The 71,367-nt window shown below is 47.3% G+C and overlaps 3 protein-coding genes across 28 annotated transcripts; 2 read left to right on the top strand and 1 right to left on the bottom strand.

Moving 5' to 3' along the window:
• Positions 1–27,349: 27,349 nt before the first annotated feature.
• Positions 27,350–31,534, top strand: LOC109771222 (uncharacterized). 25 transcript variants are annotated; one of them, XM_045233122.2, is made up of 7 exons: positions 27,351–27,861; positions 28,086–28,215; positions 28,620–28,888; positions 28,993–29,032; positions 29,312–29,471; positions 29,547–31,036; positions 31,214–31,534. In XM_045233122.2, exons 1-5 carry the CDS (start codon positions 27,755–27,757, stop codon positions 29,408–29,410), a joined length of 645 nt encoding a protein of 214 aa, XP_045089057.1. In that variant the 5' UTR covers positions 27,351–27,754; the 3' UTR covers positions 29,411–29,471; positions 29,547–31,036; positions 31,214–31,534. The 25 variants fall into 25 exon arrangements, 24 of the variants coding, with proteins under 24 accessions (XP_073364846.1, XP_073364845.1, XP_073364844.1 ...); XM_045233126.2 differs by having other exon boundaries at positions 27,355–27,861; positions 28,980–29,032; XM_073508745.1 differs by having other exon boundaries at positions 27,350–27,861; positions 28,086–28,344; positions 29,312–31,036.
• Positions 31,535–42,587: 11,053 nt separating this feature from the next.
• LOC109771221 (amine oxidase [copper-containing] zeta, peroxisomal) lies at positions 42,588–49,140 on the top strand. Its single transcript, XM_020329913.4, has 12 exons — positions 42,588–43,145; positions 45,316–45,425; positions 45,516–45,821; positions 46,081–46,193; positions 46,300–46,630; positions 46,721–46,936; positions 47,023–47,259; positions 47,397–47,582; positions 47,779–47,919; positions 48,267–48,535; positions 48,624–48,705; positions 48,828–49,140. Exons 1-12 carry the CDS (start codon positions 42,935–42,937, stop codon positions 48,951–48,953), a joined length of 2,328 nt encoding a protein of 775 aa, XP_020185502.1. The 5' UTR covers positions 42,588–42,934; the 3' UTR covers positions 48,954–49,140.
• A 2,409-nt stretch (positions 49,141–51,549) lies between these two features.
• On the bottom strand, positions 51,550–55,279 carry LOC109771220 (F-box protein At1g70590). 2 transcript variants are annotated; one of them, XM_040399297.3, is made up of 4 exons: positions 54,608–55,279; positions 53,728–53,861; positions 53,122–53,304; positions 51,550–52,277 (listed from the first exon to the last, which is right to left on the bottom strand). In XM_040399297.3, exons 1-4 carry the CDS (start codon positions 55,173–55,175, stop codon positions 52,248–52,250), a joined length of 915 nt encoding a protein of 304 aa, XP_040255231.1. In that variant the 5' UTR covers positions 55,176–55,279; the 3' UTR covers positions 51,550–52,247. The 2 variants fall into 2 exon arrangements, with proteins under 2 accessions (XP_040255231.1, XP_020185501.1); XM_020329912.4 differs by having other exon boundaries at positions 51,550–52,281; positions 54,608–55,275.
• Between the last annotated feature and the right edge of the window lie 16,088 nt (positions 55,280–71,367).

Raw genomic sequence — 71,367 nt, 5'->3', positions numbered from 1 at the left:
CTGTCTCACGTAAGCGTACGTGTAAGGTCGGTCCGGGCCGCTTCATCCCACAATACCGCCGAAACAAGATAAGACTAGTAGCGGCAAGAAGAATTGGCAACATCAACGCCCACAACTACTTTGTGTTCTACTCGTGCATAGTAACTACGCATAGGCCTGGCTCATGATGCCACTGTTGGGGATCGTAGCATAATTTTAAAATTTTCCTACGCTCACCAAGATCCATCTATGGAGTATACTAGCAACGAGGGGAAAGGAGTGCATCTACATACCCTTGTAGATCGCGAGCGGAAGCGTTCCAATGAACGTGGATGACGGAGTCGTACTCACCGTGATTCAAATCACCGATGACCGAGTGCCGAACGGACGGCACCTCCGCGTTCAACACACGTACGATGCAGCGACGTCTCCTCCTTCTTGATCCAGCAAGGGGAAGGAGAGGTTGATGGAGATCCAGCAGCACGACGGCGTGGTGGTGGATGTAGCGGGTCTCGGCAGGGCTTCGCCGAGCTTCTGCGAGAGGGAGAGGTGTAGTAGGGGAGGAGCGAGGCGCCCAAGGCTGTTGTACTACTGCCCTCCCTCCCCCCCTTTATATAGGCCCCTTGGGAGGGGGGGCGCCGGCCAGGATCCCATCTAGATGGGGGGCGGCGGCCAGGGGGAAGACTTGCCCCCCAAGGCAAGTGGGGCGCCCCCCACCCTAGGGTTTCCAACCCTAGGCGCAAGGGGAAGGCCCATGGGGGGCACCCCAGCCCACTAAAGGCTGGTTGCCCTCCCACTTCAGCCCATGGGGCCCTCCGGGATAGGTGGCCCCACCCGGTGGACCCCCGGGACCCTTCCGGTGGTCCCGGTACAATACCGGTGACCCCCGAAACTTTCCCGGTGGCCGAAACTTGACTTCCTATATATAATTCTTCACCTCCGGACCATTCCGGAACTCCTCGTGACGTCCGAGATCTCATCCGGGACTCCAAACAACTTTCGGGTTTCCGCATACTCATATGTCTACAACCCTAGCGTCACCGAACCTTAAGTGTGTAGACCCTACGGGTTCGGGAGACATGCAGACATGACCGAGAAGCCTCTCCGGTCAATAACCAACAGCGGGATCTGGATACCCATGTTGGCTCCCACATGTTCCACGATGATCTCATCGGATGAACCACGATGTCGAGGATTCAATCAATCCGGTATACAATTCCCTTTGTCAATCGGTATGTTACTTGCCCGAGATTCGATCGTCGGTATCCCAATACCTTGTTCAATCTCGTTACCGGCAAGTCTCTTTACTCGTACCGCAATGCATGATCCCGTGACTAACGCCTTAGTCACATTGAGCTCATTATGATGATGCATTACCGAGTGGGCCCAGAGATACCTCTCCGTCACACGGAGTGACAAATCCCAGTCTCGATCCGTGCCAACCCAACAGACACTTTCGTTGATACCCGTAGAGCACCTTTATAGTCACCCAGTTACGTTGTGACGTTTGGCACACCCAAAGCACTCCTACGGTATCCGGGAGTTGCACGATCTCATGGTCTAAGGAAAAGATACTTGACATTGGAAAAGCTCTAGCAAACGAAACTACACGATCTTTTATGCTATGCTTAGGATTGGGTCTTGTCCATCACATCATTCTCCTAATGATGTGATCCCGTTATCAATGACATCCAATGTCCATAGTCAGGAAACCGTGACTATCTGTTGATCAACGAGCTAGTCAACTAGAGGCTTACTAGGGACACGTTGTGGTCTATGTATTCACACATGTATTACGATTTCCGGATAATACAATTATAGCATGAACAATAGACAATTATCATGAACATAGAAATATAATAATAACCATTTATTATTGCCTCTAGGGCATATTTCCAACATGCCCCAAAGTTTAAGCATCTGAAGAGGGCGGTAATTGCCATGTGCTGAACATGCACAAAAAGGCAGAAAAATAAATCAAAGTGGAAAAGCAATTGCAGAAGCATGGCAACTGGACGTGTGTGAGCTTCTGAAGGAAGCAGTTGCCAGCTAGCAGAATCTACTTGCCATATTGGCTCAACTGAAAGTGGCAAAATGAGGCAGATCATAGGAACACCCCCCTAGGATTGTCCAACGTGAAATGTGGCAACTAAACACATTGGCTTCATAAAAAATGTACAGATTGTAAGGCACTTTAAAAATGTTCAAGTTGCCATGTTAGCACAAAGCACTCCAAAAAAAGGCAGACATCTTCCACTGCACAAACATATAATGTGGCAACTCACACCCTGGCCTCATTATAAAAATGAGTTTCTATGTATTCACAAGCAACGTACTAGGTTCAAGTTGCCATGTTAATGCAAGGTACTTCAAAAAAGGGCAGACAACTTCCACTACACAACATGTAATGTGGCAATTCACACCCTGGCCTCATATAAAAAATGAGTTGCCATGTATACAATTGAAAGGATCGATATAGTTGACTAGAGGGGGGGTGAATAGGCAACTAACAATTTTTAGCTTTTCTTTACCAAATTAAACTTTGCATCAAAATAGGTTGTCTAGATATGCAACTAAGTGAGCAACCTATATGATGCAACGACAACAAGCACGCAAGCAAGTAAGAGATATAACACAAGTAAACTAGCGAAAGTAAAGGAACGAGATAACCAAGAGTAGAGCCGGTGGAGACGAGGATGTGTTACCGAAGTTCCTTCCTTTTGAAGGGAAGTACGTCTCCGTTGGAGCGGTGTGGAGGCACAATGCTCCCCAAGAAGCCACAAGGGCCACCGTATTCTCCTCACGCCCTCACACAATGCGACATGCCATGATTCCACTATTGGTGCCCTTGAAGGCGGCGACCGGACCTTTACAAACAAGGTTGGGGCAATCTCCACAACTTAATTGGAGGCTCCCAACGACACCACAAAGCTTCACCACAATGGACTATGGCTCCGCGGTGACCTCAACCGTCTAGGGTGCTCAAACACCCAAGAGTAACAAGATCCGCTAGGGATAAGTGGGGGGAATCAAATTTCTCTTGGTGGAAGTGTAGATCGTGGCCTTCTCAACCAATCCTGAGCAAATCAACAAGTTTGATTGGCTAGGGAGAGAGATCGGGCGAAAATGGAGCTTGGAGCAACAATGGAGCTTTTGGGGGAAGAGGTAGGTCAACTTTGGGGAAGAAGACCCCTTTATATAGTAGGGGGAACAAACTAACCGTTACCCCCCTTCTGCCCCGAAGAGAGCGGTAGTACCGCTGTGCCAGCGGTACTACCGCTTAGCCGTATAAGCGGTACTACCGCCCCAAAGCACGGTACTACCGCTTGGCCCACAGCGGTACTACCGCGGAGGGTGGGCGGTAATACCGCACAGGAGCGGTACTACGGCCCCCCACAGCCGCGGCCAGTACCGTAAAACCCGACACGAAAAAGGAGCCCTTGAATCGAGGCGGTACTAGCACGAGACCACCGCGGTACTACGGCTTGGGGGCACTAGCGGTACTACTGCTCCGGAGCGATACTACTGCTCCGGTGCGGTACTACTGCTCCGGAGCGGTACTACCGCGCCCAGAGCGGTACTACCGCTTGTGGCACCCAAGCGGTACTACCGCTCCGTCCCGCGGTACTACCGCAGGGACCAGAGATAGTACACACATGGGGCTACTAGCGGTACTACTGCTCTGGGCGGTACTACTGCTCCAGAGCGGTACTACCGCTTGTAGCACCCAAGCGGTACTACCGCTCTGGCCCGCGGTACTACCGCAGGGACCAGAGAGGGCACAAAGAGAGGAGAACCAAGCCCATCATCGAAACGGAAAGGCTCAGAGGGAGGGGCAAAGGAAGTGTATGTGATGATTCCGCCCTAGCCTTTCCAAAACGGACCCCCTCTTGATAGTATGGTGATCCCTATGAAACTAGTCCACCAAACTAATCCGAAAGGACTACACCGTCTTCGCTTTAAGCTCCGAGGGGAGGAAATCGTCTCGTGCCAAAAGAATGAACCTCTGAAAAACACTCAACGCACACGATTAGTCCGCAAAAGCATTGTCATCAATCACCAAAACATCTTAGGGATAAATATGCCCTTACAATCTCCCCCTTTTTGGTGGATTGATGACAATACGGGATTTTCCCAACTGGGAAAAAACAAAGGACATAAGCAAACCCCAAGTCTCTAAAATATAGACGGGCTCCCCCTAGATGTGTGCCATCAAGATAAGTGCTTTGAACTGCACGACACACATACTAGGATCAACACTCCCCCTGTATTTTAGAGACCAACTACCTAAGCGAGAAACAAGATAGCAGGATATATAACATAATGAAGCATATAACTCATGATATATCAAATGACTAGAGACAAAGATAAGGATATGATAATGATAGGGTAGCATATGTCTCACACCATATGACTCGAAGTAAAGTCTCACTAAACACAAAACCAAGCAAAGCACAAGGTCCAAGCAAAGCACAAAGTAGCACATAACGAAAGCACAAAGGCAAAGACACACTCGCAACACGCAAATCCCTAAACTCTCTCCCCCTTTGGCATCGAGACACCAAAAGGGGCAAAGAGCTAGCCTACGGCTCCAGGTGAGAGCATGTTGAGGATCTCGAACATCAGCACTCTGCGTGATCATCTGCACTGCCGTCCTCGCCCGGAAACTGCTCGGCATCTGAGTCGGTCCACGGACAGTGCTGCTGGATCCACTCCTCCTCCTCAGTAATCTGACCCTCTGAGCCGCTGGTGACTGTCGCACCCATCTGACGCATCAGCTCCTTGTGACGTCCTCTTGCCTTCTTCTCAGCCACATGAGTCATGTACTGACCATGAGACTCTAGGCAGAACAGCTTCTTCATTTTGCGTTTGAGCTTCTTTGCCCAAGAGGGCTCTGCTGCAGAAGGCTCTGTCCCAGGAGGCACATACTCCTCATCATCATCACCGGCATCAGCCTCGTCCTCGGTCTCCATGGCAGCAGCAGAAGATGGAGCTCCAGATCTACCCCAATTATCCTTCTTCCTCAGACGCTTGATCTCATGAGAGACCAACTCTCCAGTTTCTAGCTGCTCCTCAGGATAGGTATGTCTCCAGGCCCTCTCAATAAGCAACATGATGAACGGGCCATAAATTGGGCACTTGCGCTCAGAAACAGCCGCCAGAAGCTCAGACCACATGACATGAGAGATGTCCAGAGACTCGCCCGTGTTTGCGTCCTTCTCACGCTGGCAGAAGAGAAGCATGTCCACAAGGTAAGAGTGTACCATGTCCAGATTCCCAATACGAGGGAAGAGAGTCTCGCGGAAGATGCGGTGAAGGATGTCCAGATAGGTAGACAACTCATAGGTTTCCTTCCTGGTCTCAGGGTGGACCTTCCGAGTACAGTAGGGCCAGAGGGCTTGCTTGTGAGTGGAGGTGACATTTTGGTGAGGACGAAAACCAACTGGAGTCTCGAGCCCTTGATCTTCCACCTCAAGCAGCCCCATGAAGGCCTGCCACTTGACAGCTAGCACCTTTCCATTTGTCATCCAAGTCAGAGTCCTGTCTGCGTCAGTCCCTAGGTGAACAGTGGCAAAGAACTGTGCCAGCAAATATGCATCAAAGTCCTTGTTGAACTGCATGATCCTGAGAATGTTCAACTGAGAGCACATCTGTAGGGCATCACCAAAGTACTCAAGGTCCTTCTCCATAGCATCCGTGTTGATGGAATGAACATTGACAAAGAGATTCTTCTTAGCCTTGATCACATCAAAGTATGTGGCATACTGAAACCGGTTCCAGAACGGGCGGTTGACAAGATTGGGTTCTTGTTCTTCCTCATAGGGGTTGCGCCGACGCCTGTCCCAGAATTCCTTGCTAGACATCTCAGTCACTTTCTTGCCACTTGGCTTCGGTCGGCTGGCAATCTTCTTCTTGCGAGGAGGATTAGCACTTGAGGAAGCACCCCCTGCCGGCTGTGGATCACTGGAAGAACCACCTGCAGTCTCAGATGAGCGGTACCGCTTCGACGTTGAACGCCCGGGGTTGACACGGCGGACTTGCTGCTCAGGATGTTCATCACCTGGAACCAAACACACGGACACAAGAAACAACCAGAAGGAACGATCAAAACCAAATAAACACAACAAAGATGGATCAACATGTGGTAGGAAACAATGGAACTGGGCATCCAGCGGTAGTACCGTGCCTGCTCAGCGGTAGTACCGTGCCATATGGGCGGTAGTACCGCCCGAGATGGGGCACGGCGGATCCCTACTGCCGTGGTCAGATCCAGCACTACCGGGGATGCCAAATTCAAAAATAAACCTAACAAACATCAATCCAAAGAGTCTAGTTGCCTTCTCCAACCTACTCAAGCCTAGATTTGGCCAAAAATCTAGAGATGCAACTACTATTGCCCCTAAAACGCGAGATCTGAAAGCTATACAAGAAGAGAAGAGGAATGGGGGCAATACCGGCATCCATGGCAAGAGGACGAGGTGGGGATCAACTCCACTGAAGGAAATGGAGAGGAACGGTCCGGAGACGGAGGGCCGCCGGAGCCTTCCCGCGGCGAGATGGCGCTGGAGAGAGAGGAAGAGGAACCAGGGGACGAAGCAAATGGGTATGGGGTGGAGGAAACCACCCCTGCCCACGACTTAACCCCCTGGCCCCGCCCCTCAGCGGTAGTACCGTGGTGAGGGGCGGTAGTACCGCTTAGCCGTATAAGCGGTAGTACCGCTCCGTGGAGCGGTAGTACCGCTCCAGCGGTAGTACCGCTCATGCACAACGGTAGTACCGCCCAGCGCAACTCAAACCGGACTCAACACATATGGTGCAAAACTAAAGACGGGAAACACCGGCAAGAAGACCAACAAGAGCACTAGCAAGAGAACAAGAAACACACGCCTCTATACGAGAGGGCGGTGGCCGAGGCCACCTATGTTTGAGTCACTTGGTATGGCACCGCGAAGAATTATCCTTGGGCCCATGACCAAAGCTCGTCTTTGAAGCACAAGTACCATCAAAAATGGCTAATGTGAAAGAGTGAGATCAGTTTATGCATTGTGGGGGGAGGGAAAGTTCATTGAGAGAACAACACTCCCCCTACGTCCATGCCTACACCTAGACAAGAAAGCACAATGAATGTGAGGGGTGTGCAAAGGTTCAAACCACATTGCTCGAATCAATGATATTTAGCTCATGCCTTAACTCGCGAAATCTTGCTTCATCCAATGGCTTCGTGAAAATATCTGCAAGGTTATCATGAGTGTTGACATAGTTGAGCTCGATCTCCCCTCGCCTAATATGATCCCGGATGAAGTGATACCGAATCTCAATATGCTTTGTCTTGAAGTGTTGCACCGGGTTGAGAGAGATCTTGATAGCACTTTCATTGTCACACCAAAGAGGCACTTTGTCACAAATGACACCGTAATCCTTTAAAGTTTGCCTCATCCATAAGAGTTGTGCACAACAACTTCCGGCCGCCACATACTCCGCTTCGGTGGACGAGAGAGACACACAACTTTGCTTTTTAGAAGACCAACTTACCAAAGAGCAACCAAGAAATTGGCACCCTCCGGAAGTGGACTTCCTATCCACTTTGTCTCCCGCCCAATCGGAGTCCGAGAAACCTACAAGCTTGAAGTTTGCTCCTCTTGGGTACCATAGGCCAAAGTTTGGGGTATGAGCCAAATATCGAAAGATTCGCTTGACCGCCACAAAGTGGCTTTCCTTAGGTGCGGCTTGAAACCGTGCACATATTCCTACACTCAACATGATATCCGGTCTAGATGCACAAAGGTAAAGCAAGGATCCAATCATAGAGCGATATACCTTTTGATCCACCGCTTTACCATTGGGATCAATGTCAAGTTGGCACTTGGTGGGCATTGGAGTGGAAGCCGGCTTGACATTACTTAGCTTGAATCTCTTTAGCATGTCTTGAGTGTATTTGGCTTGGTTGATGAAGGTTCCTTCTCTTCTTTGTTTGATTTCGAATCCGAGAAAGAACTTCAACTCTCCCATCATAGACATCTTGAACTTTGAGGTCATGAGAGTGGCAAATTCTTCATTGAAAGCTTTGTTAGGGGAACCAAAAATAATATCATCAACATATAGTTGGCACACAAACAACTCCCCTTTGACCTTCTTAGTAAAAAGAGTGGGGTCGATTTTCCCGATTTCGAATCCACGATCTTGTAACAACTCCGTAAGATGCTCATACCACGCACGTGGGGCTTGTTTAAGGCCATAGAGCGCCTTGTGGAGTTGATACACATGATCGAGGAAATAGGGATCTTCGAACCCGGGGGGTTGTTTGACATATACCAACTCATTTATGGGACCATTAAGAAAAGCACACTTCACATCCATTTGTTGCAAAGTGAAATTATGATGAGAAGCATAAGCAATCAACAAACGAATAGATTCAAGGCGAGCAACGGGGGCAAAGGTTTCACCGTAGTCGATACCCTCGACTTGGGAGTAGCCTTGTGCCACCAAACGAGCCTTGTTGCGAACAATGATTCCATGAGCGTCTTGCTTGTTCTTGAATATCCACTTGGTTCCAATGACATTATGATTCCCGGTTGGCCTTGGCACTAACTTCCACACTTGGTTATGTTCGAAGTTGTTGAGTTCTTCATGCATGGCGTTGAGCCAATCCGGGTCCTCAAGCGCTTCATAAACCTTTTGGGGTTCGACACAAGAAACAAACGCATGATGTTCACAATAGTTTGCTAATTGTCTACGAGTGCTTACCCCCTTTCTTAGGCTTCCAACCACATTCTCCATGAGATGACCTTTGGTGGTGAGCTTGGAAGCGATCTTAGCGGCACGACGCTCCAATTCCTCCTCGGAAGTGAAGTGAGGAGGGGTTACTTGATCATCTTGAGCGTCGTCTTGAGCTTGTTCTTGATCTTGAACTAGCTCGAGGGGAAGAACTTGACCTTGGGCATCATTTGGTGGATCACCACCATCTTGAGGTTGATCTTGCCCTTGATCTTGTTCATGAGGTTGAGGGCCTTCATTTTGTTCTTCGGAAGCGTGTGGGTCTTGGGTTGGTGATGGCTCCACTTGAGTGGAGCATTGTCCTTCTCCTTCGGCCACAAGGGGTTCCTCAATGGGTAGGATATATCCAATACCCATTCTTCTTATGGCTTGGGGAGGAATTTCATCACCTACATCACAAGTACCACTTTGCTCCACTTGGGAGACGTTATTTTCATCAAACTCCACGTTACACGTCTCCTCAATAAGTCCCGTGGACTTATTGAGAACACGGTAAGCATGGGAGTTTGTAGCATAACCAACAAATATGCCCTCATGAGCTCTAGTCTCAAATTTAGACAAACGAACACCTTTCTTGAGAATGAAACACTTACACCCGAACACCCGAAAGTACTTGAGGTTGGGCTTGTTACCGGTGAGGATCTCATATGGAGTCTTGTTCAAGCCTTTGCGAAGATAGAGCCGATTTGAAGCATGACACGCGGTGTTGATGGCTTTGGCCCAAAAAATGTATGGAGACTTGAACTCCGCCATCATGGTCCTTGCCGCATCCATCAACGTCCGATTCTTCCTCTCCGCAACACCATTTTGTTGAGGGGTGTAAGGTGCCGAATATTGATGCTTGATCCCCTCATCACTGAGAAACTCATCCAAGGTGTAGTTCTTGAACTCGGTGCCGTTGTCACTTCTTATTGTTAAGATCTTTGCATTGTGTTGACGTTGGGCTTCATTTGCAAAGTCAATGACCGTTTGTTGGGTCTCACTCTTCCTCTTGAAGAAATACACCCACGTGTATCTAGAATAATCATCCACAATTACCAAGCAATACTTTCTACCCCCAAGACTATCAAAGGATGGAGGCCCAAAGAGATCCAAATGAAGGAGCTCCAACGGCCTCTTCGAGTAAATAAGAGTCGTGGGAGGGTGAGCCTTCTCATGAAGCTTTCCTTCGATACAAGCACTGCAAGCACGATCTTTGGCAAAACTAATGTTCGTTAGTCCACGGACATGGTCCCCCTTGAGAAGACTTTGCAAAGATCTCATATTGACATGGGCTAAACGACGATGCCAAAGCCATCCCACGTCAACTTTAGCCATTAGGCATGTCGCGGTCTTAGTGGGTCGCTCCGAAAAGTTAATCACATAGAGACCGTTCTCGACATGCCCAACAAAGGCTACTTTAAGAGTCTTGCTCCACAAGAGGGCCACGGTATCAATATCAAAGAAGGTGGCAAAACCCATGATAGCAAGTTGACGAACGGAAAGTAAATTGTATGCAAGGGACTCAACTAGCATGACCTTCTCGATCGTGAGATCATGAGAAATGACGACTTTGCCGAGTCCCAATACCTTAGAAGACGAGGCATCACCCCACTCGACATTGGTGGGCATAGATGGAATTTTGTGCACGTCCACCACCAAGTCCTTGCTTCTGGTCATATGATTTGTAGCTCCACTATCGAGCAACCATGATCCCCCACCGGAAGCAAACACCTACAAGAGATCAATGCTTGGTTTTAGGTACCCATTTAGTAATGGGTCCTTTGATGTTAGCAACAAGGGTCTTAGGAACCCAAATAGACCATTCAATGTACTCATGAGGAGAACCAACGAATTTGGCATAAACATGCCCATCACTAGCACGGCATAACACATAAGAAGGATTAAAGTCGCCGATTTTGTTGGAAGGAGTGGTATTGCTCTTCTTGACACCGCCACCCTTCGCCTTGTTCTTCTTCTCCTTGGAAGCACCCTCTCCCTCCTTCACAAAAGTTTGCTTGAGAGGAGGAGGTCGCTTGGTCTTGTCATTCTTCTTCTTGTTCTTGGGATTGGGTGTGAACCCAATCCCCTCCTTGGCCACAACTTCCTTTTGATTGCTCAAGAGGTCGTTGAGGTTCTTCTCACCTTGTATGCATGACACAAGGCCTTTCTCAAGTTGCTCCTTCAACTTAGCATTCTCCTCAACAAGATGCGCATGCTCACAACACGGGTTAGTAGCATTTGCATTATCAATTAACACCATATGAGGAAAGGTGGCTTTCTCCTTTGTTAGCTTCACTTGGAGTTGATCATGAGACTCCTTGAGGCTAGCATGAACACCCTTCAAGACTTTGTGAGCCTTGTAGAGAATGCCAAACTCCTCTTTGAGTCTAGCAAGATCAACCCAAAGTTTTGCCTTCTCGGAGTTTAGCACACGAGACACAACAAGAGCATGATCAAGATCTTTCTTTAACTTAGCATGATCATCGTTGTATGACTCCTCAAGATCCAAACGAAGACCACGCTCTTCGTCAAGAGCATTGGAAAGATCCGAAATCTCATCGGCATAGTCACGACTATGCCCCTCCATCTTAGAGATGGTATCCTCGTGAGCCTCGATCATGTCATTGGCTTCACCAAGTTGTTCCAAGAGAGCAACGAAGTGCTTCTTGGATTTACCCTTGAGTTTACCCATAAAGATCTCAAACTCATTTTCCTCCACATTTGTCCCCTCATGTTCATCAATGCTATCCGTCAAAGAAGGATGATTAATGATGGTAGTTTTGATGTTGGAGGTTACCTTATTGGTGGCTTTAGCCATGAGGCACTTGGCGGTGATGTTCTCATTGGGTGAGTCGAAGAGAGACACCCGTGGAGTCTTCGCAATGGCAACGGAGGCCATGGCAACCGACTCACCATCTTCATCATTGTCATCATCCTCATTGTACTCTTCTTGAACCACCAATGCCTTGGGAGGAGTCTTCTTGGTGAAGTTGCTCTTGTTGGGGAACGACTTGGCCTTGTCTTTTCTAATGAGCTTGCCACCATTGTCTTCCCTCTTCTCGTAAGGGCACTCCGCAACAAAATGGCTCACATTGCCACAATTGAAGCAAGTCCTCATCCGTTGCTTGCCCTTTGCGCCACTTGAGTTGCTTTTGTTGAAGTTTGGCCTCGAGTTCTTCTTGCTCCAAAATTGCCTTGAAGCAGGAGCCATGTGTTCATGATAGGCATACTTCGTATCTTCGAGGTTGCCCTCCTCTTCTTCCTCTTCATCCTCTTCCTCTATACTAACCTTGGCCTTTAGAGCGAGGTTGGGCTTCTTAACTCTTTGAGAGCGAAGAACCGCATTGTCGGCGGTCTTGTCCAAGATGCTCATAGCCACAAACTCATCCAACACTTCACTTGAGGACAAGGTGTGAAAGTCCGGCCTTTGACGAATTACAGAGGACATGGCTTTGTGGTAGGGCATCATTGCCTTGAGGAACTTGCGCTTGATCCAATTGTCATCCGTGTCCTTACTTCCATGATCTCGGAGCGAGACCGCGAGTTTGGTTACTCTCCGAAAAAGCTCACGAGGTTCTTCATCTTCTTTCATTGCAAACTCGTCGGCTTCATCTTGCACCACTTCATAGTTGGAGCGTTGAATGCTTGCGCTTCCCCGATAAAGGGAAACAACTTGGAGCCACGCATCTTTGGCCACGGTGTAAGGCCGGAGATGAGGAAGATCTTTGGGTGGGATGGCTTCTTGGATGATGAAGAGAGCATTCTCATTGAATTGATGATCCACAACTTCTCTAGGAGTGAAGTTACTTCGGTCATGCGGATAAAAGCCTTCTTCAATGATTCTCCAAAGGTTAGTGTTCACATGATTTAAATGACGCTTAAAACGATAGACCCAAGAATCAAAATCTACATTCTTCTCAATCTTAGGGGCCGGGCCGGCATGATTCAAATGAGTGGAAGGGAGCGGTCCACCATAGACGGGTGGAGGTTCCACATGGGCAAAGATGCCGGTCCCATTTTTATCACTAGAACAAGGAGCCTTCTCGCTCGAAGCTTCCCCCTTGTCGGAGGTAGCATCCGTCACCTTGTTAGCGGGATCACCCACTTTCAACGGTGCGGTGGAAAGTTTAAGCCCTTCTAAGAATTTATTCAACATGCTTTCGACCTTGGTCGTCATGGAGGTTTTCAATGTGTCCAACGCCACATTGAATTCCTCACGAGAGACCGCGGTTCCCCCATCTCCCGTAGACGAGACTGGATTCTCACCGGAGTGCTCCTCCGCACCGTCTATGACGTCAACCATACTCTTTGGACGGTAAAGTCCTTAATAAAGAGACGAGGCTCTGATACCAATTGAAAGGGTCGATATAGTTGACTAGAGGGGGGGTGAATAGGCAACTAACAATTTTTAGCTTTTCTTTACCAAATAAAACTTTGCATCAAAATAGGTTGTCTAGATATGCAACTAAGTGAGCAACCTATATGATGCAACGACAACAAGCACGCAAGCAAGTAAGAGATATAGCACAAGTAAACTAGCGAAAGTAAAGGAACGAGATAACCAAGAGTGGAGCCGGTGGAGACGAGGATGTGTTACCGAAGTTCCTTCCTTTTGAAGGGAAGTACGTCTCCGTTGGAGCGGTGTGGAGGCACAATGCTCCCCAAGAAGCCACAAGGGCCACCGTATTCTCCTCACGCCCTCACACAATGCGACATGCCATGATTCCACTATTGGTGCCCTTGAAGGCGGCGACCGGACCTTTACAAACAAGGTTGGGGCAATCTCCACAACTTAATTGGAGGCTCCCAACGACACCACAAAGCTTCACCACAATGGACTATGGCTCCGCGGTGACCTCAACCGTCTAGGGTGCTCAAACACCCAAGAGTAACAAGATCCGCTAGGGATAAGTGGGGGGAATCAAATTTCTCTTGGTGGAAGTGTAGATCGTGGCCTTCTCAACCAATCCCGAGCAAATCAACAAGTTTGATTGGCTAGGGAGAGAGATCGGGCGAAAATGGAGCTTGGAGCAACAATGGAGCTTTTGGGGGAAGAGGTAGGTCAACTTTGGGGAAGAAGACCCCTTTATATAGTAGGGGGAACAAACCAACCGTTACCCCCTTCTGCCCCGAAGAGAGCGGTAGTACCGCTGTGCCAGCGGTACTACCGCTTAGCCGTATAAGCGGTACTACCGCCCCAAAGCGCGGTACTACCGCTTGGCCCACAGCGGTACTACCGCGGAGGGAGGGCGGTAATACCGCACAGAAGCGGTACTACGGCCCCCCACAGCCGCGGCCAGTACCGTAAAACCCGACACGAAAAAGGAGCCCTCGAATCGAGGCGGTACTAGCACGAGACCACCGCGGTACTACGGCTTGGGGGCACTAGCGGTACTACTGCTCCGGAGCGGTACTACTGCGCCCAGAGCAGTACTACCACTTGTGGCACCCAAGCGGTACTACCGCTCCGTCCCGGGGTACTACCGCAGGGACCAGAGATAGTACACACATGGGGCTACTAGCGGTACTACTGCTCTGGGCGGTACTACCGCTCCAGAGCGGTACTACCGCTTGTAGCACCCAAGCGGTACTACCGCTCTGGCCCGCGGTACTACCGCAGGGACCAGAGAGGGCACAAAGAGAGGAGAACCAAGCCCATCATCGAAACGGAAAGGCTCAGAGGGAGGGGCAAAGGAAGTGTACGTGATGATTCCGCCCTAGCCTTTCCAAAACGGACCCCCTCTTGATAGTACGGTGATCCCTATGAAACTAGTCCACCAAACTAATCCGAAAGGACTACACCGTCTTCGCTTTAAGCTCCGAGGGGAGGAAATCGTCTCGTGCCAAAAGAATGAACCTCTGAAAAACACTCAACGCACACGATTAGTCCGCAAAAGCATTGTCATCAATCACCAAAACATCTTAGGGATAAATATGCCCTTAAAATCTCCCCCTTTTTGGTGGATTGATGACAATACGGGATTTGCCCAACTGGGAAAAAACAAAGGACATAAGCAAACCCCAAGTCTCTAAAATATAGACGGGCTCCCCCTAGATGTGTGCCATCAAGATAAGTGCTTTGAACTGCACGACACACATACTAGGATCAACACTCCCCCTGTATTTTAGAGACCAACTACCTAAGCGAGAAACAAGATAGCAGGATATATAACATAATGAAGCATATAACTCATGAGATATCAAATGACTAGAGACAAAGATAAGGATATGATAATGATAGGGTAGCATATGTCTCACACCATATGACTCGAAGTAAAGTCTCACTAAACACAAAACCAAGCAAAGCACAAGGTCCAAGCAAAGCACAAAGTAGCACATAACGAAAGCACAAAGGCAAAGACACACTCGCAACACGCAAATCCCTAAACTCTCTCCCCCTTTGGCATCGAGACACCAAAAGGGGCAAAGAGCTAGCCTACGGCTCCAGGTGAGAGCATGCTGAGGATCTCGAACATCAGCACTCTGCGTGATCATCTGCACTGCCGTCCTCGCCCGGAAACTGCTCGGCATCTGAGTCGGTCCACAGACAGTGCTGCTGGATCCACTCCTCCTCCTCAGTAATCTGACCCTCTGAGCCGCTGGTGACTGTCGCACCCATCTGACGCATCAGCTCCTTGTGACGTCCTCTTGCCTTCTTCTCAGCCACATGAGTCATGTACTGACCATGAGACTCTAGGCAGAACAGCTTCTTCATTTTGCGTTTGAGCTTCTTTGCCCAAGAGGGCTCTGCTGCAGAAGGCTCTGTCCCAGGAGGCACATACTCCTCATCATCATCACCGGCATCAGCCTCGTCCTCGGTCTCCATGGCAGCAGCAGAAGATGGAGCTCCAGATCTACCCCAATTATCCTTCTTCCTCAGACGCTTGATCTCATGAGAGACCAACTCTCCAGTTTCTAGCTGCTCCTCAGGATAGGTATGTCTCCAGGCCCTCTCAATAAGCAACATGATGAACGGGCCATAAATTGGGCACTTGCGCTCAGAAACAGCCGCCAGAAGCTCAGACCACATGACATGAGAGATGTCCAGAGACTCGCCCGTGTTTGCGTCCTTCTCACGCTGGCAGAAGAGAAGCATGTCCACAAGGTAAGAGTGTACCATGTCCAGATTCCCAATACGAGGGAAGAGAGTCTCGCGGAAGATGCGGTGAAGGATGTCCAGATAGGTAGACAACTCATAGGTTTCCTTCCTGGTCTCAGGGTGGACCTTCCGAGTACAGTAGGGCCAGAGGGCTTGCTTGTGAGTGGAGGTGACATTTTGGTGAGGACGAAAACCAACTGGAGTCTCGAGCCCTTGATCTTCCACCTCAAGCAGCCCCATGAAGGCCTGCCACTTGACAGCTAGCACCTTTCCATTTGTCATCCAAGTCAGAGTCCTGTCTGCGTCAGTCCCTAGGTGAACAGTGGCAAAGAACTGTGCCAGCAAATATGCATCAAAGTCCTTGTTGAACTGCATGATCCTGAGAATGTTCAACTGAGAGCACATCTGTAGGGCATCACCAAAGTACTCAAGGTCCTTCTCCATAGCATCCGTGTTGATGGAATGAACATTGACAAAGAGATTCTTCTTAGCCTTGATCACATCAAAGTATGTGGCATACTGAAACCGGTTCCAGAACGGGCGGTTGACAAGATTGGGTTCTTGTTCTTCCTCATAGGGGTTGCGCCGACGCCTGTCCCAGAATTCCTTGCTAGACATCTCAGTCACTTTCTTGCCACTTGGCTTCGGTCGGCTGGCAATCTTCTTCTTGCGAGGAGGATTAGCACTTGAGGAAGCACCCCCTGCCGGCTGTGGATCACTGGAAGAACCACCTGCAGTCTCAGATGAGCGGTACCGCTTCGACGTTGAACGCCCGGGGTTGACACGGCGGACTTGCTGCTCAGGATGTTCATCACCTGGAACCAAACACACGGACACAAGAAACAACCAGAAGGAACGATCAAAACCAAATAAACACAACAAAGATGGATCAACATGTGGTAGGAAACAATGGAACTGGGCATCCAGCGGTAGTACCGTGCCTGCTCAGCGGTAGTACCGTGCCATATGGGCGGTAGTACCGCCCGAGATGGGGCACGGCGGATCCCTACTGCCGTGGTCAGATCCAGCACTACCGGGGATGCCAAATTCAAAAATAAACCTAACAAACATCAATCCAAAGAGTCTAGTTGCCTTCTCCAACCTACTCAAGCCTAGATTTGGCCAAAAATCTAGAGATGCAACTACTATTGCCCCTAAAACGCGAGATCTGAAAGCTATACAAGAAGAGAAGAGGAATGGGGGCAATACCGGCATCCATGGCAAGAGGACGAGGTGGGGATCAACTCCACTGAAGGAAATGGAGAGGAACGGTCCGGAGACGGAGGGCCGCCGGAGCCTTCCCGCGGCGAGATGGCGCTGGAGAGAGAGGAAGAGGAACCAGGGGACGAAGCAAATGGGTATGGGGTGGAGGAAACCACCCCTGCCCACGACTTAACCCCCTGGCCCCGCCCCTCAGCGGTAGTACCGTGGTGAGGGGCGGTAGTACCGCTTAGCCGTATAAGCGGTAGTACCGCTCCGTGGAGCGGTAGTACCGCTCCAGCGATAGTACCGCTCATGCACAACGGTAGTACCGCCCAGCGCAACTCAAACCAGACTCAACACATATGGTGCAAAACTAAAGACGGGAAACACCGGCAAGAAGACCAACAAGAGCACTAGCAAGAGAACAAGAAACACACGCCTCTATACGAGAGGGCGGTGGCCGAGGCCACCTATGTTTGAGCACTTGGTATGGCACCGCGAAGAATTATCCTTGGGCCCATGACCAAAGCTCGTCTTTGAAGCACAAGTACCATCAAAAATGGCTAATGTGAAAGAGTGAGATCAGTTTATGCATTGTGGGGGGAGGGAAAGTTCATTGAGAGAACAACACTCCCCCTACGTCCATGCCTACACCTAGACAAGAAAGCACAATGAATGTGAGGGGTGTGCAAAGGTTCAAACCACATTGCTCGAATCAATGATATTTAGCTCATGCCTTAACTCGCGAAATCTTGCTTCATCCAATGGCTTCGTGAAAATATCTGCAAGGTTATCATGAGTGTTGACATAGTTGAGCTCGATCTCCCCTCGCCTAATATGATCCCGGATGAAGTGATACCGAATCTCAATATGCTTTGTCTTGAAGTGTTGCACCGGGTTGAGAGAGATCTTGATAGCACTTTCATTGTCACACCAAAGAGGCACTTTGTCACAAATGACACCGTAATCCTTTAAAGTTTGCCTCATCCATAAGAGTTGTGCACAACAACTTCCGGCCGCCACATACTCCGCTTCGGTGGACGAGAGAGACACACAACTTTGCTTTTTAGAAGACCAACTTACCAAAGAGCAACCAAGAAATTGGCACCCTCCGGAAGTGGACTTCCTATCCACTTTGTCTCCCGCCCAATCGGAGTCCGAGAAACCTACAAGCTTGAAGTTTGCTCCTCTTGGGTACCATAGGCCAAAGTTTGGGGTATGAGCCAAATATCGAAAGATTCGCTTGACCGCCACAAAGTGGCTTTCCTTAGGTGCGGCTTGAAACCGTGCACATATTCCTACACTCAACATGATATCCGGTCTAGATGCACAAAGGTAAAGCAAGGATCCAATCATAGAGCGATATACCTTTTGATCCACCGCTTTACCATTGGGATCAATGTCAAGTTGGCACTTGGTGGGCATTGGAGTGGAAGCCGGCTTGACATTACTTAGCTTGAATCTCTTTAGCATGTCTTGAGTGTATTTGGCTTGGTTGATGAAGGTTCCTTCTCTTCTTTGTTTGATTTCGAATCCGAGAAAGAACTTCAACTCTCCCATCATAGACATCTTGAACTTTGAGGTCATGAGAGTGGCAAATTCTTCATTGAAAGCTTTGTTAGGGGAACCAAAAATAATATCATCAACATATAGTTGGCACACAAACAACTCCCCTTAGACCTTCTTAGTAAAAAGAGTGGGGTCGATTTTCCCGATTTCGAATCCACGATCTTGTAACAACTCCGTAAGATGCTCATACCACGCACGTGGGGCTTGTTTAAGGCCATAGAGCGCCTTGTGGAGTTGATACACATGATCGAGGAAATAGGGATCTTCGAACCCGGGGGGTTGTTTGACATATACCAACTCATTTATGGGACCATTAAGAAAAGCACTCTTCACATCCATTTGTTGCAAAGTGAAATTATGATGAGAAGCATAAGCAATCAACAAACGAATAGATTCAAGGCGAGCAACGGGGGCAAAGGTTTCACCGTAGTCGATACCCTCGACTTGGGAGTAGCCTTGTGCCACCAAACGAGCCTTGTTGCGAACAATGATTCCATGAGCGTCTTGCTTGTTCTTGAATATCCACTTGGTGCCAATGACATTATGATTCCCGGTTGGCCTTGGCACTAACTTCCACACTTGGTTATGTTCGAAGTTGTTGAGTTCTTCATGCATGGCGTTGAGCCAATCCGGGTCCTCAAGCGCTTCATAAACCTTTTGGGGTTCGACACAAGAAACAAACGCATGATGTTCACAATAGTTTGCTAATTGTCTACGAGTGCTTACCCCCTTTCTTAGGCTTCCAACCACATTCTCCATGAGATGACCTTTGGTGGTGAGCTTGGAAGCGATCTTAGCGGCACGACGCTCCAATTCCTCCTCGGAAGTGAAGTGAGGAGGGGTTACTTGATCATCTTGAGCGTCGTCTTGAGCTTGTTCTTGATCTTGAACTAGCTCGAGGGGAAGAACTTGACCTTGGGCATCATTTGGTGGATCACCACCATCTTGAGGTTGATCTTGCCCTTGATCTTGTTCATGAGGTTGAGGGCCTTCATTTTGTTCTTCGGAAGCGTGTGGGTCTTGGGTTGGTGATGGCTCCACTTGAGTGGAGCATTGTCCTTCTCCTTCGGCCACAAGGGGTTCCTCAATGGGTAGGATATATCCAATACCCATTCTTCTTATGGCTTGGGGAGGAATTTCATCACCTACATCACAAGTACCACTTTGCTCCACTTGGGAGCCGTTATTTTCATCAAACTCCACGTTACACGTCTCCTCAATAAGTCCCGTGGACTTATTGAGAACACGGTAAGCATGGGAGTTTGTAGCATAACCAACAAATATGCCCTCATGAGCTCTAGTCTCAAATTTAGACAAACGAACACCTTTCTTGAGAATGAAACACTTACACCCGAACACCCGAAAGTACTTGAGGTTGGGCTTGTTACCGGTGAGGATCTCATATGGAGTCTTGTTCAAGCCTTTGCGAAGATAGAGCCGATTTGAAGCATGACACGCGGTGTTGATGGCTTCGGCCCAAAAGTTGTATGGAGACTTGAACTCCGCCATCATGGTCCTTGCCGCATCCATCAACGTCCGATTCTTCCTCTCCGCGACACCATTTTGTTGAGGGGTGTAAGGTGCCGAATATTGATGCTTGATCCCCTCATCACTGAGAAACTCATCCAAGGTGTAGTTCTTGAACTCGGTGCCGTTGTCACTTCTTATTGTTAAGATCTTTGCATTGTGTTGACGTTGGGCTTCATTTGCAAAGTCAATGACCGTTTGTTGGGTCTCACTCTTCCTCTTGAAGAAATACACCCACGTGTATCTAGAATAATCATCCACAATTACCAAGCAATACTTTCTACCCCCAAGACTATCAAAGGATGGAGGCCCAAAGAGATCCAAATGAAGGAGCTCCAACGGCCTCTTCGAGTAAATAAGAGTCGTGGGAGGGTGAGCCTTCTCATGAAGCTTTCCTTCGATACAAGCACTGCAAGCACGATCTTTGGCAAAACTAACGTTCGTTAGTCCACGGACATGGTCCCCCTTGAGAAGACTTTGAAAAGATCTCATATTGACATGGGCTAAACGGCGATGCCAAAGCCATCCCACGTCAACTTTAGCCATTAGGCATGTCGCGGTCTTAGTGGGTCGCTCCGAAAAGTTAATCACATAGAGACCGTTCTCGACATGCCCAACAAAGGCTACTTTAAGAGTCTTGCTCCACAAGAGGGCCACGGTATCAATATCAAAGAAGGTGGCAAAACCCATGATAGCAAGTTGACGAACGGAAAGTAAATTGTATGCAAGGGACTCAACTAGCATGACCTTCTCGATCGTGAGATCATGAGAAATGACGACTTTGCCGAGTCCCAATACCTTAGAAGACGAGGCATCACCCCACTCGACATTGGTGGGCATAGATGGAATTTTGTGCACGTCCACCACCAAGTCCTTGCTTCCGGTCATATGATTTGTAGCTCCACTATCGAGCAACCATGATCCCCCACCGGAAGCAAACACCTGCAAGAGATCAATGCTTGGTTTTAGGTACCCATTTAGTAATGGGTCCTTTGATGTTAGCAACAAGGGTCTTAGGAACCCAAATAGACCATTCAATGTACTCATGAGGAGAACCAACGAATTTGGCATAAACATGCCCATCACTAGCACGGCATAACACATAAGAAGGATTAAAGTCGCCGACTTTGTTGGAAGGAGTGGTATTGCTCTTCTTGACACCGCCACCCTTCGCCTTGTTCTTCTTCTCCTTGGAAGCACCCTCTCCCTCCTTCACAAAAGTTTGCTTGAGAGGAGGAGGTCGCTTGGTCTTGTCATTCTTCTTCTTGTTCTTGGGATTGGGTGTGAACCCAATCCCCTCCTTGGCCACAACTTCCTTTTGATTGCTCAAGAGGTCGTTGAGGTTCTTCTCACCTTGTATGCATGACACAAGGCCTTTCTCAAGTTGCTCCTTCAACTTAGCATTCTCCTCAACAAGATGCGCATGCTCACAACACGGGTTAGTAGCATTTGCATTATCAATTAACACCATATGAGGAAAGGTGGCTTTCTCCTTTGTTAGCTTCACTTGGAGTTGATCATGAGACTCCTTGAGGCTAGCATGAACACCCTTCAAGACTTTGTGAGCCTTGTAGAGAATGCCAAACTCCTCTTTGAGTCTATAAAGATCAACCCAAAGTTTTGCCTTCTCGGAGTTTAGCACACGAGACACAACAAGAGCATGATCAAGATCTTTCTTTAACTTAGCATGATCATCGTTGTATGACTCCTCAAGATCCAAACGAAGACCACGCTCTTCGTCAAGAGCATTGGAAAGATCCGAAATCTCATCGGCATAGTCACGACTATGCCCCTCCATCTTAGAGATGGTATCCTCGTGAGCCTCGATCATGTCATTGGCTTCACCAAGTTGTTCCAAGAGAGCAACGAAGTGCTTCTTGGATTTACCCTTGAGTTTACCCATAAAGATCTCAAACTCATTTTCCTCCACATTTGTCCCCTCATGTTCATCAATGCTATCCGTCGAAGAAGGATGATTAATGATGGTAGTTTTGATGTTGGAGGTTACCTTATTGGTGGCTTTAGCCATGAGGCACTTGGCGGTGATGTTCTCATTGGGTGAGTCGAAGAGAGACACCCGTGGAGTCTTCGCAATGGCAACGGAGGCCATGGCAACCGACTCACCATCTTCATCATTGTCATCATCCTCATTGTACTCTTCTTGAACCACCAATGCCTTGGGAGGAGTCTTCTTGGTGAAGTTGCTCTTGTTGGGGAACGACTTGGCCTTGTCTTTTCTAATGAGCTTGCCACCATTGTCTTCCCTCTTCTCGTAAGGGCACTCCGCAACAAAATGGCTCACATTGCCACAATTGAAGCAAGTCCTCATCCGTTGCTTGCCCTTTGCGCCACTTGAGTTGCTTTTGTTGAAGTTTGGCCTCGAGTTCTTCTTGCTCCAAAATTGCCTTGAAGCAAGAGCCATGTGTTCATGATAGGCATACTTCGTATCTTCGAGGTTGCCCTCCTCTTCTTCCTCTTCATCCTCTTCCTCTATACTAACCTTGGCCTTTAGAGCGAGGTTGGGCTTCTTAACTCTTTGAGAGCGAAGAACCGCATTGTCGGCGGTCTTGTCCAAGATGCTCATAGCCACAAACTCATCCAACACTTCACTTGAGGACAAGGTGTGAAAGTCCGGCCTTTGACGAATTACGGAGGACATGGCTTTGTGGTAGGGCATCATTGCCTTGAGGAACTTGCGCTTGATCCAATTGTCATCCGTGTCCTTACTTCCATGATCTCGGAGGGAGACCGCGAGTTTGTTTACTCTCCGAAAAAGCTCACGAGGTTCTTCATCTTCTTTCATTGCAAACTCGTCGGCTTCATCTTGCACCACTTCATAGTTGGAGCGTTGAATGCTTGCGCTTCCCCGATAAAGGGAAACAACTTGGAGCCACGCATCTTTGGCCACGGTGTAAGGCCGGAGATGAGGAAGATCTTCGGGTGGGATGGCTTCTTGGATGATGAAGAGAGCATTCTCATTGAATTGATGATCCACAACTTCTCTAGGAGTGAAGTTACTTCGGTCATGCGGATAAAAGCCTTCTTCAATGATTCTCCAAAGGTTAGTGTTCACATGATTTAAATGACGCTTAAAACGATAGACCCAAGAATCAAAATCTACATTCTTCTCAATCTTAGGGGCCGGGCCGGCATGATTCAAATGAGTGGAAGGGAGCGGTCCACCATAGACGGGTGGAGGTTCCACATGGGCAAAGATGCCGGTCCCATTTTTATCACTAGAACAAGGAGCCTTCTCGCTCGAAGCTTCCCCCTTGTCGGAGGTAGCATCCGTCACCTTGTTAGCGGGATCACCCACTTTCAACGGTGCGGTGGTAAGTTTAAGCCCTTCTAAGAATTTATTCAACATGCTTTCGACCTTGGTCGTCATGGAGGTTTTCAATGTGTCCAACGCCACATTGAATTCCTCACGAGAGACCGCGGTTCCCCCATCTCCCGTAGACGAGACTGGATTCTCACCGGAGTGCTCCTCCGCACCGTCTACGACGTCAACCATACTCTTTGGACGGTAAAGTCCTTAATAAAGAGACGAGGCTCTGATACCAATTGAAAGGATCGATATAGTTGACTAGAGGGGGGGTGAATAGGCAACTAACAATTTTTAGCTTTTCTTTACCAAATTAAACTTTGCATCAAAATAGGTTGTCTAGATATGCAACTAAGTGAGCAACCTATATGATGCAACGACAACAAGCACGCAAGCAAGTAAGAGATATAACACAAGTAAACTAGCGAAAGTAAAGGAACGAGATAACCAAGAGTGGAGCCGGTGGAGACGAGGATGTGTTACCGAAGTTCCTTCCTTTTGAAGGGAAGTACGTCTCCGTTGGAGCGGTGTGGAGGCACAATGCTCCCCAAGAAGCCACAAGGGCCACCGTATTCTCCTCACGCCCTCACACAATGCGAGATGCCGTGATTCCACTATTGGTGCCCTTGAAGGCGGCGACCGGACCTTTACAAACAAGGTTGGGGCAATCTCCACAACTTAATTGGAGGCTCCCAACGACACCACAAAGCTTCACCACAATGGACTATGGCTCCGCGGTGACCTCAACCGTCTAGGGTGCTCAAACACCCAAGAGAAACAAGATCCGCTAGGGATAAGTGGGGGGAATCAAATTTCTCTTGGTGGAAGTGTAGATCGTGGCCTTCTCAACCAATCCCGAGCAAATCAACAAGTTTGATTGGCTAGGGAGAGAGATCGGGCGAAAATGGAGCTTGAGCAACAATGGAGCTTTTGGGGGAAGAGGTAGGTCAACTTTGGGGAAGAAGACCCCTTTATATAGTAGGGGGAACAAACCAACCGTTACCCCCCTTCTGCCCCGAAGAGAGCGAAGCGGTACTACCGCCCCAAAGCGCGGTACTACCGCTTGGCCCACAGCGGTACTACCGCGGAGGGAGGGCGGTAATACCGCACAGGAGCGGTACTACGGCCCCCCACAGCCGCGGCCAGTACCGTAAAACCCGACACGAAAAAGGAGCCCTCGAATCGAGGCGGTACTAGCACGAGACCACCGCGGTACTACGGCTTGGGGGCACTAGCGGTACTACTGCTCCGGAGCGGTACTACCGCGCCCAGAGCGGTACTACCGCTTGTGGCACCCAAGCGATACTACCGCTCCGTCCCGCGGTACTACCGCAGGGACCAGAGATAGTACACACATGGGGCTACTAGCGGTACTACTGCTCTGGGCGGTACTACCGCTCCAGAGCGGTACTACCGCTTGTAGCACCCAAGCGGTACTACCGCTCTGGCCCGCGGTACTACCGCAGGGACCAGAGAGGGCACAAAGAGGGGAGAACCAAGCCCATCATCGAAACGGAAAGGCTCAGAGGGAGGGGCAAAGGAAGTGTACGTGATGATTACGCCCTAGCCTTTCCAAAACGGAACCCCTTTTGATAGTACGGTGATCCCTATGAAACTAGTCCACCAAACTAATCCGAAAGGACTACACCGTCTTCGCTTTAAGCTCCGAGGGGAGGAAATCGTCTCGTGCCAAAAGAATGAACCTCTGAAAAACACTCAACGCACACGATTAGTCCGCAAAAGCATTGTCATCAATCACCAAAACATCTTAGGGATAAATATGCCCTTACAACAATCAACTATAATACAGTGAATTTGCCATTATCCTGCCTATGACATGGCAACAACCATAGTGTGTTCACAAAATTAGTTGCCACATGGAAAGCATAGTTGTGGTAACTGACACGGTTGATCAGGAAATTAGTTGCCATTAGTGAAGATAGTTGTTGAAAATGCCATGGCTGCCATTATCCTACACTTTGAAATGCACCTAACTAGATCTAAGGTTCATTCGCAACTATCATACCCTGAAATTTAACAACAAAAAACTCCCTACACTGATGGCCATAGCATTTCGAGGCAAAACATAACTAACATCTACAAAAATCGCCCGCTCAATCGCAAGGCAAACCCGGATGTGGCTATGGACAGGCCGAGCCACACCGGCATTAGTGCCACCGCGGCGACGACGAAACTGCGCAATGCCACCCTAAACGGCAAGCACGGGACTCCACCGCCGACGGGGGCGCCGGAGCACCGCGAATCCGCCGGAATCTCGAGAAAACTCGAGCGGAAATTGACCACAAAGGGAGGGGGCGGAAATCGCAGGCAGGGATGTGAGCGTGGGATGGAGCCCACCAACGGTCGCGAATGCGGTCGACTCTTCCGCCGCCGCCGTCGCCTTCTCCTCTCGGTTTCTCCTCAATCGAATGCAACTGGTCTGGATAGTGCGTTTGGGGAGCAATGAATGGGGACGGGAGTAAATGAACCGCGAGGTGGGGGGCGAAGTGGCGAGACGTGGGAGACGGCAACCGTAGTCGGGCGTGGCGTGCGGGCGCGACGGCAGTTCCACCACACACCCCGACTGGCAACCGTTGACCTCGGAGAGAAAACCGGCGTGCGGGCGAACTCCCTTATAGGCCGCACACACCACTTATCCTACGTGGCACACAAAATCAGCCTTTTCGTGCCAAGATTCGTGCAAAAAGCACTGGACGACGATCGAGGCGTGTGGGCGAGTTGGGTAACGCCCACACGTGTGGGCGTTAGTTTTTCCGTAATTCAAAAGCTTCTTTTTTAAAACGAAAGCTGATTCAAAAACTGACCCCAATGAGAAATGAAATTTCTTTCACCCGCAAAAAAAACTGGCCCCAAAGGGTTGTGTGAAACATGTTTCTCAACGCCCCTGATACTGATAAAAGAATGTGGATTAACCGGAGTATATGCAAACTCCTGGTGGTCTCAGGGGAAAACGTTTGTATGTTCAGGACATAGATAGAAATGTTTTTTTAACGAAGACAAATACTAGAAATGTGATCCGCTCATCTTACGAAGCATCTGCCATACACCCTCTCTCTTTAACGAACTGACTTTGCCTATCAAGCAAAGATAATAGATCAAGAAATTTTGAAAGAATACCAAAAAGAGGTAACACCGATTTAGAGCCCTTCGAAGTCCATGTGTCTGACTCTATTCTTTCCATCTTGATGGTTCTGCAAGTCTTCCCTGGAAAAACACAAAAGGCTAAACCTGCATAAGGTATGTGAAATCTCTCAAAGAACCGTGTGAGCCATCCATAAATGCAAGACCAGAACACAGGACGACCATGATGAGCCGCTCGGAGACGGGGACGTGGACGTGGACAGGAACAACAGCTCTGTTTGAGGAATGTGCCGGAACAAAGAGGAAGCAAGAAGGAAGAAGAGGCAGTTACTCCGTTTGAGGAGTTACATTTGAGGTATCGATTAGGCCCGGTCACTGTTATATGAGTAAAATTTTGCTTTACTATGTTTATTTTACCGTTTGCTCCTCTAAATTTTAAGGAGTTGGTTAGAGATGCTCGTAGGATTCAATTCTGGTAGCCACATGAAACAGTCTCAACTAGCCACCAAACGACATGGCTGGTTTTACGCCAAACTTATGAGTATCATCTTTCTTCGTCACAGAGGCAGTGCCGTCGTAAAGGCCCAGTTTTCTATTTTATGTGGGAGAATCGGCCGTGGTTCTATATCTCTCCCTAATAATAAACCAGCTATCGCGTCTGGTCGTCCGTCGCTTAGCGTCGCTGTAATTTTACAGAAAAGTCCCTCTGTTATTTAGAATTCAACCCGCAGTCCTTTTTTGAGTGACTACGTGAGATAACGTTTCATTTTTTCAGAAACGTCCCTGTAGTTTAGTACATTCAACCCGCAGCCCTCGAATCATACATCACGCCACGATCCCCTTCCTGTCCCCCACGCACGGGCGGTCGCCGCCGGCGTCGCCGCCGCCGCCTTCCTCGCTGAGTCCGCGGCCGAAATCCACGCCGGGAGAAGAGGTATCCATCCCTTCGACGCCTTCCTCTCCCTCAAGCCTCGACCTCGCCGGCAGCCCTCCTCCCGTCCCAAGTCCAGGAGACGCATGGGAACGGCGGCGGTGGCGAGGTGTCTCGCGCGCACGGACACCCCCACCCTACGCCCGCTCGTGCGCGCTGCCCTGCGAGGTTTAAGGCATCGCGCCTGCTGCGCTCCCCTGTGGCGATGATGTGGCTTACTGCTGCCATACAGCGCCTCATCGAGGAGTAGAGCAGCTGCCCCATGCCAGCCAAGATCTTCCAGATCCTCTCCACCCAGCCACCGTCATTGCAGGAGGACTTTAACGAGTGGTCACCAAGAAGCTGCCCCAAATCCTACAAGAGGCTCAGGTAAGAATACATACGTACATTAACCTCAATATCTACTTGATTAATTCAGTTATCACACTTTCCTTTTGAACCAATATATGCACTTTCAGTTGAGGACACTCATCTTGCTAATTAAATTGTGTGGAAAATCTTACATGGGCAGTTTAATTGTGTGATTGCTGAGTGGTCCAGTGAGTAGTGCTTCTATAAGCAAGGGAATGATAGAATGATGCACGATTCTGCAGGTTAGACGAGCCGCTGACAAAGACACACCTCTATTCTGAATTTTTACATGCGAAGATGGACCATCAGCTACGGAATATGTTGGCTAACCTCTCACAGGTTGCTAACAAATTTTTTCTTATTGTCATCTTGGTAATTGACATTGGTGGTATTGTCTTTTAGTTCAACAGAAAGTTGTTCAAGTGAAAATTCAGAGGAACATGTGGAACAAAAGACATGGTATAAAAAGGAAAGGAAAGACTAAACAGTACAATGATGCAGGTTCAGGTTTCATATGTTGTCTTCGCTGCCTCATGAATATGCTAGCATGGTTGTCTTCTAGATTATGCATATGTCTTTGTTTGCCATATACTGTCGACGCATTGTGTAGTATGTACTAATTCTAGGGAGACTGATCTCATATTGTTCACTCTTCAGAATTAGTATTTATAAGTTTTTGTGTGGTTTTAGCACCTCAGTTAAGAAATAAATATTAGCCTTCTCTAAAGAGGTTTGTTGCCTTGCTTTTTAACCTTTTCCCCTGTTCAAATTGTCAGATGATGGCTACAGATATGGACACCTGTATACATATGGGATGTTTCCTCCGTCAATGCCGTCCTTTAATCCAGTTAATGATGCTGAAGTTTTCAATGGCTTTGGCACCGCATACATACGGGATGTTTCCTCCGTCAATGGCTCAATGCTGTCCTTTAATCCAGTTAATGATGCTGAAGTTTTTAATGGCTTTGGCATGCAAAGCCATCCAAATGTGGAAAATAGATCTCTTGGTTGCAATGAGGGAGTTGTATATGAAGAAGCTCTACAGGTATATAATGTTACGAGTCACTGTAGAAATAGTATATGCTTAATTGCCTGGTTACTTTGATCGAAATCTAATTACTATGGATGGTAAACAGAACTTTTATGCAGCATATCAGTCAAGAAACAAAGGAAGAAGATCTGTCTCAAGGTGCGTCGGGTCGGCGATGGGTCTCTGTTAGGCATGAACTGAGCTATCAATAATTTGTATATGTTTAGTCTGTTAGTACAATTTGCCAGGTTATTTGGAGAAGGGAAGCCAGTAGAAACAATTATAATTGATAAAAAATGCATGGTTGCATGTGCTTTCTCTTTACACTAAGCAATGGATAAATATTCCAGCTTTATTTTTCCTTTTGTATTTGCCTTTTTTTTCTTGGTGGCTAATCTATAACTACCCTGTAGTAATCACTTTCTCTTTTTACATCAGCAGGATTTAATCGATGGAGTTCCGCTGCTAAAGGACGTGAGAGGCAGTCCCATCATTGGAAGTTTACTGTTTGAATCACAAGGATCTGGGATTACATAAGCACATACTTTACTGAATTCTATAGTTCTATTTGTTGGCACATCGGTTGATCAGTTTTGAGGTAAAGCGAAGTTGTTATCCGAAATATACTTACCTACTTAAAGAAGGTCCAAATAGAAAAAATGTTGGTTTTCAGGTATGCTAGCATTCAAATCTACTTCGGACACCAGATCACACATCAAAATTTTGATACCTGAAATGATAGCTTCAGAAGAAGGGTATCAAAATAGATTCATGGTCTCTTTGCTTAGTTCTATGCTTCTCAAAATGCTTTAGTATATGCCCATAATATCATAGTACGAATTGTTCTGTGAGCAGTTTCCTTTGTCTACCATCAGGGATAGTAATTCATTCGGTAATCTGATATGTATATGTTCTGCATTTCTGACTGAAATAATGGCAAGTTTGGCTTTGGCAATTGGTGTGTGTAGTTTTTGCAGTTGATATAATTTGATCATGCTGAAGGCAAGATATACATCATGGTTACTTCACGTAGCTTAAAGGGTCTGGGTCAGTGTTAAATGTGAAATAGCTTCACCGGGCAAGTTGTTTCACTTCTTTACATTCAAGAGTTAAACCAGGGACGAAGCACAATCAGACACTTTGTTTTTGCAAAATATTTTCTACCTTCCTCTGTCGTTGAAGTGTATTGGCTTTCTTTCTTACAATACAAAACTGAAAAGTATTGTTTAATAAACTATAATCGAATTTTTCTAAGGTGGAGATGAGAAAAATTGTGAACAAGATAGAACACACTCAGTATGGTATCTGTGTTTCTTAATCAAGGTCCTGAATTTAGCTTGATGAACTATCAATTCAAATAGATCAAAGAACAATGGTTTAACTTTAGTAGGGCATTCTGTCCTGGAAATACAATTGTTGATAGATCTGCTTTCCTGCGATCAAGAGACAAAGAAAACTGGAACGAAGCAATCCTGTTACTGAATTTTCGTATATATACGTGCGTCATCCCTCAAGAGAACTCTTAGTCAGAGTCGAACTCTGCATCCTCTCCGTCTTCGGTGGCTTTGGGGAGAGGAGCGGAGTGGGGTTTGGATCCCGTGGATGCGGACGAGAGAAGCAAAACATTGATGCCGGCGGCAAGGGCCTTCCCGAGACTCCTAACGTGCTGCTTGACAGAGCCTGGACATGTGCCACGGAGGCTCGCCGCCGTCGGGATCCGGCCACCACGGGCTCCCAGCGTCAGATCCGTAGGTACCGGAACCAATCTTGCAGCCACCGTTTGTTTTTCTCGGAGCAAGTGCCACCATTGGGATCCGGCTACCACGAGCTCCCCAGGGTGGATCCGTCTGTTGTCCTGGAGCCGACCCTGCACCCTGTGCTCCTTTCTCTCGGAGCAAGCAAGCGATTGACGCAGCAGCGGCACGAGGGAACGAGCTCTGCCTTGAGGTGCCACTGGGGCAGACAACCACGAGCTCCTCCACCACCATCTCCTCCCCTACCCGGGTTCATCTGCTCATCTGCACCGTCATGGCGGCTAGCATCAGTACCTCTATCCTCCTCACCAGTTACGTCACACACCGATATCAATAGGGACTGTACCTTGCTTCGTTCCGACGCGTGGAGGCTGGCCTCCTCGCCCACCCCGTACTGCACTGCTGCAAGGTCTGCATTGCTCAAAATTCTCTCTCTACACCTGCTCTCCCTCTATACCTATAGCATGGCATGCTAAAGAACTTGATCAATTCCAAAAAATATTCAGTTTTTACATTACAAGTTGGTGTATGCCACATGTTAGATATTTTTCCTACAATAACCTAAACTTCCTTTTCATAATGGCAGGACAAACCAACCCAGGAGGAGGCAAATAATGTAGTCAAGCAAACGCACATAGTACTATAGGGTCTGATCACTTCCTGTGTGTACATTGGTACTGAGTTCAGAATGCATGCCATCCAACTCATGCATCATATATAAGTGATGGCTTGCTGTTGCTGAATTGTGAACCATACATCTACAAAGAAAACCATGGGAAACTTCCTTCCGTGTAAATTGTGTTTGTACAGATCAACTGCAGCTGTGTATGTATTGCTGAATATTTATGATATGCAGAGGGTTGTACACACATTTTTTCAAGGGGAGTAAAAGGGCAGTTGTTGTCAACCTGCATGTGCTCTATAACAGACTTGCTTACTAATCGTGTTGGAGGATGCCGATGCTGCCATAAACATGTCTATGATTTAATGACCTGCATCCCAGCTCAAATCTTGTGCCTCCATTGATTTTGTTGTTTTTGCATAGCTTCTGAAGGTCAATGTAGCCAGTGAGTGTGCCCTCGAAATCAACGTCCTTCATATTAGCATCGTCGAAGGTTGGTCCTGACAAGACGGCGTTCTTAAAGATTGCAGCTTTGACATCAGCTTTTCAAAAAGAATTGAGGGCTTTCGGCTTTTCCAAAATTGGCAGCGTTCGTGAAGCTCGTGCCTGAAAGTATTTCGAAGAGAAGTGTCTATCTTCATGTTCATAATGAAACATGCTTGGAGCAAAGTTATATCTCAAAGGGTTTGTATTTGGGAGAAATCACAACAATACACTGGTGAATAAACAAGCATTTTATGTCTGTCTATGATCAATGTAAGGGTACATATGAAAGGGTCAGTATTTGGAAGCAATGAAAACAATGAACAAAGCAGTGTGGTATAAAACCAATTAACATGTGTAGTTATGTTTCTGTTACCTTTGAAACATGCACCAACAGCATAGGCCTTGAAAAATGACAACTTCTATCAAGTTAGCACCTTCAAACTTTGCGTCCAACATAAAAGCCGCAGATAGAGTCTTGCCTTTCAGATTATCTTTATCGTTTGCGAAATTATAGAACCGGAGATGGTGCTACACACCTACACCCCAGTTGCCTTACCAACCGTGTTACCATAAAATCCAGCCTCACATCTCTTTGGATTGGTTGATGGTAGAGGCAACCTCCAACAACCATAGCAATCAGGGAATAATGTTACATCAGAAAAGATTTTCTACTTGACAAACTCATGATCTTTCATATAGTAGCTTGGATGGTTAAATTGGAGCCAGAAATTGCTGCCCATCAACTTCAGGTACAACTGTTCTTCAATATTCAGTAGTCTGTATGCATGTTGGTTAAGAAACTTCAGGTTTGATATTTTGTTAGTACATCTCTCAACTGACTTGGGATATTGTATTAGTGTAATCCCATGTGATATTTTGTTCAAGCATATCCACAAAATCACACACTTCTGACTTATTTTCCTAAGCGGACGAGTTTTTTTTCAATATTACATGACCAAGTGAAATGGAACACAGTTATACATTTTAATTGGACTCTAGCATTTGCTCAGTAGGGTTGTGCTACATTTACTGTATTCTCCCGTTGCAACGCACGGGCACTTTTCCTAGTTCAAGAAAAGCAGAGAGAAAAGAACAAAGTCAGCATATGCAGACACGCATACGCATGGCGAGCACCGGACTGCAGGAGCACACGTGAAACCGTCGTCGACCACACATCACGCAACTCAAGGGAAGCGCACCGCCCACGCGCTCGGGCCGGGGACGAGACGACACGTCCGCCCGCCGGACATGCGCGCGCGCGCGCGTGCATGGGCGTGCGTCCGCTCGTACCCGTTACGTGCGCGACGAGAACAGCCGCATGCATGCACTCGGTGCCATCGATCACGCCATGCATGGCCATCAGGCGACAACGTGCAGGCGTGCCGCCAACGGCGCCTAGCGCGGCAAGCTAGCAGCACCATGCATGGTGGCCGCATGATCGGCATGGGTGCAGTGTAGGGACGCATGCATGCAGACATGCACGCAGTTGGCGGTGAACAGGACTCCACTAGTTATTGCCGGGTGTACTCTGCGGTCGCGCCATTGGCCCGTCGTACGTGGACCGTGGCTTCACGCATCCAGCTGTGCGGCACGAGCACGATCGTTGTTGATGCGCGTTGGCAGTGGCAGGGCCCTCCAGGCCCCATATGACGAGTCCTTTTTTTTTTTGAATCTCTCCGTATGATGAGTCCATGATGCACTTCTGATGCGCCATACCTGGTGCCCCCCTGGTTTTGGATATGGCATGTCGCTTGCTGGCTCTTCCTTCTGTTTGGCCTGGCCCGTCGTTGCCGTGGGCTCCCTCAGATTGGTGGTGCGCGTACAGGCAGCGTACCTCCTCGCGAATATCGATGACATTCTTTGGGATCTATTGGCTGGCTGTTACTACTGTACTAGTACCATCTCGACGCTATTTTATGGTGCATTATGAGGCGCACTACGGTTTGGCTAGCTAAAAGCTGCAGCAACCATATCCGGCCGCATACATACTCTACGGCATTATCAGTGTATATCGAATCTGAATCTTCATATCTTCAGAATTATGGAGAGAGGGATGGCCACAGCTTTAGGCCAACTCCAGCGCACGACCCCAAACGGACGTCCGTTTTGCCCGGATTCTGTCTGTTTGGGTAGGGAAATGGGATCGTGTCTGAGCCATTTCTCGGATGCGGTGGCCGTGCGCCCAATGCGCGGACGCATCCCGGCCGCGTACATTTTTCTTTGCAAACATATATCTTTTTTTCATCATTGATTTTTGGTACATGAAAATACATCACCAAATTTTGACTAGAAAAGCAAGACCAAATAAAACAAGAACCATAAGAATACATTTTAGAAGATATCCAACTTCCATAACTGCTCATGTAAGGTCGATTAGTGCCTTCTCGATGCATTCATTGTTTATCTGCGGAGGCTCGATCTTGCGTGCTTTTTTCTTCTTCGAGTGCAAAGAAGTAGACGTTGCTTCCTCGCATCTAGTCTCATGTCTAGCCTCTATTCTAGCAACAAGTGCACTAGTCTCATCTCTAGCCTTTATGCTAGCTAAAAGTGCACGAACATCTACTAAATTGCGCTCTATCAATATATCAATGTACTCTTCTTCCCAATACCAAAATTTGCATCCATTCTACACAATAAAATTTTAAGTTAGCACAGCTAGTCAAATCCGAGAGCACAACCGAAGCTAAAGTAGCACATACCCCATCGGTTGAGCACTTGATGAACACCCATTTGGGATATTCCGGCGTTGTAGACACACCGCGCAAGACCTTCTTTGGGCAGTCGTCGCACTTCATAAGTGGCAACGGTGCGCCGACGAGCTTTTGGGCCAGCACCGAGCCCGACCGACCGCCATTCATGTATCTGTCGGCGGACCGCCGATGGTGTAGATCCGAGCGGCTAGAGGAGGAGTCAGTACCTGCATGCGCCTTGCGGCCTTGCCGGGGCCTTCTGGCCCGGTGCCCAGCCAGTCCATGGCGCGGCGCGGCCTCCCACAGCCGGGCGAGCTCAAGCCCGACCGGATCCGCTCCAAATCCGGCCGACGGGTGCGCAAATCAGGTGGCCGTGATTGGGTAACTCGGGGGTGTCGAGGGAAAGGGGTTTGGGCGAGCGCGCGTCTGAGCTGCACAGCTGCAATGGCAGCGGCGGCAGCGGCGAGGGGCAAGAGTGGAGAAGAGTGGAGGGGGTATGGCTGGAGGGGGAGGGGCGGATAGAAAAAGGATCCCTGTGCCACCGACGGGCGGGCCAGGGGAGACAAGCGCACACGGCCCGCCCGTCCGCGTGCTATCCGTTTCATCCGAAAAGCGACCCGAACTTGGGCCGGGATCGGTCAAAAGCGGACATAAAACGGACAAAAATCCGTTTGCGTCCGCGCGCTGGGTTGTCTGTTATGTCCGTTTTACCCCAAACGGACGCACCCGGACAGGATGGGTTCGCGCGCTGGAGTTGCCCTAACCATCTGTTGGAATCTTGCTTACGGATTGGGAGGTGCAGCGGAGTCCCTAGTGGAGATCTCATCTTAATCCATTACATTAGCATCGGATTCCGACATGGCATGCGTGTGCGTGCGTGCGTGCGTGCTTGCAATTATGCAACCAAGTGGACCGTACGCGTCCTTCTCAGACGTAGCACAAAGCAGCACGTAACCGCAATGCATACGTCCGGATCTGGAATCCTTTTGTTGTGGTAGTACGTATAAAAAAGGAGAACGGAAAGAGGCAAATGTGATGCTCGGCCATCGTATCCGCCACTTGCAAGCGGCATGGGTGCATGGTGAGAGCAGATGAGAACCTTTTTTTAGGGGTGGAGATCACCTGGTCTCCCCAGAAACGGAGCTCGATTTTGACCTCTGCTCACGCCAGCTTCCACAAAGCTAGCTTCAGGGGTCACGAGAGCGCCGAAAGCTTATAATTAGGAACACTAGTTGCACTGCATGGGCAGCACCATGAGCTTCAGCCCTAAACTTTTCAAGCGCATGGCATGGCTGCGTGGCAGTGGCGCTGATGCAGAACAATCGCGTGGCTCTGATTTGCAGGCGTTGATCGACAGGGACATGCACCAGCACCTCACAGCATCTCCAGCCGCGTCCCCAACAGACCCCTCAGGGCGACTTTTTCCGCGCCCAGCACCGCTAGATAGGCCACCCCGCCGGAAAAAAGAGAAGGTTTCGCCGCGGCAACCTTTCCACCATCTTCCGGACGAGTTTTCCGGCGCTCTGGCCATGCAGGGTGGCATACCGGCGGCTCTGCGCCCACCGCGCCTGCCAGGTGTTCGGCGATTTGCCTGCTCGGCCGATGGACTCGGATGACGAGGAGGCGCTCGCGGCGTTGCTGGAGGAGGAAGCCGATGCCGACTTACAGGACGAGGAGCATCTGATGGTCCTTGCCGCCCTCGATGGCCTGCTCGCGAGCAATGAAAAGCCGCGGCGAGGAGGCTCGGCGCCGGGGCAGCTGAAAGCAAAGAACCGGCATCGTCTGGAAGGCTATTGCATGCTCTACTCCGACTACTTCGCCGATGCTCCATTGCACAGCGACAAAGTATTTCGGCGCCTTATCGGATGAGTCGAAAGCTTTTCCTCAGGATTGTGAATTCCATCCGGGAGTTCGAGGGCTACTTCAAGTGCAAGAAGGATTGCACCGGCAAACTTGGATTCACCTCAATCCAGAAGTGCACGGCAGCTATGAGGATGCTTGCATGCGGAGCTCCCGATGATTCACTCGACGACTACGGGCGCATTACCGAGTCCACGACCATTGAGTGTTTCCACAAGTTCTGCAGGGCAGTGGTGGCTGTGTTTGGACCGCAATACTTGCGATCACACAATGCTGAAGACACTGCTCGGATCCTAGCACAGAATGCAGCAAGATGATTTACTGGGATGCTTGGAAGTATCAACTTCATGCACTGGAAATGGAAAAACTGTCCATTTGCTTGGCAGGGGATGTACAAAGGCGCCAAAGGCGGTTGCAGTGTGGTACTTGAGGCAGTGGCCACACAGGACCTCTGGATTTGGCACTCCTTCTTTGGTATGCCAGGAACTCACAATGACATCAACGTGCTGAAGTGCCCCCCTGTCTTTGCCAAGCTTGTTGAAGGTCATGCTCCTCCGGTGAACTTCGAGGTAAATGGCCGACACTACAGCAAGGGGGTACTACCTAGCTGATGGCATCTATCCGAGATGGTCTACGTTTGTGAAGACTATCTCAAACGCTGTGCCAGGAGGCAAGAGCTCCCACTTTGCGAAGGTTCATGAGGCTTGCAGGAAGGATGTCGAGCGAGCATTTGGTGTGCTCCAATCTCGATTTATTGTTGTCCGGTATCCCGCTCAGACCTGGTCGAAAGATCAAATGTGGGAGAACATGATTTGTTGTGTCATCTTGCACAACATGATCATTGAGAGCGAACAGGAAGAGCCAGTGGTTGACACTGAACCATATTACAGTCAGGGTCCTCTTCCGCAAGTTGATCACCAGCTACCGGCAACCTGGACTGCTTTCCTCTATATGCGTCAGGAGATCCGAGACCCATAGGTGCATCAACAACTGCAGCAGGATCTGGTGGAGCACCTATGGAGGCTCAAGGGCAACGCCTAACTCGACGTGTGATGAAATATGGTTTTTATTTGTTGAACTATATAATTTGTATTAAACTATTTGTTGTTGAACTATTTGTTGTTGAACTATTTAATTTTTATTGATTTTCTGTGATGAACTATGTGATAAAAAAATTACTTTAGTTGAATTTGCGCCCAACCACCACGAATATGGGCCGATTTGCGCCGATATCGGACCGATTTATCACCGAAACTAGGCCGAAAAGCGGTTATATTTGCGTAAAAAATGAGCCGATATCGGTGCCTGGGGCGACGGCTGGAAACCCAATCGCCCCAGCGCCGATTTTAGCGCCGGCTCGCCCCAGGCGACGATTTTTAAGCCTGATAAGGGCCGACGGCCGGAGATGCTCTCAGCTAGCTAGAGTGCGGCTGTGATGTCAACGTTGCCAAATCAGTAATTAACCACGGACGTGGCCACACTGCGCTACCGCCATGAACCTTAACTAAGAGTACGTATGTACTGTAGTGGTAGTGCGAAGTGCTGGATTCCACCACGCAACCTGGCAGTGCACATAGCACCAAAATTGCATTCTCGCCGACCCATGATCCTTACGTGTGCTGGGAAGGAATCAGCAGCATACTGCTACCCGGAAAAATACTGATGATACATCGAGTACTTGCATCAGTCGAATCTACCAGTCACCCTCCAAAAAAAATCACGTCGGCGACTCCGTAAATTCAGAAAACCTTGCAGTGAAATCGTCTGGCGCGTTGCTTAGGTGTTACGGGGGGACGGGTCAACCACTAATCCGACTGGTCACCAGCCTCCACTGATCACGCTTTGATCGATCAAAGCAGGCTGTACTCTGCTATCCGTGCATGTCTTTCTCCTTTTTTTTCTTATTAATCATTAATATTAATTATGAGGGGAAGGATGCATGTTTTTCTTCATCAAACACACAAAGAATACAACTCGGGACCACTGACAGCGCGCCCCAACGCGTGTAGGCCCAGCGTGTCATCGACAGCGTGCGAATGCAGCGAGTCCTACCGCGTCTTCCTGCTAAAATCGCCACAGAGTCCACGCTTTTTCCAGGCCTGGGCCCTGGTGACGTGGCCTGTCAGCGATAATGCGGGCCGGGGCCCAGGATGACGGGGAGCCGTCCAGCGAGGGAATAATCCAGCGGGACTCGTGGTGTAATAAACATTACAGCAAACACAAAATAGTAGAGTATGAGTGTGTGACTCGAGAGTGACCCGCTTTGAAAATTTGTGAAGGAAATTCAAGGCCACATTACTCGGCGCGTTGAACTATAAGGCTACTCATAGTGGGGAGTAACATATACTAGTATCATGCATATGATAATAGTATATAATACTACCTTCATAGTGCATAGTATTATAAAGTAGTATCATAGATGACCATATTTATTGACATGCATGACACAAAGTAGCATATCATTTAACATGATATGGTATCTATCTATGTTACTCTAACCCTCTCTCTTCTTTAATTGTGTGCCACATAAGCATGTTTGCTAGTCTCAAATGCATGTTACCGGTTATGTTACCCTACTATGGCCAGCCTAAACAAAAATCTAGTGCGTTGTCCTGTGACGAAGGGAAGGCTGAGCTGCGGGGCGAGTGGGCAACAGCCAGCCAGCCGGTGACATGACTGACTAGTGCGTGTTCCTATCATATCATGCATACCCGCACACTCCTATCCTATCACGACGCCCTCTTATCTTACTGTACCCCAACCAAAATGGACGGACGCCTTCATCACAGGCCAAACCCGTTGCCTGCCTGATTTCCACAAGTCTGTCATCCTATTTTTACCCCCAACCCCAAGCGATGAGCTACAGTGCCTGGTTAAAACACTTTTTTTTGCGGGTGTCTGGTTAAAACACCGATGCCAAAATGGAACTTGTTGTCATAGGAGAATAGAAACCTACTACTACTGCTTGGAGATAGACGATGCAGGCCGGCATGCATGCATCAGGTGCGCATTTGCCCGTGCTTTAGTAGCAAGACACCAAGTTCCGTTTGGCACCCATGTCTCCCCATGTGTTCGAATCAAGCACGTAAAAGCGAGCAACCCTTTCTTTTTCTTTTTCTTTTTCTTTTTTGATGGGAGTTTCGCACGTCTCGCGTTGGCTTACCCTACACAAAAAATCGTGGTGCATCTGGAGTACTTGGGTGTGCGCTCAGCGAGCAACCCTTTCAAAGGTGGTGTCGTAAATCAGTCTCCCGCAAAATATGGGAAATTAAAACTATAGACATATGCCTTTGTTTGACAAGCCGAAGGGAATTATGTGGTAGGCACGGTGTACACTATACTAAGTAACTTGAACTGAAAATCCCGTCCCACCATACTGTATGATGGCTTCCTAGTCCATATCAAGCACTGAAGAATCTTCGAGATAGGCAGCACCGTACAAAAAGGCAATGTCAAATTGGGTTTTTGTTAGCTAACACAATAACCCAACTTAATAATCCCTACAAACTCAACTTAGTAATCAAGGAGTTGGTGACGGGTAGGAGCGCCAACAATGGCTATCATCGAGTACCAATAAAGCTACCGGCGTCGGTGAGAGCATCTCCACTAGTGCCCCAAAAAGTCTCCCCAGACCATTTTTTAGGCGTCGGCGGGCAAAAAAGTCCCACTCGGGTTTTCAAGACCTCACTTTTCACCGGATTGGGCAAAAAATACAGCCGGCGAGCCCAGGCCACACCCAGGCCATCAGGGGGCATCTGGGGGCACCGGCACTTTATTTAACCAATCCAATTGGCCCACGTCAGCCACCCATCCCCCTCTCTCTCCTCTCTTTCCTCTTTTCTTCTGCCTATCCCACGCACACACGCCGAGCCGCAAGGGAGAGCAAGCCACATGGGAGGCGCCGTGGCCGGAGCTGGCACTCGTCGCCGGGGTGGAGCTCGCCCGCACCCTCATGTGCGTGGCCTGCTGCTTGCTGCCGCCGCACAGCCTCGTCGGCTCCGCCCGCCACTTGCTGCTCCGGCATCACGCGCCCCCGCGGCCTCTGTTGCTGCCTCGCTCGCCCTGGCCATGGCCTTTGTGCCCCGCGGTGGCGGGAGCACGCGGCCGGCGAGCGGGCGCGGCCTGGGCACGGACGGGCGAGCGCGGCCGGCGAGCGGGCGCGGCCTGGGCACGGACGGGCGAGCGCGGCCGGCGAGCGGGCGCGGCCTGGGAAGATGCGGAGCCGACTGTCGCTGCTGCCGGCGAGGTCGGGTGGAGAGGAGGAGGAGCAGGAGCAAGTGGCCATGGAGGTGGAGGCGGCATGGCCGAGCAGAGGAGAGAAGAGCCGTTGGGGGCGCAACGAGTGGAAATTTCTTTACTCTCAGGTAAAAAAAATCGCCGACAGCCCCCCAAGCGACGAAAAAAATGCCTCCTGAGGGCTCAACGGCTGGAGATGCTTTGAGGGAGATGAGAATGCAACGGGATTCCACGCACGCTATATTCGTGCACAAGGATGGATGATAAGTCGGCCTTCAGCTCCCGATCGATCGACCGATCCTTGTCACGGGGCATCCGTGCTCCATCGGTGCTCTCACTCTCACGGCTCACGTCCTCACACGTCCTCACACATAGGAGTACTACTTACGTGCTACCACCAATTAACTTTTGTACTGTAATCATCATCAAGCGCGATAGAAAAGATTCGCCCACTTTAAGTACACGCATGCACGCAGTACTGCCCGCCCTGCTTTGCCATGCTGCGATATTCCTCTCTCGATACATGCCAATCAGCAGAGACAAAAGTGCTTTCCTGCCGCAAGAATATCAGCAGCACAAGTTGCCCTTTTTATTTTAGGAAAAGTATACGCACAAAACAAACCAGCTGCTAAGTACCAGTGTCAATCATTCGCCTAAATTAATCCCTATTGCCCTCATGTCATGTCCACAGGATTTCTTGGTGAAATCGTGACCATGAACTTAACTGATGGTGTACGCCCCACGCAATGCACGCACTTTAGTACATGCACATCGTACTTAGTATAAAAAAAAGCTTAACTGCATGGATATCGATGAGCCAAGTTTTTGTATGGCCAGTCTGCAAGCTACAGTTCATAGTGGAATACTCCCTCCGTTCATGATGTAAGATAATTTTTGGCATTTTAATATGGATGTTATATGGATAAAATGGATGAACAAATACACTAAAACGTGTCTAAAAAAGTTAGACCATCTTATACTCCCAACACACCATCACCATCCACCAAAGATTACTTGCATCCACCATCTTTGCTGTAGTGGAGTTTTTTGCGTGCATTAGCAGTGACTTATTCTGGAATACAGAAGACCGAAATAAAATTCGACTCCAAATGGACACAATTACCTAATTTGTAATTCTTTGCATTCGTGATCAACATATGAATAAGAGAATTGGGAAAGGTCTAATCATAATTAATGCTCTAATCAATGTATAACCATATAGGAGTATGTCAAGCCACAAGCTTGGGCCAACCCACTGTTCAGCGTGAATTTGGGGCACCATGTGGGTGGACTTAGCAGAAAACAAGTCTCCTAGGTGCGTTACCTGATTTTCTCAAAATATAAAACAAAATAGCAATGCACTCACTGCTATAATTTTGTATTATTGCTATACTTTTATACTCTCTCCATTTCTAATTACTCCCTCCGTTCCTAAATGTAAGTCTTTTTAGACATTTCAAATGGACTACAACATATGGATGTATGTAGACATATTTTAGAATGTAGATTCACTCATTTTGCTCCGTATGTAGTCACTTGTTAGAATCTCTAAAATGACTTATATTTGGAAACGGAGGGAGTGTAAGGCATTTTAAAGATAACAATACAAACTACATGGGGATATATATAGACGCATTTTAGAGTTTAGATTCCCTCATTTTACACCGTATGTTGACTTAAATTTTAGAGTTTAGATTCATTCATTTTGCTCCGTATGTTGTCCGCGTTGGAATCTCTGAAAAGACTTATACCCCCTCCATTCAAAATTATTTATCGCGGAAATGAATGTACCTAGATGTATTTTAATTCTAGATACATTCATTTTTATTCATTTTTGTAACAAGTAATTTAGGACGGAGGGAATAAACACGGGGAGTGCGTTTCGTGGAGTGATAAACATTTCAACATTTTCCCCCCTAACGGCCCTGGCCGAAGCGACGGTCAGGGTACGGTTGCGTGTGCATCTAGCCGAGCGAATAAGCCGGAAGTATCCTGAATCCAGGCCAGCCCACCCACCCACATCGCACGCCCGGTCACCTTTCCCCTCGCCTTTTATAAATGCACGTGATCCCCCCGTCGCCTCGCTCTACAGAACACCCGACGCCCAACCCCAAGCCCTCTCCCCGCTCCTCTCCTCTCCTCTCCCCACCGCCACCACCACCACTCCGGTGTGAGCTAGCCCGGCGCACGATCCTCGGCTCTCTCGCGGAGAGGACGGGTGCTCGAAACCCTGGCCCGATCCCGTAGAACCCCTAGACGCGGAGGCCCTGACGCGGGGGAGTGAGAGCGGGAGCGGGGGGAGGACGAAGGCGCGGGGAGGCGGAGGCCTGTGCTGTATGTCAGATCGTGGGATCCGGCGAGGCGGAGACGGCGGAGGAGACTACGGACACGGTCAGCTCGCGAACCCGCTCCAATGGCCTCAGCTCAGGAAAAGGCGGCGCTCTGCTGCGGGGGCCCCGCGCGCGATGCCCTCAGGGCGGCGATCGCCGCGCCGGGGAAGGCGGTCTCCATGTCCGCGGCCGGCGGTGGCGGTGAGCGCGTCGTCTCCGCTGCCGGGGGCGGCGCCGTGATGGACGACATCGGGTCCGCGGCCCAGCCCACTACCGCCAAGGCCTCCTCTAAAGGTATATATGGGGACTCGGGAATAGCCACCTCCCTTTTTTCCCTCTCTCGCTGCCTCTCACTCTCTCGATCGGGTTGGATCATGCGACTGATTTGCGAGGGACGAGAGTGTATGATTGATCTTTGTGAGCGGGCGCGGCCGATCGGGTCATGGGAAATGGGTGCCGTGCGGCGCATGGATGGCGAAAGCTGGGTAAGGCACGTGACGGTGTTTGTGTCGATCACGATTTCTCGTGGGGTCTCGTATGCGACTGTGGGAATGCAACCCAGTAGTGGTGGGATCTGTATAGAGTGCGTAGCTCTCCACTTCCCGTTTGCATGCAAGCGCAGAGACGAAGAAGGATCAGCCAATTATTGTTCTAGGACCAGATTCGAGATGCAGGAATTAAAACCAAAATGCGATTTATACAATTATTCACATAGTTCTGGTATGTATGCAATCGGGGTATGCAGATAGCCATGCATTGTTTTGTAGCAGGGGCATTGTTCATCAGCATCCGATTAGATCTTTTAGTGAAATACTAATCGACCATATCATCAATTTTTTTTTTTGTGGTTTACAGTATCTTATTTAGGTAACCTGATAATTGAATAGTTGGGGCATGACGTGCTGTTGCCTGCCTACTGTGGGCAGTGCTGTCACAAACATTTCAAGTTTTCGTTTTGTTGTTCGCTATTCTGGCTTTTGTGCTCGATAGTTGATAGTTGTTGGGGCTTGAACTTTTTCTCTGATCACTAGTAGCAGTGATCATTTTGTTTTCCTCTAACTTTTTGGTTGATGCTGAGGTTTCGTATAGGGAAAGCTGGGAAAGTGCGAGGGATATATGTATATATATAATGATGTTACTTGTTAATTGACAATAGATGGACCAAAAAGCTTCTTGATTATTTGAGTGATGGGGCCAACACAATTTTTTTTTAACTTTGGCATTCACACTTTCTGGATGCGCCACTAGGCAGCATGGACAAGCTGATCATGCAATCTGATCTGCCTGGCCCGCAGAGTGGGCGGTGAACATATTATCTCATCGTAGTAGTGTTTGTCGGGTGCTGCTAATCATGCACAATAATATATCGGGCACGGTTGGCAATGGACATGCTTAAAGCAGTGTTTGTAGGGAAAGTTACGGCTAAGCTCCCATGTAGGTACACGCTTTATCTGCGCCGTCCAACTGCATCATTTGCAGTGTGCACACGCCGAACACTCGATAGTTGTCTGATGAGACCCATTCTAGCTGGTTTTTCAAGTTCATCTTACTCTCAAAGATTTGTAGTTTTTTGTGGTGTCTGACAGGATCTGAATATGTAATATAAACCAAAATTATCATTAAATATCAGACAAATCATTCTTGCCCATCTCTTCCATTTAGTAAATTGACAAGCACCCAGTTTCATTTTGGCTGAACAGATATCTCCACGATTTTTTTTTTGGAAACGGACATAATTTAACCTTGGTAGCCCATCTCTTCGGTTTAGGAAATTGACAAGCACCCTGTTTCATTTTGTCTGAACAGATATCTTCATGAAAAAAACATTTGGAAACGGACATAATTTAACCTGATCGTAAGAAATGTCTACGTTTCAGCTGTCAAACTTTAATTTGTGTATTATCTAGTGAGAGGATTGTACATAATTGATGCTATTATTATGTGCTTTGTCTAATTAGATAACACTGTTTTCTGATTTAGTCTACACAATCGTTGTTGGTAAAGACGATGTGTATTTTCATATCTATGTTTATATTATTTCTTCTAACTAAGAACCTACAAGAAGGAACGTTAGTGGATGGAACAATATTATAAGACTTGCATTCACACAGTATGGTCCATGTCAGTGCAGTTTTTTAGTTGCTTATAGGAGAGAGGTCAACAACAGCCATTTCTCTATCAAGTGCCCCTTTTGCCATCCTGATATGCACATGGAGCATGGTGCTCTTGACCTGCCAAATTTTCTATTATGAATGCTTGACCTATGTCATTGAAGAGTCATGTATATCCGTTGCTCTATGATTGGTGTATGTGCCTTACGTGTTAAAATTTGTTGGAAGTTATTTGAGTGAGTCCAGTAGGGATCAACTATTATAGTAGTTTGAAATGTATGCCTTGTCTTAGCTGAACTATATCATACTATTCATTCCATTCCTAATGTTCTGCTGGGTGAAAAACAATGCAGGGATACCCATAATGACGAGAGCTCAAAGATTCCACCCTTTGGACCCATTATCTGCTGCCGAAATTGCAGTGGCTGTTGCAACTGTAAGAGCCGCTGGAAAATCTCCTGAGGTTTGTCAACAAGAATCTTTCTGATACTTCTCCGGTTCTCCCTGTACAACCTTGAAAAACGATTTGACAAGCAGCATTCTAAAATTATAGGAACGTGACAGCATGCGTTTTGTTGAAGCTGTGCTACTGGAACCAGAAAAGAATGTTGTAGCATTAGCCGATGCCTACTTTTTCCCGCCGTTCCAACCATCACTGCTCCCTAGAACCAAAGGCTCTGCCGTCATTCCGAGCAGGTTGCCTCCCAGGAGGGCTAAGCTTGTTGTCTACAATAGACATTCAAATGAGACTACCATTTGGATAGTAGAACTATCCGAAGTGCATGCAGCTACTAGAGGTGGACATCACAGAGGGAAGGTGATATCATCGGAAGTTGTTCCAGATGTACAGCCTGCAATGGTAAGCCTACTTAATTTGTTTAAGTTTCATCGTCTCAAATTCCAATTGTTAATCTGCGAACCAGTTACTCCATATAATAGTATGCAATGATATGCAACCATTATACCACTAATGATTGCTGCAGATAACAGTTCTTTAGTTCTCCAATATTTACGCCTACGCATCTGCCAGAACAGTCTCTTTTGACATCCTTTTGAACCTTATGCAGCATTTAGTTTGAAATATTTTCTTGCGAATTTTTAATTATTATATATCACAGGATGCTATGGAATATGCTGAGTGTGAAGCTACTGTCAAAAATTATCCTCCATTTGTTGAAGCTATGAAGAAAAGAGGTGTGGACGATATGGAACTTGTCATGGTAGATGCCTGGTAAGCTAGCTGCCGAAATTTTATTCCATCGCATTTTCCATTGTGGGTTATCTTTCAGCTTACATCATCATTTTATTTGACTTGAACTTCGCTCATAAACCGTCAGGTGTGCTGGCTACTACAGTGATGCTGATGCTCCCAGTCGCAGACTTGCCAGGCCTCTAATCTTTTGCCGAACTGAGAGTGATAGTCCCATGGAGAATGGTTATGCTCGTCCTGTCGAAGGGATCCATGTTGTTGTTGATATGCAGAATAATATTGTCATAGAGTTTGAAGACAGGAAGTTTGTTCCTCTGCCCCCACCAGATCATTTGAGAAACTACACTCCTGGAGAAACTAGAGGTGGTGTTGATCGAAGTGATGTGAAACCTCTTATTATCAATCAGCCTGAGGGCCCAAGCTTCCGTATTAATGGCTATTTTGTGGAATGGCAGAAGGTACATGGTTGCTTAATGTTTAACCTATCATACCAGTATTAAAAAAACTTGTCACCTAGAGTTAATAACACTTCTAATGGTGTTGAGCAGTGGAATTTCCGTATTGGCTTCACCCCTAAAGAGGGTTTGGTCATCTACTCTGTTGCATATGTTGATGGTAGCCGTGGACGTAGACCTATAGCTCATAGGCTGAGCTTTGTTGAGATGGTTGTTCCTTATGGAGATCCAAGTGAACCACATTATCGCAAGAATGCTTTCGATGCTGGAGAAGATGGACTTGGCAAAAATGCTCATTCTCTTAAGAAGGTCATTTGCTCAGTTCTAGGCGTTTTTTCTCTTTTATCAGTTTGAGTTTCATCTGACTATATTCTCTATCTTTTTTGCGTGTATAGGGGTGTGACTGCTTGGGTTACATCAAGTATTTTGATGCACACTTCACGAACTTTACCGGTCATGTGGAGACAATTGAGAACTGTGTGTGTCTGCACGAGGAGGACCATGGAATCCTTTGGAAACACCAAGATTGGAGAACTGGTTTAGCAGAAGTTAGGCGATCAAGGAGGCTCACGGTGTCATTTATCTGCACAGTTGCCAATTATGAATATGGTTTTTACTGGCACTTTTATCAGGTAACTATTCGAATAGACTATTTGAGATTTAGTAAATTAATATTTTGAATCCAGCTCTTCTATTGAATGGCATGATGCATCTATGTTCTATGATTTAGTTATTGTAATGTAACTATTAGTTTTTTCCTTGGTTACAGGATGGTAAGATAGAAGCTGAAGTAAAACTTACTGGAATTCTGAGTTTGGGAGCTCTGATGCCTGGGGAATCAAGGAAATATGGTACAACTATTGCTCCTAGTCTGTATGCACCTGTCCACCAGCATTTCTTTGTTGCCCGTATGGACATGGCTGTTGATTGCAAACCTAACGAAGCTCATAATCAGGTGGGTCCTTTTTTATGCTTTTTCTTATTATCAAAATGCCATGAGAAACTAGTTTAAGAAATGGACCACTGCATGCATCTACTAAATGGAAGTTCCTTTTGACTATACTGGCCTTGTAGAATAACTTTGTATTCTTTTTGTACAATGCACCCTTAAATATTTGCATAGTGCATTGACGCGCTTGTTTCTATCACAGGTGGTTGAAGTAAATGTCAAAGTCGAAAGTGCAGGCACAAATAATGTGCACAACAATGCTTTCTATGCTGAAGAAAAAATACTGAAATCCGAGTTGCAAGCAATGAGAGATTGTGACCCTTCATCTGCGCGACATTGGATTGTAAGAGCACATACGTACATGCTTGTTTGTTCTCTTCTTTTTATCATGTCATTGTCGATTATTCATGGCAACACATCAAATTATAATCATCCATGATAACAGACCATATGACATTGTGCATAACTGCAAGCGTTGCTTCAGAATTTTCTGTCATCAAGCAGCTATATCTCCTGATTTTCTTTAGTGTTCATGTCAGTAACGACATACCAGTTGCACAAGAAGCATGTCAAATGTTAGCGACGCCATGTTCACACCTCTCAGCAAATCACTTTATTTTTTGTTTGGGAGCCTTGGGGAAGCTGATCATACTGCTTTTCTTCCATGTTTCTTGTTTGCATCTTGATCAGGTTAGGAACACAAGGGCTGTAAATCGTACCGGACAACCAACTGGTTTCAGACTCGTGCCTGGTTCAAACTGTTTGCCATTTGCTCTGCCTGAGGCAAAGTTTCTTCGAAGAGCCGGGTTCTTAAAGCACAATCTTTGGGTGACACCATACAAGAGCGATGAGAAGTTTCCTGGAGGGGAGTTCCCCAACCAGAATCCACGTCTTCATGAGGGTTTAGCTACTTGGGTGAAGAAGGATAGACCCTTGGAGGAAACTGACATCGTCCTCTGGTACACATTTGCCTTGCACGCTGATATCCAGCATTGTTTCTTCAGTTTGCAGTTCATGATCCTTACAACTGAAATTCTGCATCTGTAGGTATGTATTTGGGCTCACCCACATCCCAAGGCTGGAAGACTGGCCGGTCATGCCGGTGGAACACATCGGCTTCATGCTCATGGTACCACAGTCTGAGCCTTCCAAAATCCTCCTTCTGTAGCTTCGATTGCAGAGAGGAAATCGTCAGGTTCTGTCATTACTTACGATCTCAGCTGAAAGTACGCTTGTTTTTTTCCTTTACAGCCACATGGATTCTTCAACTGCTCGCCTGCTGTCGATGTGCCTCCTGGCACTTCTGATGCCGCCGATGTCAAGGAAGCAGAGTCGCCTAAGGCCATCCAGAACGGGGCCCTTGTTTCCAAGCTCTAAGCTTGGCAGCTCTCCTCAAAAGAACAAACTGGCAATAAAAGTTGTTATCTCGTGGTCTGTTTCGTTTTCTGTAATATGTTTGTTTGCTGCACTGATTGATTGTGAATGTTGAGCTGCACAAGTAGCATCTAATAATCTCTGGACTGGCATAATGCCTGCATAAATAAAAGTGTGTTGTTATGCCTTCTCTTGGGGCCAATGATTATTATGTTTTTTTTAAAAGGAGGATGACCCCCGGCCTCTGCATCTGGGCGATGCATACGATCACTTTATTAATTATTCTCACAAGACCTTACAAAGTCATACAACAGTAAGACTAAAGCCGCCGTCTAAGCAACAAATTGTCGCTACACCTATCTAGTTAATGCAAGGGCGCAGATAGCCTGGGCCTATACCAAACAGACATTGCAGCCAAGCCACTTGCCGAGTCTGGGACGCACACTGGTATGGCGTGCTCTCAAAGGCCGCCGCCGCCAACTGCCATCGCTCCATCTTCAGAACTGTACTGATGTATCAACCTTGCTCGGTCTAGCTATCGTCGACACCACCACGGCGCCTAACGGCATCTCCTCCCTGCGTGCAAATAGCTGAGCACGTCGCGATCGCCACTGATACACCTCAGCGCCATGCTGCCAAGTACCACCAGCCGACACAGCTTGAAGTCCTTGGAAGATCCGTCGTGCGTAGCACCTGCTGACTAGGCATGACAAAGCGTAGCACCTGTCGGTCAGGCATGACTTGACATCTCCACCGAAACTCCGTGCAAGACGAAGCCGCTCCACCTCCTGCCTCTGACTTCCAGCGTTGCTCCACAAACGATGCTCCCAAGAGAGAAACGACACCGCAGTGCCGCCATCGTCCGATCTGGAACACCATATCCTAGGGTTTCCCCCGGAGCAGCACGAGTGGGTCGACAGTAGTTACACGACGATGCCTCCATCAAGGTAACGGCGAGAACGCCGCCATCGCCTGCCGTCGGCTCGGTATTCACCGGCAACCATGTCTCCCCTACTCGCAGCCGGGACTAGATGATGGATCTCGAGATCCGATCAGCAAGCCTCTGGCTGGCCATCTCTGGAAGAAGATGACCACACGTCCACCAGCGGCACCACGCCGGGCACGCATCGCCGCCGGCACCCCCATGATGCCTAGAGGTAGACAAGCCCCGACGAACACCACGCCTCGCCAGCCGCCATGGCCCAGACCCAAGCACCACCAGATCCAGATCGCATCGGGGGTCAAGGGCCCCAAGCCGCAGCCGCCGCGGAGGCAGCATCATTGGACGGTGTCCTGCCCTCCACCCCGCCGTAGGACCGAGTCATCGCCGGAGCTCCGCCGCGCCAACGCCGCTGCCGGAAGAACTCGCGCCGCCGCCAGGGGAGAGAGAGAGACGCGCCAGGGAGAGGATTCGCCGCCGCTGGCACTGCCTGGGCTTTGCCCGGCTGTGTCCCTCGGCGGCGGCGAGGGGGGAGGGAGGGTGGAGGGGGGCCGGCGGTGGAGGGCGCTAGGGTTCCCCCGAATCGCCACAGAGAGGGACGCGGGGGACGAGGGGGTTTTGCTTATTATGCACAAAATGATTATTATGTTACCAATCATTTTTTACTGGACTGGCGTAATGCAATCCATGAGAAACTAGTTTCACATCTTCTCGCAAACCGATTGAGACGTCTGAATTTCTGATCAAACACCTCGAAGACCAACAATGTTCAAACTTTAAAGGAGAACGCCGCAAAGGTACTACTATAGTGAAGTGTAACCGTATATAGGCAACGGCCTTGCCAATGGCAACAGAACTAGGCTGTACAAGAGGCAAGCACAATGTCAACACTACCACGAGTCAACTGACGCAATGAATAGACGTAGTCATCTTATGCCATGCATGTCATGTAGACGTAAAAAAAAGTGCTATACAATGGTTACTGTTATCTCCTAAATTTGTGGGGGAAATATATAACTAAGAGATGACATCTTGTACAATCGATAGAATTGTCTGGCTTGTTACTAAAAGATCAACTCAGCTAAGAGAAAACACAAACCTTTCCTTGTTTTTGATTTCTCGTTTTGCTTAACTCGGCAATTATCATAGGTGGCATTGCTAAGGTAAGCACAATTGTACACGGGAAATACCCTGGTGACAGTGCACCCAATATGCACAAAATAATTTAGTAGTCATACGAAAAGTCAAATCTTATCTGGAAACAAATATGATCACGTATTGAACTCGTGTAAAAAGTTTTGCCAAGAAATAATTCACATTGACTTCAGGGCAAAAAGGAAAAAAAAAAGGACAAATAGCATGTACAACTTGTATATAGCGGGCAAAAAGAAAAAAACAATGACAAATAGCATGAACAACTTGTAATATTTCATTCGATTTGTTTTTTTCCGCCCACAATACTATTGAAGTCATTCCTTGGCAAAACTTTGTATACAAGTACAATACTTGATCACATCTGTTTCCAAATTAGTTTTTTTTTACTTTTTCTGCAATTACAAAATTATTTTGTGCATATAGGGTTCACTGGCCTGAGAGCCATAAATTCCCTTCCCATTGTACACGCCATTATGGCATCAACACTGGCACGCTTCTCCAACATTGCCCAAATCTTGCTCATCATGGCAGTTCTATTGACAAGACATAAGCCCATTTGCAAGCATATTATTGATCTTCAACATTTCCTCAATCACCAAAATAAAGATGCGATGCAATTCTAGTTTGCATCGTTTCTTTCGACTGTGGTACAGCACTATACCTTCGGTGACTAAAGAGTAGTACTCTCTCCATAAAAAAATATAAGAGCGTTTGAATCACTAAAGTAGTAATCTAAACGCTCTTATATTTCTTTACAGAGGGAGTAGCACCCAATTGTTTCTACTGATCACAAAGATGCAATGGTTCAGTCTTCAGGTCACCTGAACCAAGCCATTTTTAGGCTGTACTATACAGTTTTATCCAGCATTCCGCTGCTTCGAACCCTTCATTGCCATTTGACCAACTTCCCCGTCACAACTGCAATGGTAGGTTTTGCAAAAGGAGAAGGACATGAAGATGATTTTGATGTAGATGCCCTTTGGGAAGCGCCTGCCTTGGAAACGATGTAGTCAACGACCAGCTCCATAAAGGGGTTGCTAGTATTTGGAAGGAACCATCTGCTCATCTTCTGGCAGAGAGACATTTTGGTCGCCATCTATCAGCATCTGAAAGAGCGCGTTGGGCAATCGCAGGCGAGAGTGATTCGAGTATTACATCTCTCATATGCGAGGCGGCACTTTCTCCATGGCGTGTTGCCAGCTCTAGATACATGAGAGATCTGACCTTGTCTCCTGTCTAAACAACATAGGCATCATCATTAGAAGGATGTAACAAGAAGATACAGGTAATGCATGACTTAGAACACTGAAGAACCAGTCATTAAAATGTTACAGACAGTGCATCTGACCTTTCTTTTCAGAGAAAGAAATAAAGATAAGAATGGTTGGCATATCACAAAGATTATGTGTGTCAATGGCTTGTTTACGATGCAGGCACTGTACCATAGTTGCTTGTTCACAATTTTCCTTAATCCACCCGCAAAAAAAATAAAAATTCCTTAAACCAACCATCTTGACAAAGATATTATATACTGCTGCTTTCGTTTCTGTCTACCTAGGTCTCTTTTGTGAGAATATATCTATGCCAAACTAAACCAACATCAAAATGGTGTGGTTTGGTGTAGGTCCTAGGTAGAAAGTCAGCTGCTCCTTGCTCCTACAATTGTATGCAGCCTGAGGACTTCCAAACTAAAACAACGAAGCATCACACCGTGGGCAACGATTATGCATTGATAGATGATTAGATGTAATGGCACACAATGCAGGATGGCAGGAAAAAATAAGTACATACAATGAACGCATCATTTCTTCACAAGAAAACCATTCCAAAATGAAAATACGATATCAGTTTAAGATAATACTCCCTCCGTTCCTAAATATAAGTCTTTTAAAAGAATTTAATATAGACTACATATGGAGCAAAATGAGTGAATCTACACTCTAAACTACGTCTATATACATCCGTATGTAGTTCATATTGAAATCTCTAGAAAGACTTATATTTAGGAACGGAGGGAGTAGTTCAGATATGTAATACATGCATTCCCGAGGAATGAAAGGAAAAGGGATGACATACCGCACAGAGTTTAATACCAGACTCATAAAGAGCCTTTCTGTGACCACAATCAGCAGCTAGTTGCAGCCACTTCTTTGCACGCACTGGATCCTGTGTAAACCCTTCACCAAAGCTGTAACACAAGGAAACATTATACATGGCTCGTACATTCCCTCCTTCTGCAGCTCGTAAGTACCACTTTGCCTGCATTTACAAGTTTCTATCAGTTTGAAATGTAAAGGTAAGAACCTTAACATAAATGCTACGGAGGGTAATCTTGTATCGACCAGTTCCTTTATTATGATGGATCCGGGTGATATAATCCTGATAACCTTGGTAGGGTGCCAAGATCAATGAATCCGTTCTCTAAGCAATTCAACAACTAAAAGCATGAAAGCACAACAAATCAGCTTCAAAATCCCCATAGAGCCAAAAATAAGAACACCTAGACGCTGGCTAATGCAGAATTAGTTCACACATGAGATGCGCTACCAATAAATCCCACAGAAACTAGATATCAAAACAATGAAACTGGTTCCACTTGTAAGCATCAGGAGTAACTAATTACTTTGATTTGGGAAAAAAAAATGAAAATCACAGCTGTGTAACACAGAGCTGGTATCTTACAGCTTCCCGTTGATTACGCTTGATTCCTTTTCCATTCTGCAAGCAGAGGGCTAGGTTGTACTGGGCACGAACATTGCCTGCGGATGCAGCTGGATAAAACCATCTAACAGCTTCCTCGGCCTGGGGTGGATCAGCTGTAGTGTAAAGAGATTTGGCAACATTGTCAATTCTGAATTTCTAATGCTCCGAGATGAAGAGTTTGATTGAAAACAAGTTGGTAAAATACATAAAAGGTATCTCCTCTGCGAGTTAGGTATTTATCACTCTTTAGAGGTTATAATCAGACTGAAAGAACCAGAGACTTTACTTAAAAGGCCAGCAGAACCCCAGAGTTCTTTTTAACACTCAAACTCCTTTTATTAACTAGTGATCACAGTAGCATCAAATACAAGCAAAGGGGTAATAATGGGCACTAGGGGCATCATCAAACCAAGTACTAAGAGAAGAAAACCTAGCCATTCTAGCCAACTCATGCGCTACGGCATTTCCTTCCCTATGACAGTGCTCGAAATGGGCCTGAATAAGATCCCGAGACATATGGTAGCAGTTATCAAAGATTGCAGCCGCCCGTCCTGAGAATTGCCACCACCATTCATTGCGTTGATCACGTCATTACTATCAGAGTTTATGATCAACCTGGAGCAGAGCCCCAGAGTTCACCTAAAATACCCAGCAGAAGGCAAACGCCAGAGCCAGAACAATCAATAATTCCCCCTATAAAAGATCGTCTCGGACTGCGCGGTAAACAAATCTAATCACGCCTGCCAATCTAGGATAGTATGGGACCAGACAAATTCGTCCTAATAAGATTGTACTAACCATTTTGCTACCAGCTCGAACAACCCTCCAAGAAAGGAAATATAAGCCAAATCTACGATACCTTCGAGGTAGGACACTCCGAGATTGCACATGCCGACAGGGTGTCCCAGCTCCGACGCCGCCTGGTAGTACCCCACCGCCTCCTCCCGTTGCCCCTCTTCCCAGCACATCAGCCCGGCGTCCACCATCGCAGCCGCGGACCCCAGCCTCGCCGCCCGCTTGAAAAGACCCAGCGCGCTCTGCCTCGCCGCCTCGCGCCCCTCACCGTCGAGTCCGGCGGGAACGGCTGAGCCGTGCTTGAGGCGGCGCCCGTGCGCGTGCAGCGCCGCCGCCTCGCGGAGCGGCTGCAGCGCGTCCCGCCACGAGCGGCACGCACGGCTGGCGGCCGAGACGTCGGCGGCGCCGACCGCGGACAGCGCCCGGTGGAGGAGCTCCGGCGGGAGGGACTCGAAGTCCGCGCCGGAGCAGACGGGGGCGTTCTTGGGCGGGGGAGCCGGCGGCTCCGGCTTGGGCTTCTTGGAGTGGCGCCGCCGGCGCCGGCGTTGGGGGTCGGAGGACACGCGCAGCCGGGAGGAGAAGGGCGCCGGCGAGGGGTTGGGCGGCGGCCAGGTGCGGCTCGCGGCGTCCATGAAGGGATGGGGACGCGTTCAGCCGCCCGGCGTTCGGGGGAAAGCGGTTTGGAAGGACGGGATTGAGAGGGTGGGGTGTGCACCAGTGCGGTGGCCGGGGAGGTCAATGGACTGCGGTTGGGTTAAGCCGGTTTGGTCTTGATGACCGGTGGGGCCCACGTCCAAGTGGCCACGTAATTGGCCCGCTGACAGTGACACGTCGCGGTCGGCTGCGAAGGTTTCATTTCTTTAGGTTTTTTTAGGAGTCCATTACCCACTTACTTTGGACAAGTTTCCAAATACTCCCTCAGTCCGAAAATACTTGTCATCAAAATAAATAGAAGGGAATGTATCTAGATGTATTTTAGTTCTAGATACACCCCTTTTTGTTCATTTTGATGACAAGTATTTTCGGACGGAGGGAGTAGTATATCGGATTAACATGATCCCGAACCGTCTAATCTTTAGAGGAGAAACTCCTATCTCTACTTGAAACATTTCTTTTAAATAAGTTTGCAACATCAAAAACATCTTCAATATGAACACAACTCAAGCCGGCGGCCGGGTCGGGTTTGACCGGGTTGAACTCTACCAGACACATGGGTCTGGATGTTAACAACCTAGTACTGTATTACCTCAACTAGCAAGCATTCAAAGATTACAAATTACTTGTGAAGGAATCAGAAGCTATCTAACAGAGTTCATGGAGGAGACAAGGGAAGAAGACGAGCAGTTACAGGAACAGAAGAGAAGACGCACGCCTTGCCAGCCAAAGGCCAAAGCCTATTCGTCCAAACACCCATTCTGTGGTCCTTCCTAGCCATTTTTATAGTGCCTGATCCTACTACCATCTGGGTTGGGCCTCTTGCGATGATGATGGCCCACCGAGTGAGGGTAAGAGCCGCTGACAATCCTTCCTCTATAAGATTCTACTTGCCCTCAAGTCGATGTTCTATAGCGCCACCGAGAACCCATGGTCGACGAGAACTTAACGTCAGTTGAAGAAGTGAAGGCTTGTCGAGGAAGACAACTATGTGAGCTTGGTTGATGATGATGACGTGACCCATGGCATTTCTTCGTTCACTAAAGGCCACTTCTGCACATTAGTGGCATGCATATATTGCTCTCAACTGAACACCGAACACTTAGATCACATAGCATTGGAAGTCTCAACGGTGTCGCTGCCATAGAAATCTTTTGTCTGGTTTGATTATCAAGAGATAAGGGCCCAAAGTCAATGGACCATGGCACCCAAGCGATCATCCAAACCATCAGGTGATTGAACTTGGACGCCAATTGTACAAAAGCAACAATTACAAAATCAGATGGATGAGCTTGTGAGAAGTTGCAGCGCACCATGTCAATGGCAGAACACTTAAACCATGATTTCGCTGGTAATCATGTTGAAACCATATATCTTCATCAACAAGTGAAAAGGAGAAGGCATTTTGTGCACTACTGCAAGTACTTCTGCAAAGAACATACCACTTGGGTTATTGTTGGAGACCCATGATGAAAATCCATCACACAAGCATAGCTTGTACGAGCAACCGTCAGATCAAATGAAATATGGCCAGAACCTCCACTGCTCATTGTAGAGGACTCCAAGTCGAGTGTCCATGCATTGTTCCATTGTAGTAGCTTGAAACCACAAAGACTTGAGTATTCCTTGAAGCAGTAGAAAATATTGGCTCGCGGGGAACCAATCAGCCATGCAATCTCCCACTGAATTTGTGCAAAACTATAGCCACATAAAAAGGCTTTTCCAATAGGGCAAAACTAGAACCAACCCTCCAGTATTGGATGTAACCACGTAACCTTCCATTTCATCAGTACTTGCAACAAGTATATGAAATTCGTACATGCAATTTCGGAGCACTTCCCATTTGAACAAACGACCTTCCATTGAAGAATCTCAAGACCACAGTGCAACTCCACTCCAAAAGAATTCCATGTAGAGAAGGAATCGTTGTCGTAGCAGCAATTTCAAAAACCGCTGCTGTGGCACCAACATTTCAGCCCTTCTCCTCCGCGCCTTGATGAAGCCTCCTTGCGTCGGGGTCCTCCATAGCAAGTTCGTCACTCTTGTTAAGTAGTAAAATTAAAATAACGAGTTTGACACCCAGGTCGTTAAAGTGACAATCCTTTGCTCCAACCATCATGTCGTATTGTGACGTGCGGGAAACTTAATGTTACATCATATAACCATCTCATACATAAACTCATTGTCATGATGAAGGATATACCACATCATATGTATCCTGCAAAACCAAGTTAGACATCCTCTAATCGGCTTAGCAAATTTTAATTTGTGTGGTTTTTAGGGTTTCGGAGAACACTAGCTACCTATGTCTATGATCAAGTATGATTATTCTTGTTGCTAGATTAACTTTGCAGGGTGTGCGAGGGAAGAGGCCTAATTAAAATGTATAGCCCCACATTGAACTTCATCAATACGTGTGACCCTCGTGAAGATCAAGCATCTTCGTGCCCTCTCGTATTTGCGACGGTTCACTATTGTAGACTATGATGTAGCTCAACGAACTGTTTACAGATCGTTGACAGCTAGAGCCAACCGATTGTAAGAACTTTGTAGAAAGCTATATCATGCTGCCAATGAACTGAACCGAAGAAACACTCATGAGAAGCAAACAAGAACATCAAGTAAAATACCTTATCTTCTACTCGCACAATTTTATTAAGCCCTAAAACTCATCTAGTTCTTATTTCTTTTTAGCAATAAATCAAAATCATTACTAAAAACTTTGTGCAATACCCTACAAAGTACAAACACATGTGATCTAGATCGTAACCCGCATCTACTCATAGAACCGCTCATGATGCCACTGTTGGGAAACGTAGTAGAAAATAAAAAAAATCATCGTACGATCACAATCCTAGGAACACTATGAAGATGCATACAGGGTTAGATTGGATCGTTACCAACTTCGAGTTGTAGCGAAAGAAGAGTTGGTGTAGATCTTTCTTGAAGTCCCTCGAACAGTCCATGATGATCCCTCTAACAAAATACCAAAGGCACAGCCTCTCTATAGATTGCAAGCATACATGCTTCATGATCCGGCAGCTCTTAGCCGTCCAGAGCTAATCGTCGCCGAAGAATTAGAGGAGGGAGAAGAGAACCTCACGGGGCTTCTCTATTGTGAGGAATTGGAGAACTAGAACTAGATCAAGTCTAGAACAAGATTAGACCTAGAGAGGGAGAGAGGGGGCGCCCAAGACAACGGGAGAAACTTATGTCTCTAGGGGTGCCCTTCTCATGTATATATAGGTGTAGGGAAGAGGGGGCAGCCAACTTGAGGAGGGACCCACCCCTTGCTATGCCCCCATGGGAGAGGGAGTCCCTCTGCCAATCCAATTCGCCCCCCAAAGCTTGTCCAACAAGCTAGGGGGGCGCCATACTCTTATTGGGCCTATAGACCCAACAACTCTCCCCTATTAGGCCTTATTGATATTTTCTTTTGCTCATTGATATTAAATATATTCTAAAAGCCTCCTAATCAACATTAAACCTTTTATCATTTATTTAACATCTCCAAAAAATCCACCTTATTCCTGGTGTTACTCGGTAAACTCCGAAACTCTTCCGGTAACCCCGAAATGCTTTCGGTTTCTCTCAAAACTATTTTTAATAGGGATTTTTACATCCGTGCCCCTGGTTCCTTAGCCATACACATTCATCCCCACGCTCTTAACATTTGCTCACTTTTCCCCACTCTCTTGTCTGAAACCCTCAGAAATGGTCACAAACGGCGGATGCGTCGGGTTAGTGCTTTGACCGTTAACTCTGACGAGTGGTGCCACGCTGGACTGTGTCGCCCGTTGGGCCTGACGATTGGGGCTGCGTTGGATGGTGCTGCTATTCGCTCGTTGGGCCGTGCTTAGACTGTTGGGCCCTGCTTAGACTGTTGGGCCCTGCGTGCGCCGCAACGACAGAAGCCTGCTATGCATGCACGAGCATGTCCAGCTAGCCTGCTTTGCATGCACATAGCTAGCCTGCCTGCATGCGTCGATGCCTGCCGCCACGATGCGCTGACCGACCTCTTCTGCATGTGAGCCGCCACGAACGCTGGCCGGCCTCTTTCTGCACGCGAGCCACCACGAACGCAGGCACGGTCGCTACCGCTGGTTCGTCTCATCTCGCACGCTTGTCTCGTTGATGTAGAGCATGGTTTCAGACTTTTCGATCCACTCGCATCTATTCAACGTGGCAATTAAAAACTGTTGGCAATTAAAGTGGCATATCGATCGACGCGGCTCATTTGAACGTAGCAAATCCAAAGCATGACCGGTGCCACTCCTCTTCCCTTCCCTTCCCCTATTTAAACCACCCACCCCTCCACCTATTCTCCACACATCCATTTGCGCTGTCCCCTTATCATCTTCACCCAAACCCAAAGCACTCTCAAAGCAAGGCGAGGATGCAGTACAATGGCCGCACCTTCGATCTCCCACCGACCTTGCTGGGAGGCGGTACCCCGCTGGCGTCGTCGTGGAGACGACGCTCCGCGTGTGGGCATTCTCACGCTGGAGGGGTGCAAAGGAGTTTGCCCAATGGTTCCTTGGTGCGGGCTTCGCCCACCTCCTGGCGGGCTCGCCAATGATGTTTCGACTGGAGGAAGTGCGTCCAAACTCCAGCACTCCGCCGATAGGGCTCATCATCAACTTTACAAACAGATTTGATGCGTACTACCTTCTCGGCAAGGTGTTTTGGTGTGGGTGTGAGTTCATCGCATTCACCACCTACAACATCTTCACCAACTTCAATAGCATCTTCCCCATCTACAATGGTATGCACAACCTCCCCTACTACCTCGGCGAGGACGGCATGGAGGAGGAGCAGCGAAGAGGAGGCGCAGTGAAGATGGTGGTGAAGGCCCGGTCTCGTGAAGCTTGTCTTTCCCTAGGGTGTTAGGGCTTTTTATCTTTTATATATTTCTATCTTAATTATGTTGTTGGTTGTACCGTGAACTTTTTATCTCTGTCGTGTTATATCATGTTGGGAACCCTAAGAACTATGTTATGCTTGCTACCCTTATTTGATATGTCGTTGGTTATCCGTGTGTTTGCTTGCTACTTTTGTATGTCGTTGGTTGTACCCTTATTTGACGTGAGATATTGCTAGATGAATATGGTGTCGTAGCCGAGCCCTTCTGCTAAATAAATCAATGAAAGGGTATCCCTCAATGAAAACCAGCAAGTTCTGGGGTTAGCCTTGTAAAAATGGTTGGAGGGTAGCCCATTCGTCTTGTTATATTCATGTTGTGTAATATTTGTATTTTGGCCCTTATATTTTAGGGTCAAGTTTTGGCAAGCGCGCCTAATGGACTAGTTGAAGTGTCAAAAAGGAAATTAAAGCTAGAAAAATCAGCCATCTTGATGTTGAAAAGAAGGAGAAAAGATAATTTTTAACTGTTGGTGGCCCTATTCCGTATATTGTATGAACAAAAACAAGCTAATTTTTGAATAGTTTATGGCCATTTGGCATGATGAAATTAATTTTGGCCCTTATATTATAGGTTTTATTGGTTCCAAGTTTTGGCACGGACGGCTAATGGACTAGTTGAGGTGTCAAAAAGGAAACTAAAGCTGGAAAGACGAGCCATGTTGATGTTGAAAAGAAGAAGAAAAAGAAGCTATTTTTTTGAATTGTTGGTGCCCATATATATTGTAGGATACCTGTATTGTATGAACAAAAAGAGGCTAATTTTTGAATAGTTTGTGGCCATTTGGCAGGATGAAAATAATTTTTTGAAGGGTAGCCCATTGTTTACTTGTTGGTGGCCATATTGCATGAAACAAAACGGTAATTGTTGACTTCTTGGTGGCAATATCTGTAAGCAAAAAAACAGAGGAAAAAACAAGCACTCAATCTCTGTAAGCAAAAAAACAAGCACTCAATATCTGTAAGCAAAAAAGCAGAGGAAAAAAAGCACTTCTTGGTGGCAATATTGCATGAAACAAAATGATGTAACCTATTCTTGTAATGTAACCAACATGCACTCAATCTCTCTAAGCAAAAAAACATAGGAAAAACAGAGCCAGCGCATGCACTATTTTTCCAGGCCTCTTTAATCTTTGTGGGCCTTTCACAGTCAACGCAATGCGACGGCCCAAGTAGAGCTTGGTTTCATTTGGGCCCAATAACTACGTTTTTTCTCTCTTGCCCGCGGTGTTGTTTGACGAAACTGAAAGTGTCAAAAACTAACACCTACAGAGATTCAAAGATGGAGATAAAGACATAGTCTAAGCAACACAGAGAGCACATGATCCACAAATTAAGCAACACAGAGAGCACATGATCCACAAACCCTTAAGCAAATCATAGAGCACATGACACGACACAAATAATTTTTTTTACGAGTGATGACCAGCAAGTAAGAAAATCCTAGAGCAACCACACAAAAATAAAATCCTAAAGCTATCATATTCACGTGCTTGTTCAATTGAATCATCTGCCTCAAGTTCTTGTTCATCTTCTTTAATTCCCCCTTCAGATCCTCATCCTCAACTGTCGGAGCAGCACTTTCAGAAAACCAAATTCTGAGTGGCTGACGGCAGATTGACCTCCCGGGTTGCGGCCCCATTGAATTGAAGCAAGTCCTCCCCTTGAAGCCTCCGAACATAGTCATCCATCCATTCAAAATGTGTGCATTTCTTCACAATCTGAAATGAAATCATGAACCCTAAATCTCAGATCCAATGAAAAAGAATTAGAAGTAAATAGAAAATAGAAAGGGTCAAGGAAAAATCATGAGATCTAACCTGCCCCTCTGGCTTGCTCTCGCATTTCACGAACTCATGCCCAAAGTTACCATTCTTGTCCTCCCTCGAAGTCAACCTTTTAAGTGGCGCTGTGCGTGGGTAGTCAGGGCATCGCTCCATGGGCACTGGACCATACTGGGGCCAAGAGGGGCGGGAGGCTGAAGTGTAGCTCGACATATCTAGTCGCCGGAGAAGAAGAAGTAGACGAGTGGCTCCTCTGGTCACTGCAGAAGAAGAAGACAGGAGAGGCAATGGTGGGCGAGCACAACCAACGTCTCGCGAATCGCCCAAGGATCCAACAATGCGGAGCCGTCCTTGTGATCCAACGACGCGGAGCCTGCATGTAGCCTGGCCTTAGAATTCCTTCTAGAAGACCATATCTGAGGGCCATCGCTTGGCGCTAGGGTATGATTGGACGGCTGATATTCGGAGCTAGGGTTAGGTGAAACCCCGCGGGGTTTAGAGGGGTTTTGAGTTGGTCAACGGGGTTATCTAGTGTTTGACCAATATTCAACTGAGCATAACTAATAAAAAAATCCAAAAAATATGAAACCTTTGCGAATCGTCGTTTTATAAGACATGCTAATGAGGAAAAAATACTAAACTTGGTCTACGGTCATTTAAAAAAACATAGTTGGCACGATCATGGTTAAATGAGCACCATTAATTTTAAAAAATCAAAAAAATATAAAACCTGCGCACAATGTTGTCGTATGTGACATGTTACCAAAAAAATCATAAACTTGTTATATGGTCTTTTTCATGAAAAAACCTTCACAAATATGAGCTATCACGTACAACGTTACAGAGAGTTCAAGGAAAGGAGGTAGGTTTTTTGGATTTTTTAAAACACCAAAGCTTCATTTCAAAGTGATTAAGAAGGATCTGAACTTAGTTTTCCTTTTCCATATTTTAAACGTGTTTTTAATGGTTTTCTATTAAATCACATCATTTTCAAAAAAATGTAAAAATATGAATATTAATTCAATAAATAGTGAGACTTCGAATCTACACTATATAGATTGAATAGGTGCTAATAAAAAAATATTTGGCTCATTTAGAGTAGGTCCAAAAAATACTTGATTACAAATGGGGCAGTTTACCCTAGCTCCGGAGCACATTTCCCATGACTATAAGTTTTACCACGCAAAAGAGATCGGATTGATCACCTGACGTTTACAATGTTCAGCAGACATTGCAACATCACACCACATGCCGGAGTTCAACTGTTGGTTCAAATTCAAATTCTGCCTAAAATTCAAATTTTGCCTAAAATTCACCCTAAAATTTCACATCAAAGTACGAATAGAATTATTAAATGTTACAAGTTTTCACAGTTGTTCAAATTGACGACAGAAACCTTTGTACAAATCCTTAAAGTTCAAAGTTTACAACTTGCATTCAAGGTTCGAAGTTCACATCTTTGCCTTACTCCTTGTGTTCCGAGATGGCTTAACAGCCTTGCTCCTGGTTTCCCTAGGTGGGATATCCACCTTTTTGTTCTTCCTTCTGATCTTCACTTTGGGTGGTGGCTGTCGAGGTGCTGACGGAGAACTTGCACTGGCCAGTTGACAGGGTTCAAAACCTTCATAAGCCATGGCTTCATATTCTAATTCTTTCTCTCTTGGCGTTTTCTCTCCTTTTCCTTAATTTTCCTAGAGATAGGTCAAATAGAAAAAGATTATAAGCCATCAACAAAAAATAATAAATGCACAAAAAGGGAAGGTTGTTGAACACATGCCAAGCTGCTGGCAGTGCTAATTCAGTGACTTCATTCTCCTCCGAATTAGCTGTAATCTGCTTTGCTGCTTCATTCTCCTCTGCATTAGCTTCAATCTTCTCTAATGCTGCATTCTCCTATGAATTTTTTGCTGCCCATTGTTCCTCTTCTCCAAATGAAGCATCCACTGTATTGGTACATAGCCTAGCAATGTGCCCTAGGGTTCCACATTTTTTGCACTTATGTTGTCTTTTTACACGACCCTCTTCACCACTTCTGATCCTGTTCTTCCTTGGTCTTCCTGGTGGTCTAGTCAGTACAGGAGAATGTAATTTGAACCCTAGATCTACTATGTTCCATTGGTCTTTTCCCAAGAGTGCAGGCACATTGGAAGCATAAGTAGCCCTAAATCTGGCAACAGAAAAATAGTCATAGATGTGTTGATCAACTTCACCATCTTCACCACCTATAATAGTCATCAGATGTAGGGCATGTATGCATGGCTTCCCACAGAGCTGCCATTGCCTACAACTGCATTTCCTAGTTGCTAGGTTAACTGGATATCTCCATTCCCTATTTTTACTGTCAGTATATGTTACCTCGGCCTCGTGTGTCGCCACTCGAATGCATTTCATGTTCAGTCCTCTTGCCTTGGCATGCAATAAGAGATGGGAGCATAAGATGGCCACCATATTCTGTATCTGCAATTCTTTTGCGAAGAGCCATCTTTATCATGATCATCTGCCGAATCTTATCAAATATTTGCCATATGAGAAGCCCTTTCAATGAGTTGATCTTTGCATTGAAACACTCTGCCAGGTTATTGGTCACATAGTATACTTTGTAGATTTCATTGAATTTGCTTATTGACCACAACTTTCCATGATGTGCATCTAGGTACTCCTTCACCAGAGGATTGTGAGCATACAACACTCTCAAATGATGCTCATGCTTCCTCTCACTGCATGTGTATGATGTTGGCCACAAGTTCTCATCATAAACTTTACCTTTGAATTTGTTCTGAAATTATGCGCTAGGTGTCGCATACATTCCCTATGCTCCACTCTAGGGAATACAATTTCCACTGCACTCTCCAAACCCTTGCAAGCATCTGTGTGTATAGCTAAACCTGGGGGTGTACCTATAAGGTTGCGCAACTGCTGCAGAAACTAGACCCAACTTTCCTTAGACTCTACCTCCACCACACCAAATGGATCTGGGAATAGCCAGTTCTGTCCATCAACTGCAGAATCTGCTACTAGTTGTCCTCTCCACCTTCCATTCAAAGCAGTTGCATCAACATCCAAATAGGGCCTGCAACCATCAAGAAACCCCTACCAACAAGCCTTGAAACAAACAAAAGCCCTCCTAAAGCACTCCTTCTGAAACGACTTCCCTTTTTATTTTGTATGTAACTGTATGCTTGTCAATCTCTACAACACTCCTTGGACTAGCAGCTTCCACTTCAGATTTAAATGTGTAGAGAAACTGAAAGCTCTCATTCCAAGGACCATTAATCCTATCAAGAGCCATTTCCTTAGCATAGAAAATCCTCATGTAAGGTATATCAATCTTGTACTTCTCAAATAGCTTCCCATGGAGTGTTGTTGGACAAGTGTTGGTGTTTCTCTCAACCAATCCAAAATTGCATCTTCCACCCACCTAGTCTTTGCTAGCTTTGTTTTAGCCTTCCCTCCTCCCCCTCTAGGTGGACAAGTGTGCTGGTGTGGGTTATTTTTTATCTGAAACAAAATGGGACCCAAACAAAATAGGGATATTGTTAGAAAACATTACACAACGATCTAAAAATAAGATGAATCAATGTAAACTGAAATACACAAACATGAATGAACTTGCTCCTCAACATATGTGATGCATGCAACCTCCATCTACACCTACCATATGGGCAATGAACAGTGAACCTTGTTGGCTCACTCCTATCAATCACATATGTATTTTCAGTGAGAATACAATATGTAGTCACTGCATTACGATAGTCCCGACTAGGATATGGTGCCGACAGCTAGCTGAGGATCTTCCCTATTCCACTGAATTGTTGGCATGTCCTCACCATCATATTCATCTAAAACTAGGCTATCAATGTTCTCCTGCCTCTCTTCATCGTCAGTGTCATCAAATCTAGCACGACTGATAGGTTCCTCCTGATATTCATTTTCCATTGCTTGTTTACTGACAGTATCTACAAGATCGGGGAGCATATTCTCATCCTCATCATCATTTCGAGGCACCTCTTCGTTGGCTTTGCATCTTGCTCTACGTCGGCTGCAGCAGCGACAGGAGAAGCGCCACAAGAAGCGGCAGTAGACATATTGTGACTTTTAGAACCACTAGCTTTGCTTGGTTTTGACCTACAAGGAGTGCCGGGGCGCTCGCTATTAGCAGATCAGAAGATTTCTGAACAACCTTCCCCTTGTCACGTTCATTGCATGGTTGAAGCACCTTGATAAGGATTTTACCGAAGCGTCTTTTAGCATTTAAAGTAAAGAGCAATCCAAGATGCTCATCGCAAGTTAGTGGGAGAAATTTTTGCTCGGTACTGCTGAAAAATTTCAGTTCAACAACATCGGTAGGGCTCCACCCATATGAAGAATTTTGGAGCATCGCGAGCAAATCTTTGGACGACATACTTGTTTCTATCACCTTTGGATAGAAAAATCCAGTAATCATATGCGGTTTTCTACCGCGCAGCACACTAGCTTCCATCCTAACCACCAGCCGAAAAGCAAGCGCAGGATCAATCCTATTCGAGGAAAAGTTACAGTTAGGCCGGGAATAATTCAAAAAAAAAGTGATCGATTCATGCGACTAAATGTCAAATAGGGCCGAATTTGTGAATTAGCAAATCAGTTAGAGGGGAAACGATGCTTACCCAGGTGTAATCCATGAATTATCCGCCGCCGATTCGACCCGATCCTTTCCACGGTCGATGGGCTCGAGAACCTACTCCCCCGACATCACTGCTTAATCCTGAGGGGGATGTGGGGGTAGATCTGGCGGAGGGCACGACGGCGGCGGAGGCGAAATGGGGTTAGTGGTTGGAGGGCATGACGGTGACGGAGGGGGCAGAGCAGCGTGGTGCTGTAGTGGCTCGAGGTTCAGACAAGGGGATCCCTCAGACAAGCTCATCTGACATGTTTCAATGCGACCCCACTCGTCAGGTCCAACAGGCAATAGAGTCCAGCGCGGCCCCACTCGTCAGATTTAATGGTCAATGGTTTGACCCGATGGCATCCTCCGTTGTGACCATTTACGAGGGTTTCAGATAAGGGAGTGGGGAAAAGTGAGAACAAGTTAAGAGCATGGGGATGAATGAGTAGATCTAAGGAACCAGGGGCACAGAAATAAAAATCCCTTTTTAAAATTCGCAAAACTATTTCTTGAATATTTTCTCACAACCCTTACTCCACTAACACTAAACAAATCGTGATCCCCTTAAGCTTGTGACCCTGTAGGTTTGGTAAAACATAGACATGAACAAAACTGCCTTCTGTTCAATGATCAATGGTGGAACCATGAACATCCATACCGACCCCTATGAATACACGAATGATATTCGAGTGAACCTTTGGTTATTATGTGCTATTCCCTTTGCTTTCCGATATTTTACAAAACCCGATGTGAGATATATTGGTATCACTACTTGAATCAGAAGATTTTCCATCTACCCCCTCTTTGCCGTCAGCTAGCAGACGACAAAGAATGGCTTTTCCATCAGCCACGAGAAAGTAGACGACAAAGAGGCAGCGGACGACAAAGGAAGGCTTTGCCATCAGCCAACATTTTGCCGTTTGCTAGCTGGCGGCAAAGCTTCTTTGTCGTCCACTAGCTGACGACAAAGAGGGTGTTTGGCCCACTGGCTGTTAAGCCCTAACGGGCCCCCTCTTTGCCGTCTGCCAGCAGACGGCAAAGCGTCCATTGCCCTCAGCTTGCAGACGGCAAAGGCGACACAGACGACAAAGCTTCAAAATAAGTTAACAGCCCGCGCCCCCGCCGTCGCTCTCTCTTTTTCTCCTCTCTTCTCCTCTTCGCCATACAAGCACGGCCGCCACCCCGTCGCCCCATCGCCCCGCCGTACCGCCACCCCACCGCCCCACCACATCTCCTTCGCCGCCCCCTGCTCGGTCGCCGCCCCCTCCCTGCCTTCCCACCCCCTCCCGAGCCTCCTCGCCGCATCCGCCGGTGGACCGCCCCTGAGGAGCGCCGCCCGTCGCCGTCCCCTCCCCGCCCCCTCCCCGACCCGTCGCCGCCCCCACGGTGAGCCCCTGCCACCCCATCTCCTGTTTTTTTCTTTCTGTTTTTTAGTTTAGTTAGTTTAGGTTCAATTTATTAAGGTTTTTTAGTTTAGGTTTAGTTTTAATTTGTTTATGCTATTTAGTTTAATTAGTTTAAGTTTAATTACTTTAGGTTTTTAGTTTAGTTAGTTTAGGATTTTTAGTTAGGTTTAGGTTTAATTTGTTTAGGTTATTTAGTTTAATTATTTTAGGTTATTTAGTTTAATTAGTTTAGGTTTAATTAGTTTAGGTTGTTTAGTTTAGTTAGTTTAGGTTTAATTGGTTTAGGTTTTCTAGTTTAGTTAGTTTAGGTTTAATTGGTCTAGGTTATTTAGTTTAATTAGTTTAGGTTTTTTTGGTTTAGTTAGTTTAGGTTTAATTAGTTTAGGTTATTTAGTTTAATTAGTTTAGGTAGTTTTTTTCTTCTGTTTTTTAAGAATAAACAAAAAAGATGAAAAAAGGAGTAAAAGAAGAAGAGGAGGAAGAAGAAGAGGTGTCGGGGTGTCGTGTCGAGGGTCGAGGGGTCAGGGTGTCGTGTCGAGGGTCAAGGGGTCGAGGATTTGCCATCCCGACCACGACACCCCGACCCCCTGACGCAGACACCCCGACCCCTCGACCATCGACATGACACCTCGACACCCTGACCCCTCGACCCTTGACATGACACCCTGACACCCTGACCCTTCGACCCTCAACACGACACCCCCGACACCCCGACCCCCGACACGACACCCCGACCCCCGAGGGTTGCCGATGGTCGAGGGTGGCCGAGGGGCACCCCGACCCCGACACGACACCCCCGACACCCCGACCCCGACACGACACCCCCGACACCCCGACCCCGACACGACACCCCGAGATCCCGACACGGCACTCCCGACACCGACACCCCTATATTAGTTAGTTTATGTTATTAGGTATTCAATTTGTTATTATGTTCATGATGATGATACACACTAATTTTTTTATTATGTTTATGTTGTACTAATTTCGTTTACTCTTTGTCATTGCCGGTGTTGACAGATGGTGGGCTTGGGTCGAGAGCGCTCCGAGCCTCCTACCTCGGCGCATGGGAGGGGTGTTGTTATTGCACCCCAGAACCTTCGGAGAGCGCTGGTAGACAGCATGCAGACACCCCCAGCACCTTCGGCGGGCGCTTATTCTTCGGCCGGGAGAGGAGGCCGGGGGAAGAAGAGGGGTGCAGGTAGAGGTGGACGGGGCGCTGGGAGAGGTAGGAAGGTTGTTCTGCCTTCCTCGCCGCCACCCCCCGCCGAGTCTCCGGACCACTGGAGTGCTCCGTCTCAGGTGGACCTGTCCGACTTGGACCCGTGTTGGACTCCGGTCCACGAGCCTCGGGTCAACGAGCCTCTGCTCGCTGAGCCTCGGGTCGACGAGCCTCTGGTCGCCGAGCCTCGGGTCCCAGTGTCTTCCTTCCAGGAGACTCGGGTCCCACAGTCTTCCTCCCAGGAGACTCGGGTCCCAGAGTCTTTGTCACACGTGACTTCGGAGACTAGCGACCATGATGATGGTGTCGAGGAGACCTTATCTGAGGATAGCTATAGCGAGAGCGAGCGGTTTGAGGAGGACAAGAAGGTCTACCAGCGTGGTGGTACTAAGCTTCCGTCCGTGCCGGCGACCCGCGACCAGAGGTGGTTGATTCAGCTTAATGGGGAGAAGTAAGTGCATTTACTCTTTTTTTAACCTTTTGCCTTCATGTTTGTTCAAATTAATATAAATAGGTTGCTTTTGAATGCAGATGCACATGACAGGTTTTGCTTTGTGGAGGCCATCTTCAAAGTGTGAAGACAATTCATCATGCATACAAAAATATAAGGAAGATAATGATATGCATAATGGAAAATGGACGTCTGCAGAATGACTTCATGCGGAATTTATCATCGCATCACAAGTGGCAGCAAAAGTAGCAGACGACCATCAAGTTTAAGTGTTACAACTCAAAAGCCAAAAGTTTCAGAACGAGAGTTGTAAGAACTTAGCAAAAATTAAGCAACCACCCATATGGACCCGCTTGAAGACTATCAACTCATATGCTTCTCCCCCTTTTGTCAGTAATTACCAAAAGGTTTGAAGACATACAGTATCTACTCGTTCCCAGTTGGAGACGAAGTTGGAGCAGCAGGATCGACGTTGGAGTTAGGTGGTGCAGACGGGCCTTGTGCAGCACCATCATGCTGAGCAGTGAGAGCAGGCGAAGTGGCGTCATCTTCTTCATTGACGACTCTCGCAACAACAGTTGCAGCCGAGGATGAGTACTCAGAATCTTCAATGGAGGGTGTGCAACGCCAACTTGCATTTTGAGGAGGCCTGGACTCAAACTTGAAATTTTCAGTGAAGCCATCCGCGCGAAGATCATCTTCAGCGCAGAGCAAGGTGAGACTCTTCCAGGGACGGCGACATGCTTCATGGGCTACAAAAGAGTTCTTGGTGCCTAAGTTGCGAATGCGATTGACATCCACCAAGATACTCTGCATCTGACGCTTTAGCCAGTCATGATGTTTGTCCTGCTTTTGATGTAGAGCCACCAGAAGCTCATGGTCATTAAGTACACGAGGACGCTTCTGAGGCCATTGTGCAGTGGTGCTTGCAGTGGCTTGATACGTCTCCAACGTATCTATAACTTTTGATTGTTCCATGCTATTATATTACCTGTTTTGGATGTTTATGGGCTTTATTTTACACTTTTATATTACTTTTGGGACTAACCTATTAACCCAGAGCCTAGTGCCAGTTCCTGTTTTTTTCCCTTGTTTCAGTGTTTCGAAGAAAAGGAATATCAAACGGAGTCGAAACGGAATGAAACCTTCTGGAGAAGTTATTTTTGGATGGAAAGCAACCCGGGAGACTTGGAGTGCATGTCAGGAAAGCAACGAGGGAGGCACGAGGCAGGGGGCACGCCCTCCACCCTCGTGGGCCCCTCGTGGCTCCCCTGACGTATTTCTTTCGCCTATATATATCCATATACCCTAAAACGATCGGGGAACAGAAGAGACCGGGAGTTCCGCCGCCGCAAGCCTCTGTAGCCACCAAAAACCAATCGGGACCCTGTTCCGGCACCCTGCCGGAGGGGGGAACCCTCACCGCTGGCCATCTTCATCATCCCGGCGCTCTCCATGACGAGGAGGGAGTAGTTCACCCTCAGGGCTGAGGGTATGTACCAGTAGCTATGTGTTTGATCTCTCTCTCGTGTTCTTGATTTGGCACGATCTTGATGTATCGCGAGCTTTGCTATTATAGTTGGATCTTATGATGTTTCTCCCCCTCTACTCTCTTGTAATGGATTGAGTTTTCCCTTTGAAGTAATCTTATCGGATTGAGTCTTTAATGATTTGAGAACACTTGATGTATGTCTTGCCGTGCGTATCTGTGGTGACAATGGGATATCACGTGATTCACTTGA

The sequence above is a fragment of the Aegilops tauschii genome, chromosome 2, assembly GCF_002575655.3.
Source record: "Aegilops tauschii subsp. strangulata cultivar AL8/78 chromosome 2, Aet v6.0, whole genome shotgun sequence".
Taxonomy (NCBI): domain Eukaryota; kingdom Viridiplantae; phylum Streptophyta; class Magnoliopsida; order Poales; family Poaceae; genus Aegilops; species Aegilops tauschii.
The sequence above is the reverse complement of the archived record's forward strand: the minus strand, read 5'-3'. Positions and strand labels throughout refer to the sequence as shown.

Excerpts from the sequence above, each read along its gene's own strand:
- LOC109771222 (XM_045233123.2), top strand. The coding sequence starts at position 27,755 with ATGCCAGCCAAGATCTTCCAGATCCTCTCCACCCAGCCACCGTCATTG. Across the intron at positions 28,889-28,992 it reads TATATGAAGAAGCTCTACAG|CATATCAGTCAAGAAACAAA; the intron begins GTATATAATGTT and ends ACTTTTATGCAG. Across the intron at positions 29,033-29,311 it reads GGAAGAAGATCTGTCTCAAG|CAGGATTTAATCGATGGAGT; the intron begins GTGCGTCGGGTC and ends TTTTTACATCAG.
- LOC109771220 (XM_020329912.4), bottom strand. The coding sequence starts at position 55,175 with ATGGACGCCGCGAGCCGCACCTGGCCGCCGCCCAACCCCTCGCCGGCG. Across the intron at positions 53,862-54,607 it reads CGGAGTGTCCTACCTCGAAG|CTGATCCACCCCAGGCCGAG; the intron begins GTATCGTAGATT and ends TTTACACTACAG. Across the intron at positions 52,282-53,121 it reads CTGGTATTAAACTCTGTGCG|ACAGGAGACAAGGTCAGATC; the intron begins GTATGTCATCCC and ends TATGTTGTTTAG.
- LOC109771221 (XM_020329913.4), top strand. The coding sequence starts at position 42,935 with ATGGCCTCAGCTCAGGAAAAGGCGGCGCTCTGCTGCGGGGGCCCCGCG. Across the intron at positions 46,937-47,022 it reads ATGCTCATTCTCTTAAGAAG|GGGTGTGACTGCTTGGGTTA; the intron begins GTCATTTGCTCA and ends TTGCGTGTATAG. Across the intron at positions 47,920-48,266 it reads CATCTGCGCGACATTGGATT|GTTAGGAACACAAGGGCTGT; the intron begins GTAAGAGCACAT and ends CATCTTGATCAG.